Source organism: Rutilus rutilus (genome assembly GCF_951802725.1).
Source record: "Rutilus rutilus genome assembly, chromosome: 7".
Classification (NCBI taxonomy): domain Eukaryota; kingdom Metazoa; phylum Chordata; class Actinopteri; order Cypriniformes; family Leuciscidae; genus Rutilus; species Rutilus rutilus.
Genome location: NC_140221.1, coordinates 47,196,117 through 47,268,205, shown reverse-complemented (window position 1 = coordinate 47,268,205; position 72,089 = coordinate 47,196,117). Strand labels below are relative to the sequence as shown.

General features: G+C 39.6%; 3 protein-coding genes across 6 annotated transcripts in view; 2 read left to right on the top strand and 1 right to left on the bottom strand.

The window, feature by feature from the left end:
* LOC311294134 (cytosolic phospholipase A2 gamma-like) overlaps window positions 1–4,478 on the top strand; it is a 17,872-nt gene extending 13,394 nt beyond the window's left edge. For both annotated transcript variants that reach the window (XM_084414833.1, XM_084414834.1), the window contains exons 8-15: window positions 374–439; window positions 537–605; window positions 1,076–1,219; window positions 1,427–1,570; window positions 2,416–2,493; window positions 2,570–2,724; window positions 3,199–3,364; window positions 3,446–4,478. In XM_084414833.1, the coding sequence (XP_084270959.1) occupies window positions 374–439; window positions 537–605; window positions 1,076–1,219; window positions 1,427–1,570; window positions 2,416–2,493; window positions 2,570–2,724; window positions 3,199–3,364; window positions 3,446–3,603 (980 nt within the window). In that variant the 3' untranslated portion in view covers window positions 3,604–4,478. The remainder of the gene's footprint in view (window positions 1–373; window positions 440–536; window positions 606–1,075; window positions 1,220–1,426; window positions 1,571–2,415; window positions 2,494–2,569; window positions 2,725–3,198; window positions 3,365–3,445) is intronic.
* Window positions 4,479–20,484: 16,006 nt separating this feature from the next.
* On the top strand, window positions 20,485–43,331 carry LOC311294137 (cytosolic phospholipase A2 gamma-like). Its single transcript, XM_084414839.1, has 16 exons — window positions 20,485–20,546; window positions 20,684–20,814; window positions 20,995–21,020; window positions 21,186–21,297; window positions 26,959–27,101; window positions 27,237–27,438; window positions 27,831–27,933; window positions 28,018–28,158; window positions 33,103–33,168; window positions 33,265–33,330; window positions 34,100–34,231; window positions 34,433–34,546; window positions 39,872–39,949; window positions 40,026–40,180; window positions 42,042–42,207; window positions 42,289–43,331. Exons 3-16 carry the CDS (start codon window positions 20,995–20,997, stop codon window positions 42,450–42,452), a joined length of 1,668 nt encoding a protein of 555 aa, XP_084270965.1. The 5' UTR covers window positions 20,485–20,546; window positions 20,684–20,814; the 3' UTR covers window positions 42,453–43,331.
* Window positions 43,332–51,113: 7,782 nt separating this feature from the next.
* On the bottom strand, window positions 51,114–69,731 carry LOC311294135 (cytosolic phospholipase A2 gamma-like). 3 transcript variants are annotated; one of them, XM_084414835.1, is made up of 17 exons: window positions 69,621–69,707; window positions 67,152–67,168; window positions 67,035–67,057; window positions 66,687–66,712; window positions 66,401–66,512; window positions 66,147–66,289; window positions 65,866–66,067; window positions 65,358–65,460; window positions 60,189–60,329; window positions 59,720–59,785; window positions 59,548–59,607; window positions 59,212–59,319; window positions 58,861–59,004; window positions 58,458–58,535; window positions 58,224–58,381; window positions 53,508–53,673; window positions 51,114–52,102 (listed from the first exon to the last, which is right to left on the bottom strand). In XM_084414835.1, the coding sequence occupies exons 4-17, from the start codon at window positions 66,710–66,712 to the stop codon at window positions 51,930–51,932; spliced, it is 1,680 nt and encodes a 559-aa protein (XP_084270961.1). In that variant the 5' UTR covers window positions 67,035–67,057; window positions 67,152–67,168; window positions 69,621–69,707; the 3' UTR covers window positions 51,114–51,929. The 3 variants fall into 3 exon arrangements, with proteins under 3 accessions (XP_084270961.1, XP_084270963.1, XP_084270962.1); XM_084414837.1 differs by having other exon boundaries at window positions 59,212–59,316; XM_084414836.1 differs by lacking the exons at window positions 67,035–67,057; window positions 67,152–67,168 and having other exon boundaries at window positions 69,621–69,731.
* Between the last annotated feature and the right edge of the window lie 2,358 nt (window positions 69,732–72,089).

Below are 72,089 nucleotides of genomic sequence, written 5' to 3'. Positions count from 1 at the left end.
GGCTTTTGGTTTCATGACCCTTTAAGAAATAACTTGCTTTTACATTAAAGTAGGTGTAAATTTCATGAATTCTCAGCGCTTAAGACTATGAGACTTTGAGAAGCTTAATAAATACGGGCCCAGGTCTGTCAAAACTGAAATATAAAGCATTAAAATTAGAAATGCTGAAAAATCATTAAAATCATTTCACCAACACACTGAGGTGCTGTTTTTCAACATAACCCTTCTCATTACACAGTGATTTAAAGGAAAGATCATTTTTGCTTAACAATAAGAGCTTAAATCAGACTGTTTGTATTACAAATGTATTATAAAAATGATACATTTTGTTTATTGTGAAGTACACTTTTAAGCTTATATGTGTTTTCTGCAGCTCTGTGCGGCAGCGCTTTAGCTGATGGAGCCGAGATCCGTAAATTCCTCTGGGAAAAAATAGGAGGTGCAACTTCATTTGTTCTGAAGATTCAGTTCTGTCTAAAGCTGAGAGTCATTTGATTATCATGTGAACCTTAATTCTGTTTGATTTCCCCCCCCAGAGTTATTACATTTAATACCTAAATTTAAATCACAAACAGAAATGTTGATGTGTACGGGATCGAGTGAAGGTAAAGCATTTATTACAGCTTTTATTTATTGACAAGTGTATTTATCTTTTGTGGTATATGTGGAAGATCATTCAGTGCTGTGTTTCCGAAACTCTGGAAATTCTCTTCTTTTAACTCTTTGTTACATTTCTACTATACACTCAACTAAAAACCTCTTGTATGTATATATGTCCTATCTATGTGATGCATACTAATGCTTAATGCTGTGTTTTTGTTATCTTCTTGTACAGCGACCTTGACCTTGGGAAAGGCACTTTATAAATAAAACGTATTATTATTATTATTATTATTTTGTGTCTAATGATGCTTCCTGCTGAGGAATAAAAGTTAAACTCATACTGATGAAAAATAAAAGTGAGCTATAATGATGAGTGTCACCTTAAAACACCTGATATCTGAATGTCATAAATTTGGGGATGGAAAGCACTTGATATTCAAGACATTTTGCCCTGTGTTCATGTTTGTTCAAGGTGTGTTTTCTTCCGAAGAGTCAAACTCCCCGGACATAGACCGATGTTACCAGGTGCTCATTGATCTTGTGGACATGAATCTCTTGGTTTTGAATGGCGAAGATCCATCTGATCTTGAAGAATGCATCAAAACAGAGATGAACGGTAAGAATACACAGAAGTGTGCTAGAAAATGTATCTTTAATGCCCTTTCAGCAACATTTAAACAGTAAAATAATAAACTACAAACTAATTAATGAAACGGTAATATGCAAAAACATCAGTTATGGCCAACAAAAACTCCATTTAACACAAGATACACAAACCTGCATCAGATTAAAAGAACTCAATCATGTTCTCCTCTTTTCACAGAGATCACTGGAGTCAATCATCGGAGGACTTTTCAAACAAAGCGTTTGAAAATCGCAAAAATAGATAATGCAAAACAGTCTGTGGAACATTTCACTGAGGATGTGTGTAATAAATTGAGTAGTTGGTTCAGTTTCTGGCAGCTTGGTAGGTTGAACTGTCTTTACAATGTGTTGATTTGTATAATACTTCATTTTTGATTTTCTAGCCAAGATTAATGCATGAACCGAAATGTGCTTTACTTTAAGCTTCCATAAAGCTTCCAATAGCACCATCTTAGTGAAAAACAAATATATTAAAATGTATTTAAAATACATTGTTTTGTGCTAAGCATACTACAAATACATTTACATATTTATTTGCTTAATAAAAATACCCTGCAATTGTAGTTTTGGAATACCAAACTGGTATACTTAAAGTCTGCTAAACTGGAACAACTTATTTTGTACTCAGTGCACTTTAATTGTGAGGAAATAGTGCTGAGGTCCAGCTGAAGATACACTTAAGTATATTTTATTTTTATATTTGCGAAAGTGGAACAATTGCAAGTATACTTTAAGTACACTTTAAATATCATGCATTTAAAACTGATATTATACAGCAATCATACAATCTTTATTAATGATATTAAAACACATTTTAGGCATAATATTAAGAAATGTGCAGTGAGAAATAAAGAAATACTCCAAAAAGTTTATATCGTTTATTATAGTTTTATATCAGTAAGTATTAAGTGATATGTCAATAAATATGTTAATATTTTTAATAGTTTGGTATAGGATTTTTTTCCACTAGGGTAACGAAAAAGGTTTTAACAGACTGATGCCACAGAAGAACATTTAGACATCCAATGATGTACTTTAAATCTGAAGAATCTATCATGAAACATGTCTCCAAAGAACCGTATAGTCAACTAAAAAACAGATACAGAATATAAAACAGTATCAGAACCATTTACTGAATTTAAGAACCACTGTGTATTTGTTTTACAGATCTTTGTACTAGTATTGTTATATGTATGGCTCATTGGATCTGGGGCAGGAAATATGACTTTCTTCACAACATGAAAGGTGAGAACAGAAACTCATAGACAGATGCTAACTGGAAATTCATTGTGAATAATATAATAATGCTGTGATCTCTCAGATGAAGCAGTGCCCTCCGCTCTTCTGGAAAGTGAGACGAGAGACTATATAGACGCTGGACTGTTGCTGAACTCCCCCTATTTCTCAGTGCTGAGAGAAGAGAGACACATCAACCTCATCATTTCACTGGATTTCAGTGAGGGGGATCCTTTCATGGTATTATATGCATTTACTCATAGAAGTTCATTTAAAGGGTGAAAAAAAAATCACCTATCAATCATCATTTACTCCCTCGCGTGTCGTTCCAAATGTGACTGGTTTCTTCTGTAGAACACAATAGGAGATTTTTTTAAATAATCTTTCTGCTTTTTTCCTCATGACATTCAAAGTGACCACCAGAATTCACACTAACGTAAAATAAACACATTAACAGATAATTACAAATGCTGTATATAATTTAAATGGCTAAAAAAAACAAAAACAAGAAAGAAAACCATTTAAAAATAGAGCATGTGTTTTTATCTAACCATATTCATTTATAATACCTAGAGAGTGCTGTCCGTTAGCATTCTCATTTATCTCAAATGGGGTTTCTTATCCTGACGATTTTGGTGAATACTTTAAATTTAAACTTGAAATGTCTGTCTAACCCTTTTAATCAAACAATAATGTGCTGTTTTTCTACTGCAGACAGTGAGGGAAGCTGCTGAGATGTGCGGGAAACTAAACATCCCTTTCCCTGAGGTCAACATTCCTGATGAAGACTTAAAGAAACCGAAGGACTTCTATGTGTTCAAAGGCCAAAACACTCCAACCGTGATACACATCCCTCTCTTTAATGTGGCCAACTGTGGAGGCAAGTTATGATCTTACAATGTCCTGAATAAAACTGAAATATCAACTGTGTTCTGATTTAAGTGTGTTAATGTTTCTTCAGATGATATTAAGAAGTGGTGTAAAGAATATAAGACCTTTCAAGGTCCTTACAAGCCTGAAAAGATCACTAAACTGATGGAGGTCGCTGGAAAAAACATCACAAACAACAAAGACAATCTGCTGGAGCAGATTCGTCACGCCATGAAAAAGCACAAATAATGAATAATAAATATCAGTGGTGTACAGCGTTCTGAAACAAGACGGCAAAGTCCTCACTGTTTGTTTTAATGTAAATTCAAGTTACACTTAATGTGGACACATTTTTGACGCATGTGAAATGTGCATGAAAACATGTGGACGGAGCAATAGGCCAATCATTATGTTTTTTTCTGTTTAATGTTAAATAGTTTTTGCATGTTTCAGTCTGTTCATATAAACAGCTGATCATTAAAGGTGCTGTATGTAACTTTTTCACTCTACTAAAGCATAAAAATACCATAATATGTTTGCAGATATTTGGGAAACATGCTAAGTTCACATACTTGTTTCTTTGAAAAACACTTCTACAGCCAGTTATTTTACTTTGAAATGTGCGTTTCCAGGCTGGAATGTTTCTTTTTGTTTTGGTCTGTGATACTGCACGTTGCCAATTTTCATTGTCCATTGCGCTCGTTCCTGTTGCGCGTGCTCAAACTGGCAACCCGAGTGAGCGCCGTCCAGTCTGAGGAGCGGGAGGCGGGAGAAACCACGATCTCCGATATTTTGAATAATACTGCAGTACCTGTTTCGACCACTAGTAGTCATTCTTACATACTGCACCTTTAATAATCAAATCAACCATAACACAGACTGGCTTACAACTATGATTGCTGATTAAAATGTTGTATTACTTTGCTTCTGTTAAAATTAATTAATAAATCATTCTCTACAGATATGGTTTTGTCCTGGTCAGTTGATATCAAACAGCACAAATGCTCATTATTATGAAACTGATAGTTGTGGTCCTGGATGCTGATTGGACAATCCAGAGTTCCAGTTTACAATCTCATAACTCTTTATAATTTTAAGAGTGAGAGAAAGAGAGAGAGAGAGAGACAGAGAAAGACAGAGAAAGAGAGAAAGAAAGAAAGAGAGAGAGATTTATTTTTTATTTTTAAACACCTTTAATTACAATAAACAAACCATCAATAATCAACATTTAAATCAAACATCAATCAATAAAAAAAAAAAAAACTTTGTTTTAAATAAGAAAGAATAATTCATCATTACCAATTTCGCAATTATATATCCCCTTACAACACCAAATTATTTCAAACTTCATAAAGTCGTCCATTGCTTTATAATAATTAAAATCTATTAGGATTCTAGATATCACAGAATTACCAAACACAGCTTCTAAACTATTACATACACCTTGATCAACTTTCTCCTTTCTTGTAATATAAATCACCATCTTTGCCTGGCCTAAAATAAAATTAAACACCTGACATTGATTCTTGCAGCTCTGGGAATATTTGAAACCACAAATAAACATCTTCATTGAAAAACACTCATTAAAACATTTAAAAATGTTGTTTAAAACAATAAATAAATGTTTCAACCTTGAACACTGCATGAATACATGAAATACAGTTTCCCTTTGTAAACAGTAAGGACAATTCTGATCAACGTCAGGATTAATTACCGAAACAAATGCGTTCACAGCAATAGCCCCATATAACAATCTCCATTGCAAGTCCCCAATTCTCTTGGGCAATGGTGACTTATACAACACTCTCCATTCAGGCTTTTCATCCTCTTCTAATTGAAGTACATTACGCCATGGCGTGTCAATTCTTTTATCCAAAGCCTTCTTATTAAACACTTTGACACAAATCCTATAACACCTTTCCAGATGCACAATCAATGCCTACTACAATCAAATCTTTGACTTTTAAAAAAGTGCTCTCACAATCGCCCATCAAGGGAGTTAGATACAAATTGGGAAATGGATCATTACAATCCGGGTTAATAAACCCCCAAAAATAATCTGTTAACCCTTGTATGGTGTTCGGGTCTGTTGGACCCGTTTTCATCTTTTATCAAAAGAAAAATGATACGATTCATTATTTTTTCAACCTCAGACTCATTGGCCTTGGGTCATTTTCTGTGAAGAACATATATCAAAACACATTTTCAATGACCACACACTGTACACCCCCCCTACACATTTATATTACACACAGGATGCTAATAAAAGTGTGGAAATGTTTAGGTCCTGTTTACCTTTACTCTGTCCTCCTCCTGTCAGGGCTTGCTGTTATTGTGTGTGTGTGTGTGTGTGTGTGTGTGTGTGTGAGTGTGTGTTGCGTGTGTGTGTGAGAGAGAGATTGTAAGTGTGAGTGCAAAAGTGAGTTTTGTTTCTACCCCTGCCGTTCCTGCACAAGGCTGCGATTCTTAAATGTGATCTAACAAAGCTAAAGAGGAAATATTAACCATAAAGGCTGTTTATATTGCTTGTAATTGGGATGAAGTAAACATCTGTTGAGTATTTTAACATAAATTGTTTGATTATGTTGAATTAAAAACCCAAAAATGCAGCGGGTCCACCAGACCCACGAACACTGGCTGAATAACAAAAATATGAACACCACACAAGGGTTAACAATTTCAACTCATTTTCAGAAAGGGCTGACCTCCATTTCTACTCTCTGGCAACCAAAGGAGTAGACCTCACCCCCATCTGTCCAGTCACTGAATTCACATCTTTAAAATCCGCTCCTGCTATCCGTTGTGCATGTCCAATAGTTAAAGTTCCAGAGTTGATAAGATTCTCTTCAGTCACAGAGTAACCCAGGTCATTGGACAGATCCAAGCGTGAGCCAAAAATTAATGGCTCTTGCAGCAACCAGTACATATTGTGTTAGTTGTGGCGAAAATCACATTAAAATCTTCATGATGAAAATTTAAAGTTAAGTCTTCAACATTTCAATTCTTCAACATTATCTTTTAGAATCATATACAGTAGACATACCGTCTAAACGACACCACATGTTTTAGTAGAGAAGACTTTCCTGTTTCTTTATTGTTGACACCATTTTACCATATCTCCAATATCCATTAATATTAATACATAAAACAAACAAATAATGAGAATGAGTGATAAGTCCGGAAGGAATAACAGAGGGGAAGTATGGAATGTGGATGAATGACTAAGTGCTATCGGGATTGCGTGTGCACCCGCTTCTCCAATAGCAGCATCAACAGGTGAGAAAAGTGTATGTGTGTGTGACTGTGTGTGTGAATATGTGTGCCAGTGGCTCCACTTGCAGCGGTGAAGAAGGTCACAGAAAAGTAAATGCATCAGCAACTAATTTAGATGCATCCTGTGACACCACAGCCTTGCTCCCTAGAAGCTCAGTGTTATATGCGCTAGGAAAAAATCCTGAAGCCTCCATGCTCAACCGTTTCTGACTCTGGACTCTTGCATTAAAGAGTCCATGAGAGCAGAGCTACCCGGGGAGATTATAGATAAGCCTCAGCCAAGTCTTTAGCACTACATCTAGCAGCCGAACCAGCAACTCTACATATAACCAAACATGAACACAAGCCTAAGGGAGCAGCGTACCGAAGGGAACATACGAGACAAGAATCCCCCGGTTTCCAAGAATAACCAGACTAATGAGGTGGAGTGACAGCAGAGGTTTGCTAACCACAATACAACCATAACATTCCCGCTCTGACCTTCAAGTAACCTGGGGAGGGGGATCAACCCATTTACAAGGAGCATGATCCTACATTAGCTGAATACAGATTCCTCCATTATCTCGACACCTTGATGTGGAAAAATCGTTTCCCTCAAAAAAAGAAAAAACTTTATCTAAAATTTATCTGAACAACGAGGCAATGACTGTAGACAAGGACAAATGTATAGTACGAAGCACAAAGCAGTCGACTAATTTTTGGCTCAAATGGAACCTCATACACGACAGCTAAAACGTTCTATATAGTATGAATACTACATTCGCCATGTTGTCATTATCATGTGACCTACCAGTTGCGTCGCTTCACTGCCATTCACAAATCCTCTCCCGTGGCCTCATGTGATAGTAAAGTGTCCATCGCAGGCATACTTCAGAATCTTGCCAGAAGTAGTAGGTCATCCAGGTACTTTTGCCTACTCTTCTATGAGTTTAATGGGTGGAAGGATCTTTTTTTACAGGGGGTGAGGTAGAAGAGGATCCTGCCGCCAACAACCAGCCCCACTTACCATCCATCACCCCCCCCAGAGCCAGACCCAGCGTCCACGGCCACTGTGGAGATGTAGCCACAGCCCACTGCAGACCAGGAGACCTGCTGGTTTCCCTCAGTCCCTCGGATCATCCAATGTCTCTGCCATAGAGCCCTGCACGGGCCTCAAATCTAGGCCCGAGCCCGGCCCTGGCCCGAGACGCTCAGGCCCTAGCCCGACCCGTGTCCGACAGCTCATCAGAATTATCAGCCCGAGTCCGACCCGAGCCCGTTTTTTTTTTTTTTTTTTTTTTTTCATTACACAGCGGCAGCCATGTGTAGCCATTGGCATTCCAATTTGCAGCCATTAATATAGGTCAGTTTTGTTAGTTATGTTTCTTTTCATTTCTTTATTAAGTTAATTTAGACAAATGTTTGGAGCATTTTTTTTTTTTAGATGACGACCAAGCAGCCGAGCCGACAGCGAGTAAAACATGTGATCAGTTTAGCCTCTCAAATCAACGCTAATACTTTACTTGGCTACAATAAAATCCATAGATATAGCCTAAAACACTTCAAGCATATCACACAGACAGTAAGTTTAATAAACCACAGTGAGTAAAACATCATTTTTGAAATACCTCAGTATTGCTCAGGCTGCTCGCAACAGCGCTCGCAAACGAAATGAGCAACAGCCTACAATCTAAACAAATTCAATTAAATTAATTAAAAACCAACTTGCCGGTTATCTTACCTCAAAAATGCACCACAGAACATGGCCATTCTTTTTTCCAGTAGTTTCCAACAGTTAAACGAAAATAAAGTCCAATCAAACGAAAAATATCAGTATCCAACAGTTAAACGAAAATAAAGCCCAATCAAACGAAAAGTTGGAACAGTCTCTTAGAGCGCATCGTAAAAAAAGAATAGCATCCACAGGAGATTTTAACCCAGTCCTCCTCTCTTCTATCACTCTTCCCGCTGCGTTTTAAGTTGGCCATCTGCGATTTTTCTCTTAATATTCTCCATTATTTGCACATGAGGTGAATCGTGGGTCGCGCTGATGGGAAACCTTCTGTGTGCGTGCGTGCGTGCGTGCGTGCGTGAGACTTTCATGTCAGTTATATGTCAGTGTAAGATTATGAAAGTTATGAGGTTATGAAATGTCTTTCTATGTTTGTTTTTCTATCGTCGACGTCAACTTCTTTTTTTTTTATTAATGTCTAAAAATATAAAAAGAAGGATAACCGAAAAAAAGCCAGAGGCCCGGCCCGCATGTGACCTATGACGTAAAAATTGGCCCGAAGCCCGGCCCTAGGGGCGTAAATAAGTCGGGGCCCGTCGGGCTCGGGCTGAAATGCAGGGCTCTACTCTGCCATACAACCTGGATTCACCTTGGGACTTTGAGTCACCAACTCTGCCATGGCATGGAGATTCCCTGGCTCTGCCTCATCACTCTGAGCCCTCAGCTCCACCTCGGACCGTCGACCAATCGGCTTCGCACTGGCTCCTCGCCTCCTCGGCTCTGCCCGTTACTGTTGCCCTCTCAGCTCCACCCAGCTCCCTCATCCCACTGGTTCTACCTGGGTCAGTCGTCCCCACACCATCGCCATGGACTTCCGGGCTATTTGCTGCGCTCCAGCCCTCCACCACTATGGCTCCGTTGGGCTCCTCCATCCCTCAGATTTCACTGGGGTCCTTTCCACTTCCACTTCCACTCCTCCATGGGCTCTTCCACCGGCCACTCCTCCATGGGCGCTTCCACCGGTCACTCCTCCATGGGTGCTTCCACCGGTCACTCCTCCATGGGCTCTTCCACCGGCCACTCCTCCATGGGCTCTTCCACCAGTCACTCCTCCATGGGCTCTTCCACCGGCCACTCCTCCATGGGCTCTTCCACCGGCCACTCCTCCATGGGCTCTTCCACCGGCCACTCCTCCATGGGCTCTTCCACCGGCCACTCCTCCATGGGCACTTCCACCGGTCACTCCTCCATGGGCGCTTCCACCGGCCACTTCTCCATGCTCCATGGGCTCTTCAACTGGACACTCCTCCATGGGCGCTTCCACCGGCCACTTCTCCATGCTCCATGGGCTCTTCCACCGGCCACTCCTCCATGGGCTCTTCCACTGGTCACTCCTCCATGGGCGCTTCCACCGGCCACTCCTCCATGGGCTCTTCCACCGGCCACTTCTCCATGCTCCATGGGCTCTTCAACTGGACACTCCTCCATGGGCGCTTCCACCGGCCACTCCTCCATGGGCTCTTCCACTGGTCACTCCTCCATGGGCGCTTCCACCGGCCACTTCTCCATGCTCCATGGGCTCTTCAACTGGACACTCCTCCATGGGCTCTTCCACTGGTCACTCCTCCATGGGCACTTCCACCGGCCACTCCTCCATGGGCTCTTCCACCGGTCACTCCTCCATGGGCACTTCCACCGGCCACTCCTCCATGGACTCCATTCATTATTTAGTGTATCATTTTGCTGTATAGCCAGACGGATCAGATCCAGAAGTTTCACTCTGTTGTTTGTGATGTTTTTTCCAGCGACCTCTATCAGTTTAGTGATCATCTCAGCACTGTAAGGACCTTGAAAAGTGTGATATTTTTCCTTGCATTCCTCAAAATCATCTGAAGAAACATTAACACACTTAAATCAGAACATTGCATTGTTTTATTCAGGACATTGTAAGATCATAACTTGCCTCCACAGTTGACCACATTAAAGAGAGGGATGTGTATCACGGTTGGAACATTTTGTCCGTTGAACACATAGAAGTCCTTCGGTTTCTTTATGTCTTTTTTAGAAATGTTGACCTCAGGGAAAGGGATGTTTAGTTTTCTGCACGTCTCAGCAGCTTTCTTCACTGTCTGCAGTGGAAAAACAGCTCATTATTGTTTAATTAAAAAGGTTAGACTGTTTAAATTTAAGAAATGTTGTCTGAAATTGTCAGGATGAGAAACCCCCCTCTGAGATAAATGGGAATGCTAATAGATGGCACTCTTTAGGCATCATAATATGGTTACATGAACACCCATGCACCATATTTTTATATGGTTTTATTTTATCTGTTTAACTGTTTAAAATGTTGTCAGGTGTCTTGGTTGTTGTGTATCGTACGAACAGGAAAATACTAGAATAAGTCTTAAAGTGATAATTCACCCCAAAATTAACATTTTCCCCTGATTTACTCACCCTTAAGCCAGCCTAGGTGTATATGACATCCTTCTTTCAGACGAATACAATCGGCGTGAAATGTCCTGGCTCTTCCAAGCTTTATAATGAGGAGTGAATGGGCACTATTTTTCCATACAATACAAGTGCATCTTTCCATCATAAAAGTGTCTCAAACGGCTCTGAGGGGTTAATAAAGGCCTTCTGACGTGAAGCGCTGCTTTGGTGTAAGAAAAATATCAAAAGAGTAACCCTTGAACTTGACGCACAACGTAATGACGAACGCAGTTGCCCAGCCCAGTTTGTTTAAACCGCGAGAGGCGTCGAAGCTTACGCTACTACTACATCATACGTCATACATCGTCAAGTGTTACTCTTGTGGCGTAAGTCAAAGTACGGCCGTCTGCCGAAAGCTAGTTATTTTAGACGACAAAGTTTTAAATATGGATATTTTTCATACAAAAATACAACGTTTCACTTCAGAAGGCCTTTATTAACCCCTCAGAGCCGTTTGGGACACAAATGCAGAACAATTAGTCCATGCGTTCATGACATCAAGGCTAGATTATTGTAATGCTCTACTGGGTGGTTGCCCTGCACGCTTAACAAACAAACTACAGCTGGTCCAAAACGCAGCAGCTCGAGTTCTTACCAGAACCAGGAAGTGTGACCATATTAGCCCGGTTCTGTCAACACTGCATTGGCTCCCTATTAAACATTGTATAAATTTTAAAATATTGCTGATTACTTACAAAGCACTAAATGGTTTAGCTCCGCAGAATTTAAGCGAGCTCTTAAAGGAGAACTCCGGTCAATTTTAACATTGAGCTCATTTTTTTGTACATTTGGAGTGCTGTCAATACAGAGAACAACGACAAAAATCGGTGTTGCCTACACCGAGTTATTCTATTTTTAAAATTTGCACCCTATTGACTTCAATGGGGCAAGTAGTAAGCCTGCTTTTTAGCCTCTTAACATCCTTTAAGTGTCATTACAAGTGCACAGAAAATGTGAGTGATTCCTTCCGAGTGAACACGGGTGGATCTGACTGCAGTAGATGTTAGAGATATTAATAAAAATGAAGTTAATTCAGCCAGCGCTCATACCTTTGTTTACATCCTGTTTTCGGTGGAAGGCCATAGTAATCATTTGTCGAGTTCAAAAAAATCCTCTGTGTGTTCAACATCTGATTCGGATGAACTATCCATCAGATCTGATATTCTCAGAACACCACACAGCACCGTCATCGGCTGGGCTGACAGTCTGAGTCTCCACTGTTGCTTAGTTACCTATGATCACGCGCGTGAACTCGACAATCGATTACTATGGCCTTCCACCGAAAACAGGATGTAAACAAAGGTATGAGCGCTGGCTGAATTAACTTCATTTTTATTAATATCTCTAACATCTACTGCAGTCAGATCCACTCGTGTTCACTCGGAAGGAATCACTCACATTTTCTGTGCACTTGTAATGACACTTAAAGGATGTTAAGAGGCTAAAAAGCAGGCTTACTACTTGCCCCATTGAAGTCAATAGGGTGCAAATTTTAAAAATAGAATAACTCGGTGTAGGCAACACCGATTTTTGTCGTTGTTCTCTGTATTGACAGCACTCCAAATGTACAAAAAAATGAGCTCAATGTTAAAATTGACCGGAGTTCTCCTTTAATGCATTATAGTCCTTCACGTCTATTGCGATCTCAAAATTCCGGCCAGCTGATAATACCTAGAATATCAAAATCGACTGCTGGTGGTAGATCCTTTTCCTATTTAGCACCAAAACTTTGGAACAGTCTTCCTACCATTGTCCGGGAAGCAGACACACTCTGTCAGTTCAAAGCCAGATTAAAGACACATCTCTTTGACCTAGAATACACATAAAAAATTATAGACTTCTTTAATTCAATGATTAGGCTGCATAGATTAGATCAGGTTAATCAGGAACACTTCCCATAAATCCTGATGTACTCGTTACATCATAAGAAGAATGGCGTCTACGCTAATATTAGTCTCTTTGTTTATCCCGAGTTTTACCGCAGTCCGCCGGATCCAGATCTGATGAAGGACCTGCGCCTGGACGCGACGACAGCGCAGTCCTGAAGTGTCAGCTAGGCTCTTCCCTGTGAAGGCCTCCCTCCCCTCCCTTTACCTCTCTACAGATAAAGCATTGTCGGGATAATTCCGGTTTGCTTGGCTACGCAGAAGCGATAAAAATTCTGTATTATAAATTTTAAGGCCAGACAAGTAGTTTGTTGGGGGTTGATTTGTAGGGAAGGACTACACGCCTGCACACATATATTCAAATGCACATACTGAACTCATAATACACATGTGCACGCCGTCAGCGTTCTCACTGGTTCGCGTTTTTGAAGTTTGCACAAGAAAGAACTTAAGAGTTTTCTGTTAAAACGGTGTCGTGTTAGCGCCCCCTAAGTTAATAACTAATGATCGTTGCGACGGAAGTGAATCAGTCAAACTTTAGCTGGACAATATCTTTATCCTAGAGTGTTTTCCATAATTTCCAATTATCAATGTAAAGCCGCTTTGGAACAATCTACATTGTTAAAAGCACTATATCAATGAAGATGACTTGACTTGATTTAAAGAACTACGAAGAGGCTAGGAACTAATGAATAACAATGAAAACGAACAATCTCAGAGAAATTGGTAAAACGGAACTAAAATAAAAACATATTTGTAATTATCTGTTAATGTGTTTAAATCCTGTACATTTTAGGTTAGTGTGAATTCTGGTGGTCAATAAGAATGAAAAAAAGCAGCAAGATTATTTAAAAGTCTCCTGTTGTGTTCTCGGGTTTGGAACAGCATTAGAGAGGGAGTAAATGATGATTTCTAGGGGATTTATCTCTTTAAATTAACTTCTATGAGTGAATTCTCTGTGCGTATAATACCGTGAAAGGATCACCGTCACTGAAATCCAGTGAAATGATGAGGTCGATGTTTCTCTCTTCTCTCAGCACTGAGAAATAGGGGGAGTTCAGCAACAGTCCTCCATCTATATAGTCTCTTGTCTCACTTTCCACAAGAGCGAAGGGCACTGCTTTATCTGAGGGATCACAGCATTATTATATTATTCACAATGAATTTCCAGTTAGCATCTGTCTATGAGTTTCTGTTCTCACCTTTCATGTTGTAAAGAAAGTCATATTTACTGCCCCAGATCCACTGAGCCATACATATAACAATTCTCTTCCAAAGACCTGTAAAACAAATACACAGTGGTTCTTAAATTCAGTAAATATTCTGATATTGGGCAATTCCACGCAAAACTGTCACATCCATAACGCCAACACAATGCCATGGTATTTAGTTGGCGTTATGGATGTGACAGTTTTGCGCGGAATTGCCCTATTGTTTTATACAAACAACAGAACACGGAACTCAGGACAGGAACATGGAACAGGAAACAGACGACAATAACTGGAGGATTATGGAGGCCACTGTGCTCTTAGGAACATTAAAGTGCAGCAGAAATTTTTTTGTAACCTTGGCCAGATCTGTGCCTTGCCACAATTCTGTCTCTGAGCTCTTCAGGCAGTTCCTTTGACCTCATGATTCTCATTTGCTCTGACATGCACTGTGAGCTGTAAGGTCTTATATAGACAGGTGTGTGGCTTTCCTAATCAAGTCCAATCAGTATAATCAAACACAGCTGGACTCAAATGAAGGTGTAGAACCATCTCAAGGATGATCAGAAGAAATGGACAGCACCTGAGTTAAATATATGAGTGTCACAGCAAAGGGTCTGAATACTTAGGACATTTCAGTTTTTCTTTTTTAATAAATGTGCAAAAATGTCTACAATTCTGTGTTTTTCTGTCAATGTGGGGTGCTGTGTGTACAATAATGAGGAAAAAAAATGAACTTAAATGATTTGAGCAAATGGCTGCAATATAACAAAGAGTGAAAAATGTAAGGGGGTCTGAATACTTTCCGTACCCACTGTATATATGAAGGGCTTTTTGCTTAAGTATTAAGGTTTAATTTAATTTTATATGTTTCTGAATCATTGGGTTTGTGGTTTGAAAACAATCTGCTCCATATAGTTCAAACACATATTAGCTTTTACACTTCTATGCATATATGCACTTCTATGCCCTTCTCTGGAGCTCATGTTTATCACCTCCACCTCCCACGATGATATCTAGACCTTCAGAGCCCTATAAAAGAGCCTCTTCTGTCTGATCTGAGAGTCGACGGCTGCTGATCTGCTGATATTGGTGAAGCATCAGGATTTTACAAGACTATACAAGAACAGTGAGTATATGTTTTAAAGTTAGTTTTTAGTTTAAAGTTACCAACTTGCATTTAAAAAAAACTGTGGCATAATAATGGACATTTGAGGTATGACTAATTTTTATCAAAATAACTGTAAAGATTTTCAAAAGATGTTCGCTATTAGTTTTCAGTGGTGGAAAGAGTAATAAATAATTGTACTTAAGTAAAAGTATTGCTACTTAAGTAATAATTTACTTGAGTACAAGTAGAAGTACTGAAAAATAATATGACTCAAGTAAGAGTAAATAAGTAGTTTGCTTAAAAACTACTCAAACTACGTTACAAAGTGCTTAAGTATTATTTTTCTATTTTTACACAAAATGGGGAGATGATAGCGATATGGAGCGCTAAACACTCTCATGTCAATTCTGGAAGCCCAGTACACACTGATTCATACCTCGCGCAGAAAGTCCACAAGTGAGATTCATAGAATGATTCACTTATGATGTTTCAGGAAATGCCAATATGGATATAATAACATGCAAATAGAGACATTTGACTGAAGAAACATGAAGACAAACACATGATAGCGATATCTTAATTATTTTTGTAAGAATGATGTATGTCTTTAAAGGGATAGTTCACCAAAAAAGGAAAATTATCCCATATGACATTCTTCTTTCAGGTGAATACAATCAGAGTTATATTAAAAAATGTCCTGGCTCTTCCAAGCTTTATAATGGCATTAAATGGCTAGAGAAAATTTGAAGCACAAAAAAGTGCACCCATCCATGATAAAAGTGCTCCACTTTTACTCCAGGGGGTTAATAAAGGCCTTCTGAAGTGAAGCCATGTCTTTGTGTATGGAAAATACCCATATTTATAACTTTATAATCTAAAATAACTAGCTTCAGCCAGACGACCGACCATACGCATTGATTTATGGTGGAAGACTAACCCCTGACTCGACGCACAACCTATATATATTATAGAAGGGGAGCTTCAGTTTGTTGCACAGCCCTATTTGTTTAAACCATGAGAGGCGTCTAAGCTTACGATACTCCTACATTCTACATCATACATGTGTCACAGGTTACTCTTATAATCAATAATAATCAATTTGCTTAGTATGCGTACGATCGTCTGGCAGAAGCTAGTTATTTTAGATTATAAAGTTATAAATATGGGTATTTTTCAAAAACCCATGGTTTCACTTCCAAAGGCCTTTATTAACCCACTGGAGCAATGTGGAGTATTAATTTTTTTATTATGAATGGATGCACTTTTTTGGGTTTACATTTATTTTCGAGTCATTCAACTTGGAGGAGCCAGGACATTTAATTATGTGTGAGTAAATCATGGGCTAATTTTCATTTTTGGGTGAACTAACCCATTAATGCAATGCTAATCAACATAACCTGTATTATAGAATTTAATAAAATAATATATTCTCACACATGAAACCACGGAAGTAATTTCAAGTAATTTTGATTTCGAAGCAAAACATGATATTAAACTCATAAATTGTAGTTTTTGACGGAATGCTAAGCAAACATACTAGCTTTCCCTGTTGTCAAGAGAATTTTTTTTATTACTAATCTTTAAAAGTAAGTCCAGGTAAGATCATTTGAATGTTTTTATTTGAATAATTTCATATTTGAAAGCAAAGAAGGTTAGGTGAAAGGTCCGATAAAAAAGAGAGATGTAGTATTAATAAAAAAGTGGCAAAAAAAAAAAAAAAAAAATGAAGTGGGGTATGGTTAACGTTAAATTAAATGCTCTTTTTTTTCGTTCAACTGAAAATGTGCTGGGAGCCTACTATTGCTTTTACATGCATCTGGTTGACAGACAAATCATGCGATCTTATTTCACTGTTGTTGAGGGTTTTTCAGCTTTGGACAAAGTTTGCTTTGTACATTTAGTTTAACTGTATTGTTAAAGAGGGCGAGCTTTACCTTTCAGTTGAACTGTGTTAATGTTTTCAAGACACTTACATTGTTCTTGCTCCGTCCAAGCAATAACGGTGTCCATGTTATGAGCCGAGTTTTTTTATTTACTTCAACTGCTCAATGCTCTGGTAATATCAATGGGATGACCCATTTCAGAAGTTGCCACAATTACACACTGTCTGTCGCTGCAGTGGTTCGGTGAGAATCGAACACTCTCTGAATAAGTACGAGGAGGAGTTTGTCGCCAGAAGGAGAAAAGATGTTCTACAAAGCTTGAAGAAACTTGAGATAGCCTGCAGTGAGGTAATATACTCTGTTTATCTGCCTGGATATTTATAAATGGTGTTTTAGCTGATGAAGGCAAGGCAAGGCAAGTTTATTTATATAGGACATTTCATACACTATGGCAATTCAAAGTGCTTTACATAGAACAAAAAATAAATAATAATAATAATAATAATAATAAAATAAAAGGAATAATTAAAACAGTTTAGAAAAATAAAACAAAATACAGTACAGTACAAACAGTGGGATGAACAGCAGCACAGTGCTCATTCAGTAAATGCATAGCTAAACAGAAGTGTTTTGAGTCTGGATTTGAATGTTATTACTGTAGGAGCACATCTGATCTCTTCTGGAAGCTGTTACAGCATAATAGCTGAAAGCAGACTCGCCATGCTTAGAGTGAACCCTTGGTATTTCTAGCTGATACAGTATGATCCTAATGATCTGAGTGATCTGTTGGGTTTGATTTCACTGAGCATATCTGCAATGTATTGAGGTCCTAGGCCATTGAATGATTTATATACCAGTAATAATACTTTAAAATCAATCCTAAATCTAACTGGGGGCCAGTGTAAAGACCTGAGGACTAGTGTGATGTGTTCATATGTTCTGGTTCTGCTCAGAATCCTGGCGGCAGCGTTCTGTATGAGCTGCAACTGTCTTATGGTCTTTTTAGGAAGGCCAGTGAGGAGTCCATTACAATAATCCACCCTGCTGGTGATGAAAGCATGAACAAGTTTCTCTAAGTCTTGTCTGGAAACAAAGCATCTAATTCTTCTGAAAATTTTTTTTCAGATGATAGTATGCTGATTTAGTTATTGCTTTGACATGACCACTGAAACTAAGGTCTGACTCTAGTGTCACACCAAGATTCCTGACTTGATGTTTAGTTGTTTGACCCCTAGAGTGAAGGTATGCGTTCACCTTGAGAACTTCATCTTTGTTTCCAAACGCAATGACTTCAGTTTTGTCTTTGTTTAATTGAAGAAAGTTTTGACACATCCAACTGTTGACTTCATCAATGCATTGGCACAGGGAGTCAATGGGGCTGTAGTCGTTAGGCGATAGGGCTAAGTAGAGCTGTGTGTCGTCTGCATAGCTGTGGTAAGCAATTTGGTTCTTTCTCATTATTTGGCTCATTGGGAGCATATACAGGTTGAACAGGAGTGGCGCAAGAACTGAGCCTTGAGGGACTCCGCATGTCATGGATGTCCACTCAGACTTATGATCTCCTATACTCACATAATAACCTCTCCCATCTAAGTATGACCTGAACCATTTTAGGACTATCCCAGAAATCCCCACCCAGTTTTCCAGCCTGTCAAGAAGTATGTTATGATCGACAGTGTCAAATGCAGCACTGAGGTCGAGTAGTGCCAGAACGGATAATTTGCATTAATCAGTATTTAGGAGAATATCGTTTATTATCTTTATGAGCGCTGTCTCTGTGCTGTGGTGCGGTCGGAAACCAGATTGAAAATTGTCAAAGTATCCATTCGAGCATAAGAATTTTTTCAGCTGGTTGAAGACAACTTTTTCAATGATCTTGCTTATATATATATATATATATATATATATATATATATATATATATATCATCTACATATACATCTTTTAGAAATTGAACTTCATGCCTTAATTAAAAAAATTAGGAAAAATCCAACCTTTAAGGACACCAGTTTTCTTTGTAAATGAATAATGTATTGTAAATAAATAAATGTTCTTCCTTAAAGGGATACTCCACCGTTTTTTCGTATTAAACTATGTTATTCCCTTAACTAAGAAAGTAATAGCACTTTTGGAAGTACTTCGACTCGGCGCAGTAAAAAGTCAAGCCTGATCCTCTTCCTCTAGGGGAAAGAGGATCAGGCGTGACTTTTTACTGCGCCGAGTCAAATTACTTCCAAAAGTGCTATTACGCCATACATTATAGTTATTTTAACCCGCTTAGAAAAGCGCCTCGTTTTATTTTGTGTAACCATACTTGGTCGTATTACTACTCGTGTAACTGTTTTTAAATAGGGAAAACGTTGATGTGTTTGGTCACTTCTAAATTCATTGCTGTTAGATACCATTGAATATACTGGGGTAAGCTAAGTGCTTTCAAAGTGTCGCCGCGCGCTAGAGCGATTAAGTGCACGCACTGAGATGAGAGAGTTATGTATCAACTCGTCTTAGTTAAGGGAATAACATAGTTTAATATGAAAAAACGGTAGAGTATCCCTTTAAAATACAGGGTGCATAAGTTTGGACACCACTATGTTAAATTCCCATAGAGGCAGGCAGATTTTTATTTTTAAAGGCCAGTTATGTCATGGATCCAGGATACTATGCATCCTGATAAAGTTCCCTTGGCCTTTGGGATTAAAATAGCCCCACATCATCACATAGCCTTCACCATACCTAGAGATTGGCATGGTTTTATTTCAATTAGCCTAATAGCTGGTTTGATTTGCATTGATAGATGATCTGGAAAGTACTCCATGCCAATCTCTAGGTATGGTGTAGGCTATGTGATGATGTGGGGCTATTTTAATCCCAAAGGCCAAGGGAACTTTATCAGGATGCATAGTATCCTGGATCCATGAAGTAACTGGCCTTTAAAAATACAAATCTGCCTGCCTCTATGGGAATTTAACATAGGGGTGTCCAAACTTATGCACCCTGTATTTTAAGGAAGAACATTTATTTATTTATGATACGTTATTCATTCACAAAGAAAATTGGTGTCCTTAAAGGTTGGATTTTTCCCAATTTTTTTAATTAAGGCATTAAGTTCAATTTCCAAAAGATGATTTTTTATTCTTCTTTTTAGTCAACTTTAGCATGGGTGTCTAAACTTATGCATAGCACTGTATATATATATATATATATATATATATATATATATATATATATATATATATATATAAAGGGCTTTTTGCTTAGGTATTTAAGTTGTAATTTAATTGTATATGTTTCTGAATCATCAGGTTTGTGGTTTGAAAACGATCTGCTCCATATAGTTCAAACACATATTAGCTTTTACACTTCTATGCATTTATGCACTTCTACCAGAAAGACTCGGGAGATAAAATGATATAACAAGTGTAAATGTATTAATAGCTCAGCAAGCATAGTCTTTGGCGTAGGCCCCGTTCTTAGCAAGCAATGCGAGGGTAACGGAATCTGCAAATCCCGCCTGAAGATGAAGGCAGGGGCGCAGCCGACCCCCTGGAGGAAAAGGAAGGGACCATCTTGGAGGTGGTTGGGGAGGATGGAGGTAATTGGCACCGTCAGTATCTGCGAACTCAGACGGATGTAAGTACCATTCTTTTATACTGAGAGTGTTAACACATGATAGGTTAGAAGTGAGTTAATTAATGATGCGCTGATTGAGTCTTCCTGGCAGAACTTAACGCTAAGCTTACATTTCTATGCCCTTCTCTGGAGTTCAGGTTTTTTCACCTCCACCTCCCATGATGATATCTAGACCTTCAGAGTCCTATAAAAGAGCCTCTTCTGTCTGATCTGAGAGTCGACGGTGAATTGGTGAAGCCTCAGGATTTTACAAGACTATACAAGAACAGTGAGTATATGTTTTAAAGTTAGTTTTTAGTTTAAAGTTACCAACTTGCATTTAAAAAAACCGTGGCATAATAATGGACATAATTTTTACCAAAAGAACTGTCAAGATTTTCAAAAGATATTCGCTATTAGTTTTGGAATTATAGATTTAACTTTAATGTTTGATTTTTTTCTTTTATAGATGAGTGCATCAAAACCCCAGGAAAGGTAATTTTGCTCAGACCCCTATGATTAAATCTGTGCACTTCATTATATATAAGTACCGTATTGCATCACAATTAACGTCTACAAACTGGATAATTCTGACAATAACTTTTCTAAAATGTATGAAACGGCTGTGTAAATTCAGCACTGGTCTGTCTGTCGCTGCAGTGGTTCGGTGAGAATCGAACGCTCTCTGAATAAGAACGAGGAGGAGTTTGTCGCCAGAAGGAGAAAAGATGTTCTACAAAGCTTGAAGAAACTTGATATAGCCTGCAGTGAGGTAATATACTCTGTTTATCTGCCTGGATATTTATAAATGGTGTTTTAGCTGATGAAGGCAAGGCAAGGCTAGTTTATTTATATAGGACATTTCATACACTATGGCAATTCAAAGTGCTTTACATAGAAGAAATTTAAAAAATAATTATAAAATAAAAGGAATAATTAAAACAGTTTAGAAAAATAAAATAAATACAGTACAGTACAAACAGTGGGATGAACAGCAGCACAGTGCTCATTCAGTAAATGCATAGCTAAACAGAAGTGTTTTGAGTCTGGATTTGAATGTTATTACTGTAGGAGCACATCTGATCTCTTCTGGAAGCTGTTACAGCATAATAGCTAAAAGCGGACTCGCCATGCTTAGAGTGAACCCTTGGTATTTCTAGCTGATACAGTATGATCCTAATGATCTGAGTGATCTGTTGGGTTTGATTTCACTGAGCATATCTGCAATGTATTGAGGTCCTAGGCCATTGAATGATTTATATACCAGTAATAATATTTTAAAATCAATCCTAAATCTAACTGGGAGCCAGTGTAAAGACCTGAGGACTAGTGTGATGTGTTCATATGTTCTGGTTCTGTTCTGCTCAGAATCCTGGCGGCAGCGTTCTGTATGAGCTGCAACTGTCTTATGGTCTTTTTGGGAAGTCCAGTGAGGAGTCCATTACAATAATCCACCCTGCTGGTGATGAAAGCATGAACAAGTTTCTCTAAGTCTTGTCTGGAAACAAAGCATCTAATTCTTGGAAAATTTTTCAGATGATAGTATGCTGATTTAGTTATTGCTTTGACATGACTACTACTTATGCGTTCACCTTGAGAACTTCATCTTTGTTTCCAAATGCAATGACTTCAGTTTTGTCTTTGTTTAACTGAAGAAAGTTTTGACACATCCAACTGTTGACTTCATTAATGCATTGGCACAGGGAGTCAATGGGGCTGTAATCGTTAGGCGATAGGGCTAAGTAGAGCTGTGTGTCGTCTGCATAGCTGTGGTAAGCAATTTGGTTCTTTCTCATTATTTGGCTCATTGGGAGCATATACAGGTTGAACAGGAGTGGCGCAAGAATTGAGCCTTGAGGGACTCCGCATGTCATGGATGTCACACTCAGACTTATGGTCTCCTATACTCACATAATAATCTCTCCCATCTAAGTATGACCTGAACTATTTTAGGACTTTCCCAGAAAGCCCCACCCAGTTTTCCAGCCTGTCCAGAAGTATGTTATGATCGACAGTGTCAAATGCAGCACTGAGGTCGAGTAGCACCAGAACTGATAATTTGCCTGACACATCCACACACACACACACACACACACATACACACACACACACACACACACACACACACACACACACACACACACACACACACACGCAAAGCAATCCACAAATGCACGTGAGAGATCCACACAAAGCAATCCACAAATGCACGCGAGAGACTAGGCTTGTTTGAGATGAGCAAAATCTGCACAGAACCGATCACCAGTGATCAGCGTGAGATGCATGCCGGTTAGAAATGTGTCCGAGTGCGGTCCGCCTTGCTCTGATGTCATGCTGACGTACGTCAAAAATCTCTCGCGATCGCAAGTCGCACATGTCAGATTCTGCAGTCGAGCGCAGTTGCTCTCCACCGACTGCGCTGATCAAAAGCATGATGGGAAACGACTTGCTGACGACACAGCTTAATGCTCATTGATTTAAACAACTGTGATGTATTGTTTCTCTTTTAAAATGTTTGATTTTAAAACTCTAATATCATGTTTTATGTGTATATGTTATGTGTGAATATTCCCAAACTATCTGACAGTGCAATCTCTTTTGGTTATGCAATAAAAAATTTATACAAATTTTTTTTCTGTATTAAAGAAAAAATTATTGATAAAAATGTATTTGGAATGGAATTAAATAACAAGTACTTTGGGGGTCTTGTTCTTTTTTTTTATTTTCATATAAAAGCAACAGAACTTTCGAATTACATCCAGTTTATTAGCAACACTGTGCACGAGCATGAATCCCGTGAATCCCGCGATATCCATCTTTGATCTCGCAGGTGTCAGATCCACTACGAGAAGAGAGATCTGTCCGGCTTGCCTGGGCTTTTTTCACTCCTCCTCTCACTGCAGCCGCCTACTCTCGCAAACATTTCAGGCGAGGCAAGGCGCATCTCAAACAAGCCTCTGAGGAGGAGTGAAAAAAGCGCAGGCAAGCCGGACAGTTCTCTCTTCTCGTAGTGGATCTGACACCTGCAAGATCACCTCTCTCCAGGTGTTGGTGTGACAGCGAGTTCCAGCGAGTGCACATTCCCTGCTTATCTGTGCAGTGATTTGCCAGAGTGTGTGTGTGTTCATCTCCCTGGTCACTTCAACACTTGCGGAGAAATCTCCTTTCACAAAAGAGCATTGCACGCGGCATGTCTTTTTAAAGATGCCTCGCCCGTGCACTTCTGGTTGCGGTCTATACATTTCTGACTCTGATGGGCACAATCGCTGTCTTGTGTGTCTGGGTGTCGAGCACGCAAAAGCAGCGTTTGTGGATGAGTCATGTTCCCATTGCGGACAGCGCTCCTGGTTGCATTGGCCTCCATCAAGAGGGTAGGGGACCTGCAGGCATTTTCGGTTGACGAAGCGTGCCTGGAATTCGGACCGGCTAACTCTCACGTGATCCTGAGACCCTGGCCTGGATATGTGCCCAAGGTTCCCACCACACCCTTCCGAGACCAGGTGGTGAACCTGCAAGCGCTGCCCTTGGAGGAGGCAGACCCAGCCTTGGCACTGCTCTGTCCAGTACGCGCCCTCCGTGCTTACGTAGACAGAACGCAGTGTTTCAGGACCTCAGACCAGCTCTTTGTCTGTTATGGTGGGAAGCTGAAGGGAAAGGCTCTCTCCAAACAAAGGTTGTCTCACTGGATAGTGGACGCCATTGCTTTGGAATACCAGCAGCAAGGTCGACCATGCCCCCTTGGTGTGACGGCCCACTCCACTCGGAGTGTGGCATCCTCTTGGGTTCTAGCGCATGGCGCCTCGCTAACAGACATTTGCAGAGCTGCAGAGCTGCAGGCTGGGCGACACCCAACACATTCGCGAGATTCTACAATCTCCGAGTAGAGCCAGTTTCTTCTCATGTACTCACTTCAACTAGCCGGTACTAGATTCTGCTCAGGTGTCTTCGCTTGCTCGCCATTCCTCTCCACGGACGGGATAAGTGTGATATTCTCCTCAGGTGAGCCTGATAAGCCCTGAGTCTCCTCCAGCACTGACGACGTCAACGCCAGAGTTATGCCTCCGGCAGCTTTCACGCTTGGCTAGGTGCCTCCATGTGCATGGTTCCCCTCCGGGCGACCCCCACATGTGTATTCCACTGTAAGCCTCTCTGAGCATGTGTCTTTCCCTTGGCAAGCTACCTTGCCACCCCTGGGGTTGAAATATTCCACCTGCGGCTGGACACCCCAGTGACTCCATATGCAGACCCTCGGGGTCATATGTGTATTCCAAGTCCCCCCCTTCGGGTTGGGCATGATTGCATATTTCCTCTGAGATATGCTCCCCAGTGTACCTTGGTATTCCTGTGTTAAGTAGGAGTCCTTCGTCCGTGCCAGTCTCACAACAGGGAGCTCAGACTTACGCAGGGCACTGGAAGACAGTCGAGAGGTGGCGTGATTACACTGGGAACCCCATTCGTCGTCATCCGATGTAACTCGGAGTGACTACGAAAGGGAACGTCTCGGTTACGTATGTAACCCTCGTTCCCTGAGTAGGGAACGGAGACGTTACGTCTCCCTGCCACTTCCGCTGTACCGCTGGAACACCTGAGTTCAGTCTCGGCTCCTCAGCGAAGACATATCTGCATGTTGCCAGCACACTTCCTTATATACCCCCAGGGTGGGGCGGAGTTACTCTATGCAAATTCCGCAGACCCATGGCATTTCATTGCCATTGGCTCGTTTTATACACTCGAAGGTGATAGGCTTTCTAAGCGAAACCCCATTCGTCGTCATCCAACGTAACGTCTCCGTTCCCTACTCAGGGAACGAGGGTTACATACGTAACCGAGACGTTCTGTTGCTTTTATATGAAAATAAATAAAATAAAATGAACAAGACACCCAATTGACTTATTTAATTCCATTCCAAATACATGTTTATCAATATTTGTTTTCTTTAATAGAGACATAAAGGTTTTTATTTTTCATAAAAATTAAATTGCATAACCTAAAGAGATCACACTGTCAGATAGTTTGGGAATATTCACACATAACATATACACATAAAACATGATATTAGAGTTTTAAAATATTTTAAAAGAGAACAATACATCACAGTTGTTTAAACCAATGAGCATTAAGCTGAGTCGTCAGCAAGTCTTTTCCCATCATGCTTTTGATCAGCGCAGTCAGTGGAGAGCAACTGCGCTCGACTGCAGAATCCGAAAACCAAAACCCTTTTTTATTCTTCGACGTTAAATATAGCCTATTAAGAAAACCATTCAGATAACAGGAAAGCTTATTAAGAGTTAGATAATAAAAGTGGGGAAAAAGTATATTATTTCAACCAACTAAATAATGAGACTGGATGATATACTCAATTCAATATTTATTAGGCTGCAACCACAACACAAAAAACACTTTAAATGTAATGGTTCATTAATTGCCAAACATGTTTTTTCAATCTGTGTAAACAGTAATAGTTTTACCCAAAAAATTAAAGTTCTGTCACCATTTACTCACCCTTAAGTTGTTTAAAACCTGTATGAGTTTCCTTCTTCAGATGAACACAAATGAAGATATTTTGAAGAATGTCAGAAACCAGCCAGTTGTCATTGACTTGCATAGTATTATTTTTTTCTACTATGGAATTTAATGTGATCCGTTAACCGTTTGGTTTCTGACATTCTTCAAAATATCTTCAGTTGTGTTCATCTGAAGAAAGAAACTCATACAGGTTTGAAACAACTTAAGGGTGAGTAAATGGTGACACTGATGTCTGGTGGTGGTGTGTGTGTGTGTGTGTGTGGGTAGGAGACCAGTGTTTGCAATCCTTGTCAAAGCTGTATCTGGGATAGAAGATGCTACTGCGACAATATGTGAGTCTCAATCTGATGCCTCGCGTGCCTTTGGGTCTCGCTCCCTGTTTGTGCCATCGATTTGTAAGTCGATCGGCTTGTTTCTCTACCTGTCGAGGAGCACTAGTTTCATCGGACTCACCGGCTATATGCTGAGGGTGTCCATGACGAAGCTCTGTTGTGTGCTCCGTCTGGTTTGGTGGTCCCGTAAGTAACTTTGTTTCAAGAACCGCAATCCTTTGTAAAAGTCTGTGGCAGTTAGTGCAGCAAGTAGATTCTTGAACAAGAAAAGGCATTTTCTCTCTTATCTTTATGAATGTAGGCAGTTGTGTTTTCCTTTTCCGGAATGTAAGCTGGTCGGGTAAAAGAATTCTGCGTTTTTGTAGTAATCCAAACTTTGTTGTCTGAGCACTGTGCTGATTTGCTGAAGTTAAAATTATGTGATAAAAGGATATAAAATATAAAAATATAGAAGATAAAATATAAAAGCGATAGAGCAAAGAGCGGAGCAGTAAGCAAGAGCCTCCGAACAGTAGCTGAGCAGGAAGTGTTTCCTGCTGAACATCAATTGTTTGCTAAATCAATCTACGTTTCAGAACGAAGTGCCAAACATTGCATTACTGGGATCTGGAGGAGGAGAAAGAGCCATGGTGGGTTTGCTGGGATCCCTGGATCAACTCAAGAAAACAGGTCTTCTGGATTGTGTGCTTTATCTGAGCGGAGTCTCTGGATCCACCTGGTACACACACACACACACACACACACACACACACACACACACACACACACACACACACACACACACACACACACACACACACACACACACACTGGTTGTATGTCATAAATGAGAGCATATGTTGTTCCTTTGAAGGTGCATGGCCTCCTTATATCAGGAGCCAGACTGGTCCACCAAACTAGAGACTGTGAAAAACAAGATCGTCCAGAGACTCAGCGGTCCTGCAGTCAGCTGGGAAGAGGCTTATGACAAACTGAAGAAATATTACTATGAGAAAGACCAATTCAGCTTGACTGACTTCTGGGCAGCGATGTTCATTACAGGTTATGTGAAAGAGGTCTGTAACTATTCCAATTGCTAACACAATTTTGCAAACTAGGCTCTATATTGACTTCCATAGTAGGAAAAAATATATAGAAGTCAAGTCAAAAGTCTGAGACCATATTGAAAATCTGAGATTTATTAATGATTCCTAGTGTAACTATTGTAGGCCAATGAGAGCTGTGCGTGTGTAAACCTCACTCCCCTGATCTCAAGAGTAACAATAGAGACTGCGGTCTTTAGCTTTCCAGGCCGGAGACCCTGGATAGAATCAGAACGGGTAGCGAGAACCGGTTACACTAGCAGGTGTTTTTCACTTGAGCTTGATTGTGACTGAATAAATTGTCCCAGGTCTCTCCAACACCAACATGATAAATAAGAGCTGAAGATTTTTTTCTCTCTCTTCAGATAGACGAACACACACTCTCAGATTATTGGGACCAGAAGTGTAAAGACCCGTTTCCCGTCTACAAAGTGATTGACAAGCACGGCAAACAGAACAAAGATGCAGGTGTGTTTGTGTGTGTGTGTGAGTGAGAAAGACAGAGTTCATGTGTTTGTGTCAGCTGTTATATGGACGTGTTTCTGTCTGCAGACCCCTGGTTTGAGATCACTCCATTTGAAGCCGGTTATTCCCTCACTGGAGCGTTTGTGGAAACATCCAACTTTGGCAGCAAGTTTGAAAATGGCCGTAAGACCAAGAACCAGCCTCAGATTGACATGCTGTACCTGCAAGGTAACAAACTTTGTTACAGGAGAGTTTACTCAAGTAGCGTGGTGGTGGTAAATAGTTGACAAGTACTAAATCTTATAGTGGTAATTTAATATGACAAGCTGACCACGCCACCCCTTTTCAGAGAAAGGGGAAGTAACTACCCAATGGAAATAGGACACACAGATTTGTTACCTTGGAGGACAAAGAGACGTGGATATCAGTACAAAAAGAGTTTATTAAGTTCACATAAATAGATTAAACTCAGGTTACTACAAGGCAGAATGTCATTCCAACGAATAGTACAGCATTGTACGTCAACAACACACAAAATTAAGAAAATTAAGGCACTAAAGTGGCTGAGGCTTATCCGTAGCAGGGTAGGCTAGCTAGGTGTCTTAAACAAAAACCACACACACACACACACACACACACTGAGGTGTAAGCAGTTATAAGCAGCAAACAACACTCTGCGCTTTAAATACCACCACCACAAGGCAAGAAAAGCTGGCCTCCCAAATCCAATCCAAGGTCCGTCAGCCTAAAATAAACACAAAAAGACAATGAATACAATGAACAAATGATACTAAAACCAAATAATACTAACAGAATTCTCAGTTGTTGGTGATGCAAAACACTCACCACAAATGAGTACTGACTTGTAGACATTTAAAACAACAACAAAAAAACACACAAAAAAGAAAAATTCCAATAAACAAAACATACAGTGATAACGTAACGACTGAGTATATCTAAGGAAACAAATGCCAAAGTAAATAAAAACAAATTAGCACACACACAGCCGATAGTAATATGACTGAGGTGCAAGCCCACGTGCATGACTCATGGACAATGGTTTTAGCGTGGAAAACATACAGCAAAACACAACGAAACAGCAGCGCCATCTAAATGGCCTTTATGCAGAAAACGATCAGCCCAACGCCCACATTAAGACAGAGCATCCTCAAAAGATTCAAATACCCTGCTAAAATCATCAGACATCATTGGTTAGCTCAACTGAGCAAAATATTTAATTACAGGAATTACACCACTACAGGATGGAAGGCCAAAGTGTCACATCCATCAAAGCCTTGCCGCACCACTTCAGCTCTCGCTGGCCACCATACGCTGCCGCTGGCCAAGCTGCTTCGGCACTTCACACTATGGCTGTCCTCCAGGTGTTTCAGGCAAAACTCGGACATGAAGGAGGCTGACAGGGCAGCTTTCCTTGACTCCCCTATCTCCACCACCGGTCTGTTCGGCCCAACGGTCAAGGGTTTTGCGGAGCGCCATACAGAGGCTCAGAAAGCATCACAGGCTATGCGTCACTTCCTCCCAAAGCGTTCCAGCTCTGCTTCGAGCCACCACAAGAAGGCGCTGCCGCCTCAGCAGGTAAAAGCAGCGCCTCCGGTCTCTCAGCCCCGCCCAGTGGCTGAAGTCCGTCACTGCTCTCGCTCTGCAAAGCACCAGCAGTTCCCTGAGAGGCAGGGACCCCAAGCCTCACAAGCCTTCCTAGCCACAGGAAGGAAAAGAGAGAGTTTGAGTCCAGCCGAGGCCGGACCAATCTCCCAAAAGGACGACCTCATCGTGCGCTTTCTTAAAGGGCTACACCCTCCACTGCCCCCCTCTGTGCCTATCTGGGACCTCTCCATGGCCCTGGAAGCATTAAAGGGGGCCCCGTTTGAGCCGCTTCATTCGGTCTGCGGACCTGAAGCACCTCTCGCTCAAAACCTCTCTTTTACTGGCGCTCGCTTCAGTCAAGGGAGTGGACGATTTACACGTGCTATCAGTGAACGTTTCCTGCCTTGAGTTTGGGCCTAGCGACTCCAGAGCCGTCCTCAGACCAAGGCATGGTTATATTCCTAAAGTGCTCTCGACTCCGTTCAGAGCACAGGTTATTTCACTATCAGCTCTTTCCTCACCAGAGGATGAAAGAGACTCGAATTTACTCTCTCAGGCTCTCAGAGTTTTTCTGCAGAGTTCTGTCTCATTCAGACAGTCGGACCAGCTTTTCGTATGCTTTGGCGGCCGCACCAAGGGCCTCGCCGTCTCAAAGCAGAGATTATCGCGCTGGATAGTTGATGCTATCGCGCTGGCTTATTAGTCTAAGGGCCTTCATTGCCTCTTAGGCGTCAGAGTTCATTCCACAAGAGGCATGGCCTCGTCTTGGGCTTGGTCAAGTGGAATACCCATTTAAGATATCTGTGCGGCAGCCGGCTGGGCCTCGCCATCCACATTTATGAGGTTTTATAACCTGGAAGTTCCCCGCTTTGCAAGCAAGGGTTCTTTCAATACAAAATGTATAAGCACCAACCCCCTAAACCTTAGGCCCGATACATATCCGGGTTAAACTCGACTACGGTTCTCATATATATATATATACACATTATATATACATTATAAGAGTTTAGCCCTCATTAGGCCCATTCCTTGTTTTTCCCTATACGAAGCCTTTCACGGACTGGGTTTATAGCCTCAGGCATCTTGCCTCGGGCTACTGTATGGAGCGAAGTTAAGCACGCACAGCGTTCCCATAGCGTAAGCTAGCCTTACGCAATAGGAGAGACCTCTCAAAAGGAAACGTCTGGCTTACTAGCGTAACCTCGGTTTCCTGACATGAGGGAACGAGTATTGCGTAACCCTCCGTGCTCTGTGCTTTGATCAGGGGATCGCTTCAGTCAATTAAACCTGAGGTCCTTGGTGAAGAATGGGTGCTTTATAGCCTTAGGCCATGCCTATTCTGGTGGGCTCTGACGTGCCAGGGTGCGAACCGTACTCGCCGTTCATCTGTGTATGCTGTGCAGCTGCACTGCGTTTTAAAGATTTGGCTTTAATATTCTCGAGAAAAGGAGTTTTCCCATAGTGTAAGGAAGCCTCATGCAGTACTCGTTCCTTCATCACAAAGAACCAAGGTTACGTTACGTACCGAGACGATTTTATTATATAATCAGCAACCATGGATTCCAAAAGAAAACAAAACCGTTTGCTGAATTAGTTGAGCAGCGGACACATGTTAAAAAAGGCAAGTTCAGCCCAACATTAACCAGCGCTGACAAAGATGATGCCTGCTCTGTCCAAACGATACTGTTTGATTAACCGCTCGTCGTCAAACATTTCAAAAACATTCTTCCTCGCCTAAAAGATTTGCGCACGACTCTGTCTCCTCAGTACCTTCACAAGCCCCTGCTGGCAACTCCTAAGTGCTTCCCATACACAAAAGAAATATATTTGAAATATATTTTCAAAATATATTTTTGGAATATATGCAAATTTTTGAAATTGGCCCAATAAATATATTTTAGTTAAATATATGTAAATATATATTTTCATATATGTTTACATATATGTTCATATATGTTTTAACTTTTGCAAATTGTTTCATTCGGAATATATTTAGAAATTTAAAAAGTTAACATTTTCACAAACAAACAACACATTTTCAAGTTATTTTTTTAGATAGATCACTTCAGCCGTGGATGTGGGCATGGGAGAACAGTGCTCTACCACTTCCCCCTCCCACATTTTTCCTATTGGTTGGGGATCGAACCAGCAACCCTTCGGTTACAAGCCCAAAGCCCTAACCAGTAGGCCACGGCTGCCCCTTAACTGAAGTTGTCGGCCTAAAATGACAATTTTATGTAGGAAATAACACACAGAATGCAGAGTTTTTTCCCCTATTTTTACAGAATTGAATACAGTTATTTAATAGTGTGTCTATGCAGTGTTAGACACTGAGTTCTATCTATTGTTTAAAGGTCCTGTTCTTCGTGATCCCATTTTTCAAACTTTAGTTAGTATGTAATTTTGCTGTTAGAGCATAAATAATACCTGTAAAATTATAAAGCTCAAAGCTCAAAGGGAGATATTTTATTTAACAGAAGTCCCCTTTCAAAGCCTACAGCGAACGGCCGGTTTGGACTACATCCCTCTACTTCCTGCTTTAATGACGTCACTATAACAGTTTTTTGACTAACCTCCGCCCACAGGAATACACAAAATAAAGGGGCCGTGGTCTTATTGCGCTCACTGTTGTACTTCACTGTTGGAGTGTCACTGTTATACTTGCATCATAAATATTGTGCATATTTTCAATATTTAAATGACTTCAGGAAAGATGTCAATAAAACACAACAATAAATCTAATAATTGCACTTAGTGTTAGGTGCCACCTAATATGGCCTAATAGTCCTAGGAAAGCAACTATCTGTCATTTTACATTGAAATGTAAGTACAGTATTTATTATAGCTGTGTGTCATAATACTGTAGTGAAATATGGTAGCCTACTGTTGTGTATAGGGGAAAAGGTAGAGGAATTACTATGATCAAAATACATTTTTGACCCTTCTTTAGCAAGCTAAACATTTAATGACTATATATTTTGTCATATATTTTACATTACATGTTATAAATGTAAATATATTTCACACTTAACATCATAAATTTTTGTTATATTTAAGAATATATTTCAAAATGATAAATATAAGTGAACAACAATGCAAATATATTTCAATGTATTTGGAATATATGCCACATATATTTTTGACACTTTAAAATATATTTCAATATTTATTTTTTTCTGTATGGGTTGAGAGACCTCTCGAGCTGTCTTAAAGGTGCTCTAAGCGATGTCACACGTTTTTTTAAGCCAAAACATTTTTTGTCACATACAGCAAACATCTCCCTAAAGCCATCTCCGCTGGCTGCCTGTCCCCTGAACACACTGTAAAAAAAACGCGGTCTCTGCAGACACCCCAGGCTCCACAAATGGCTAAAAACAAAAACAAACTGGGCTAACCCGCACCACGAAACATAACAAACTGTTCCAGCCAATAACGACAAGAAGGATTTGGGGAGTTAGCTTAACAATAAGAGCTTAAATCAGACTGTTTGTATTATGCATTTTATTTAAAAAATTATACATTTTTGTTTATTGTGAACACTTTTAAGCTTAAATGTGTTTTCTGCAGCTCTGTGCGGCAGCGCTTTAGCAGATGGAGCCGAGATCCGTAAATTCCTCTGGGAAAAAATAAAAGGTGCAACTTCATTTGTTCTGAAGATTCAGTTCTGTCTAAAGCTGAGAGTCATTTGATTATCATGTGAACCTTAATTCTGTTTGATTCCCCCCCCAGAGTTCATACCTACATTTACATTAAAATCACAAACAGGATTAATGATGTGTTCGGAAATGATGGAAGGTAAAGCATTTATTACATCTTTTATTTATCGACAAGTTGATTTATCTTTTGTGGTATGGGTGGAAGATCATTCAGTGCTGTGGTTACGAAACTCTGGAATTCTCTTCCTCTCTCTCTTTATTAAACTTCTACTATACACAACTAAAAACCTATCTTTTCTTACAGTATTTCCAACCCTCCAACTGTATATAGTATATGTATATGTACTGTGTGATGCATACTAATGCTTAATGCTGTGTTTTTGTTATCTTCTTGTACAGCGACCTTGAGCTTGGGAAAGGCGCTTTTTAAATAAAACTTATTATTATTATCCTTATTGGTTACACTTTATTTTGATAGTCACCTTTAGACATTCTACTAACTATAAGTAACTTTCCAACTACATGTCAATTAACTGTCATTAGAGTATTAGTAGACTGTAGTGGACTGTCAGTAGACTATCAGGTAATGGTTAGGTGTTAGGGTTCGGGTTAGTAGAATAAGTTGACTTGTAGTTGCCATGTTACTTATAGTTAGTAGAATGTTTAAATTGGACTATCGAAATAAAGTGTTACCCTATTATTTTTTGTCTAATGATCTGTTCATGCTACCTGCTGTGGAATAAAAAGTTAAACTCTTTAATGATGAAAAATAAAAGTGAGCCATAATCATGATTGTCACCTTAAAACACCTGATATCTGAATGACAAAAATTTGGGGATGGAAAGCACTTGATATTCAAGACATTTTGCCCTGTGTTCATGTTTGTTCAAGGTGTGTTTTTTCTTCAGAAGAATCAGACTCCCCTCCCATAGACGAATGTTACCAGGATCTCATGGATCTCGTGGACATGAATCTCTCGGCTTTGAATGTCAACGAACCGACTGCTTACGATGAATGCATCAGAACAGGGCAGAGTGGCGGTAAGAATACACAAAAGTGTGCTGGAAAATGTATCTTTAATGGCCTTTTAGCAACATTTAAACAGTAAAACAACCTACAAACTAATTGATGAAACAGTATTATGCAAAAACATCAGTTTTGGCCAACAAAAACTGTAATTAACACAAGATACACAAACCTGCTTCAAATTAAAAGAACTCAATCATGTTCTCTTTTCACAGAGATCTCTGAAGGCGAACTTCCGGTCCTATTGAAGTTCAATATAATAGACATAAAACAACGCACTAAGGATGTGTTTGAAAAGTTGAATCGTTGCTTCAGTTTCGAGCATAAAGGTAGGTTGACCTGTCTTTACAATGTGTTGACTTGTATTGATATGTATTTTTGATTTTATAGCCAGATTAATGCATAAACCGAAATGTGCTTTACTCTAAGATTACATAAATCTTCCAATAGCACCATCTTAGTGAAAAACAAATATACTAAAATGTATTTGAAATATATTGTTTTGTGCTAAGTATACTAAAAATACATATATATATATATATTTATTTGCTTAATAAAAATACCCTGCAATTGTACTTTTGGAATGCCAAACTAGTATACTTAAAGTCTGCTAAACTCTGGAACAACTAATTTCGTACTTAATGCACTTTAACTGTGGGGAAATAGTGCTGAGGTCCGAGATATACTTAAGTATATTTGATTGTGCTAAAGTGGAACATTGACTTCTTACGTCATCCGCTCCGATTGGACCATCTTGAGTACCTGTCCTACCGAGTAGCCTACTGTCTATGGTACTGACAAGCATTAGCTAGCTTGCGACTATTTACACAGGGTTCTCAAGTCTCAAGGTGATGATACACAGGGCAACTTTTTCAGCAATGTTGCTGGGCAATCTTGCCGAGCGATTAATGCTTGGGCACTTTCCCATTGAAAATGGGCAATACATTTCTATCTGGATAATTTAGATCGGTCGTGGGGCCTGTGTCTCATCTGGTTGCCCGTTGACAGCAACATTGCCCAGCAACAAAAAATTGCCCTGTGTAACGTATCATCTTTACGCATTGGCCATGAGACACGAAATGATTTACTTTTAGCTTCTGACCAAGGCTGTATCTCAATACTAGTTTTACTTGATCTTAGTGCTGCGTTCGATACTATAGATCACACGATACTCTTAGATCGACTACAAAATTATACTGGTGTTCAAGGACAAGCATTAAGCTGGTTCAGATCATACTTATCTGACCGCTACCATTTTGTCTGTTTAAATGGAGAAAAATCGATCATAACTCCAGTAAACTATGGAGTGCCGCAGGGATCTGTGTTAGGCCCTCTGTTATTCTCAATATATATGATGCCACTTGGAAATATTATAAGGAAACATGGAATTAGTTTCCATTGTTATGCTGATGACACTCAAATATATATTTCATCACGGCCAGATGAAAACGCTAAATTATCCAAATTGACAGAGTGCGTTAAAGATATAAAAGATTGGATGACGCGCAATTTTCTTTTATTAAATCCAGACAAGACAGAGGTACTAATCATCGGTTCAAAAAACCGCCCACAAAACCTCTCACAATACAACTTTAATATAGTAGGATGTCCTGTTACTTTATCCTCTACAGTAAAAGACCTGGGTGTTATACTCGACTGCAACCTGTCTTTCGAAAATCATATTTCGTATGTTACAAAAACAGCCTTTTTCCACCTTAGAAACATTGCTAAGCTACGTAATATGCTATCAGTTTCTGATGCAGAAAAGTTAGTTCATGCGTTCATGACCTCGAGACTAGATTACTGTAATGCTTTATTAGCCGGTTGTCCTGCATCCTCAATAAACAAGCTACAGTTAGTCCAGAATGCCGCCGCTAGAGTTCTTACTAGATCAAGAAAATATGATCATATAACACCGATTTTATCATCACTGCATTGGTTACCTATAAAGTTCCGTATTAATTACAAGGTATTGCTGCTGACTTATAAAGCCCTAAACGGCTTAGCTCCAGTCTATTTAACGGATCTTCTATCGCCCTATAATCCATCGCGCTCTTTAAGATCACTAAATTCAAGGCTTTTGGTCATACCTAGGATATCCAGAACCACTAAAGGAGGGAGAGCATTTTCACATTTAGCTCCAAAACTCTGGAATAGCCTTCCTGATACTGTTCGTTGCTCAGACTCGCTCTCCCAGTTTAAAACTAGATTAAATTTGCATCTCTTCAGTCAGGCATTCATATAATATTTTCAATCTTACAATCCGGCCTCTACTTCATAAACGCCAGAGGAGAACTGGCCCCCGACTGAGCCTGGGTTCTCCCAAGGTTTTTTTTTTTCTCCATTAGGTCACCTGATGGAGTTTTTCGGTTCCTTGCCACTGTTGCCTTTGCCTTGCTCAGTTGGGGATATTTAATTTGATTTTATCAATCAATAAATTCCACTAGAAACAAACCTTGTTGTATTATTTTAATTTAATACTGTGAAGCTGCTTTGAGACAATCTGTATTGTGAAAAGCGCTATACAAATATACTTGACTTGACTTGACTTGACACGCAATTCAACCAGTTCACACGCTCACACGCCACACCGTGTATTTCTCACGCTGAAAAGGCAATGCCAACCAAGTTGTCCTGCAATCTTTATATATAACGTTGTATACGAGGCGCAGGCACACAAGGTGAAGTTTCCTGCCATCAGCACTTATCTCAGCCAGATTGCGTTCGTAACTAGGCAACATAGATGCGCGAACACACGGAAGTTGACGGAACATTCTCGGCCACCGTACGTTCGTTACTAGGTAACCAACAACATTGCGCGAACACACGTCGTGATGGAGAAGGTAAGTTGGAAGAAAGCTCGTCTAACATTTTTAGGCTAGAACATTTCATATATAACCCATCGTATACATTATTATTGATGCAGTCAAAAACTCTACAACTACTTTGCAACCAGGCCAGAAGCTTTGGCTCAGTTTGGCTAGCTTACCTTATCTGAAACTAAGGGAAATGTTAGTGGGTATGGGATTGGGAAGGAATGAAGATGCATTTTATTTTAAATTATATATTATACTGTATTAATAGTCTTTCTAGTTACATTAAGGCTAGATGTATTAAAGTAGAGTGCTCTGGGTAATATTTTATATCATGTCAAAACATACATTAATCATTGCCATTGCATTTGTATTTTTCAAAGATGTCAGGGAAAAAGCAAAAATATATTTTATCATTCTGGGCACCAAAGGGTAAGCCCCCTAAAAAGGTTGCCAGATTAGAGGAGGAGACAGTGGAAGAGGTGGTGGCAGAGACGGTGGAGAAGACATCAAGGTTTGTTTTTCCAAACTGTTTGGAGCAATTTGTTATATTTTTATAATTTTTGTATATTTGTAATTTTTAAATTTAACATTAAAGAGTATATTTGATGTGATGAATTGCTCTGTCATTTATCAGATTTACCAATTGTTATAGTTTCAATTTGTGCTGGTTAATTGTGAACACTGGGTAAAATTGGGGGGCGGGGCTCCATTAAGGCTCCTCCCATAACCGCATGTGATCTCACTCCAAGCTTTTGATAAAACTTGAGAACCCTGTTTACTGCTTTGTACGGATACAGTAAATGGCAAGAAAGACAACATTTCGCACCTCGACTGCCATTAAAAGAAACGCTACTTTCAAAAAATAATATTGTTAGGGTGTGATCCCTACGCGATACCTGATGCGTACTTCCAGCCTCTGTCCGCTGCTACGGAACTACCAATCCTGGCATTCAATGATATTATATGCTGATCTGACAATTTTAATTGTGTATTTAAATGGTCCAGGGGCAGAACTTTTGCCAACTTCTAATCCGCACTCATATAGTTTTTTTTTTCATCAAAATGGATTATGTTTATCAGTGGTTGTATATCAGGCAGGGACACGTTTGTGTGCAGTTTGTTTTGTAATTTCACCGGAACGAATAGAGAGTCTCTCCACATTTAAGCGCGCGTCCGAGTGAACCCATACAGAAAAAAAAAAAAGTAAATATATATTTTAAAGTGTCAAAAATATATGTGGCATATATTCCAAATACATTGAAATATATTTGCATTGTTGTTCACTTATATTTATCATTTTGAAATATATTCTGAAATATAACAAAAATATATGATGTTAAGTGTGAAATATATTTACATTTATAACATGTAATGTAAAATATATGACAAAATATATGGTCATAAAATGTTTAGCTTGCTAAAGAAGGGTCAAAAATGTATTTTGATCATAGTAATTCCTCTACCTTTTCCCCTATACACAACAGTAGGCTACCATATTTCACTACTGTATTATGACACACAGCTATAATAAATACTGTACTTACATTTAAATGACTGCGATGTAAAATGACAGATAGTTGAAAAATATATTGAAAATGTGTTGTTTGTTTGTGAAAATGTTAACTTTTTAAGTTTCAAAATATATTTCAAATGAAACAATTTGCAAAAGTTATAACATATATGAACATATATGTTGTTAGTAAATTGACATAAATATATTCACATATTTAACAAATATATTAAAAAATATATTTACATATATTTAACAAAAATATATTTATTGGGCCAATTTCGAATATTTGCATATATTCCAAAAATATATTACAAATATATTTCTTTTGTGTATGGGTATATTTTTGATCATCATTCGGACCTGGTCCGAAACAGCAGACTTGTAGGCTATTAATAGTGGATAGGCTACATACAAGCAGATGACAAATACGTGATAACCGTAATTAAACGAAACTATACCTGTTCCATCTCCATACAGCACTCTCACTCTGTAGGCATTGTTGTCCGACTCCGGGTCGGGGACTGAGAGTTTCTGATATTATCATCATTCCGTGAGATGAAATTTTCCTGAGACTGAGCGCGAGCTCATGTAGCTCCGCCCCCTGTGCCGGCAGCAGCGGCTTATTTACATTAAAGGGCACACACTAAAACAGCGCGTTTTTCTGAGCACCAAAAAGTGACAATTTAAACATGCTGTAAAAAATCATCTGTTGGGTATTTTGAGCTAAAACTTCACATGCACACTCTGGGGGCATCAGAGACTTATTTTACATCTTGTGAAAAGGGGCATAAATAGGTCCCCTTTAACAAACATACTAAATGAATGCTCTGCTAGTTAACTGGAGATGTTTTGTTTATTTGTATTGGTACATTCGTGCCGTGAGATATATCAAAAGTGGTGGGGACATGTCCCACCCGCAAATTACGGCGTCTTGTTTCGTCCTGAGGTAGCCTGTAAAAGGATATTTTGGGGTCTCCTTTTTGTTGTTGCACCCCACCGCACAACATATTGAATGCATGGCTAGCTAGTTCCTTTGCGACTGATGTAAATCAGGTCCTCAAGATGGCGGCAGACAAGTTTTAGAAGTGAGTGACATCAGTGAGGAGACATTGGTGACATCTGATATTCATCCATAGGGCAACAAAACCATTTTTTACAGACTGATGCCACAGAAGAACCTTTAGACATCCAATGATGTACTTTAAATCTGAAGAATCTATCATGAAACATGTCTACTAATATGTCAACTAAAAACATATACAGAATATAAAACAGTATCAGAACCATTTACTAAATTTGAGAACCACTGCAAATTTGTTTTACAGATCTTTGGAAGAGTATTTTTAATTGCATGGACCAGTGGCTCTGGGGCAGGGAATATGACTTTCTTCACAAGATGAAAGGTGAGAACAGAAACTCATAGACAGATGCTAACTGGAAATTCATTGTGAATAATATAATAATGCTGCGATCTCTCAGATGCAGCATTGCCCTCCGCTCTTCATGAAAGTGAGACGAGAGACTTTGAAGACGCTGGACTGTTGCTCAACTCCCCCTATTTCCCAGTGCTGAGAAAAGAGAGACACATCGACCTCATCATTTCACTGGATTTCAGTGACGGTGATCCTTTAACGGTATTATACGCACAGAGAATTCACTCTTAGAAGTTCATTTAAAGGTGGGGTATGTGATTCTCTTTTTTGTCCATTTTTTTCAAAATCACTTGAAATCCTATTCCTAACCCCACTTACAGCCACTGAGTTAGAAGCACTGAAATGAAAATTAAGCAATTTAATCATCTGTGGAATGGGCAGGACTCGAAAAACTCCAGCCAATCATTTCCAAGACCACCTAGAATTATTGGACAGTAAGTTCGTCAATCAAACAGTCGTACCATACCATACTTCTGTTCAGCAGAAGAAAGAAATTCATAAAGGATTGAAACAACATGAGGGTGAGTATATGATGACAGAACTTTCATTTTAAAGTGGAGTATCCCTTTAAAGAAAGAAATCCCCTAGAAATCATCATTTACTCCCTCTCATGTCGTTCCAAACCCGTGACTTGTTTCTTCAACAGCAGATTTTTGACATTCATAGTGACAGAGTTCAGACTAATCTAAAATAAACACATTAACAGATCATTTCAAATGCTGTATGTCAAAAAACAAGAAAGAAGCATTCTCATTTATCTCAGAGGGGGTTTCTCATCTTGACGATTTTGGTGGATACTTTTAACCCTTTTAATCAAACAATAATGCCCATACACAAAATAAATATATTTGAAATATTTTCACAATATATTTGGAATATTTTTTGGAATATATGCAAATATTCGAAATTGGCCAAATAAATATATTTTAGTTAAATATATGTAAATATATGTTTGATTTTTTGTCAATATATTTACTAACAATATATATGTTCATATATGTTTTAACTTTTGCAAATATATTTTGAAATTTAAAAAGTTAACATTTTCACAAACAAACAACACATTTTCAATTTATTTTTTACATTTTTATTTATTTCATTTTAAATCTGAGTTCAGCTATTTTTGAGTTTTTACAGAATTGAATACAGTTATTTAATAGTGTGTCTATGCAGTGTTAGACACTGAGTTCTATCAATTGTTTAAAGGTCCTGTTCTTCGTGATCCCATTTTTCAAACTTTAGTTAGTATGTAATGTTGCTGTTAGAGCATAAATAATACCTGTAAAATTATAAAGCTCAAAGTTCAATGCCAAGCGAGATATTTTATTTAACAGAAGTCCCCTTTCAAAGCCTACAGCGAACGGCCGGTTTGGACTACATCCCTCTACTTCCTGCTTTAATGACGTCACTAGAACAGTTTTTTGACTAACCTCCGCCCACAGGAATACACAAAATAAAGGGGCCGTGGTCTTATTGCGCTCACTGTTGTACTTCACTGTTGGAGAGTCACTGTTATACTTGCATCATAAATATTGTGCATATTTTCAATATTTAAATGACTTCAGGAAAGATGTCAATAAAACACAAAAATAAATCTAATAATTGCACTTAGTGTTAGGTGCCACCTAATATGGCCTAATAGTCCTAGGAAAGCAACTATCTGTCATTTTACATTGAAATGTAAGTACTGTATTTATTATAGCTGTGTGTCATAATACAGTAGTGAAATATGGTAGCCAACTGTTGTGTATAGGGGAAAAGGTAGAGGAATTACTATGATCAAAATACATTTTCGACCCTTCTTTAGCAAGCTAAACATTTTATGACCATATATTTTGTCATATATTTTACATTACATGTTATAAATGTAAATATATTTCACACTTAACATCATATATTTTTGTTATATTTAAGAATATATTTCAAAATGATAAATATAAGTGAACAACAATGCAAAAATATTTCAATGTATTTGGAATATATGCCACATATATTTTTGACACTTTAAAATATATATAAAAAAATAAAAATTCTCTATGGGTGTGCTGTTTTTCTACTGCAGACAGTGAAGACAACTGCTGAGACGTGCGGGGAACTAAACATCCCTTTCCCTGAGGTCAACATTCCCAATGGACACTCAGAGGAACCGATGGACTTCTATGTGTTGAAAGGCCAAAACGCTCCAACCGTGATCCACATCCCTCTCTTTAATGTGGTCAACTGTGGAGGCAAGTTATGATCTTACAATGTCCTGAATAAAACTGAGATATCAACTGTGTTCTGATTTAAGTGTGTTAATGTTTCATCAGGTAAACTTGAGGAGTGGAGGAAAAAATATAAGACCTTTCAAGGTCCTTACAGCGCTGAGATGATCACTGATCTTATGGAGGTCGCTGGAAAAAACATCACAAACAACAAAGACAATTTGCTGGAGCAGATTCGTGACGCCATAAAAAAAACAAAAGATGAATAATAAATGAAGTTTCATGTAACAAAGTTCGGGAGGAGCACGTTCAGGTAATCAACCAATCAGCACAAGAGGAAGCTGGTATAAATAAGCCTTTCCTCACCTTCTGTCTCACGACAAGTTTCTCAGCATCCCTCCACCACCCCATCACCTCACACTCGGCTGGGTCTACCCCAGTATAAGGGGGGAGTACTCTGGGTTCGGGCCAAATTCCGAGCTCGGAGCCCTCCCCTGAACAGCAAGCCAAATACGCATAAATACTACATCAGATTTCATGTACGTGTGAACTCGTTAAAATATCAGTGGTGTGCTTAGTGGTATAGTGTTTTTTTCTGTTTAATGTTAAATAGTTTTTGCATGTTTCAGTCTGTTCATATGAACAGCTGATCATTAAAGGTGCTGTATGTAACTTTTTCACTCTACTAAAGCATAAAAATACCATAATATGTTTGCAGATATTTGGGAAACATGCTAAGTTCACATACTTGTTTCTCTGAAAAACACTTCCACAGCCAGTTATTTTACTTTGAAATGTGCGTTTCCAGGCTGGAATGTTTCTTTTTGTTTTGGTCTGTGATACTGCACGTTGCCAATTTGCCAATTTTCATTGTCCATTGCGCTCGTTCCTGTTGCGCGTGCTCAAACTGGCAACCCGAGTGAGCGCCGTCCAGTCTGAGGAGCAGGAGGCGGGAGAAACCACGATCTCCGATATTTTGAATAATACTGCAGTACCTATTTCGACCACTAGTAGTCATTCTTACATACTGCACCTTTAATAATCAAATCAACTATAACACAGACTGATTTACAACTATGATTGCTGATTAAAATACTGTATTACTTTGCTTCTGTTAAAATTAATTAATAAATCATTCTCTACAGATATGGTTTTGTCCTGGTCATTTGATATCAAACAGCACAAATGCTCATTATTATGAAACTGATAGTTGTGGTCCTGGATGCTGATTGGGCAATCCAGAGTTCCAGTGTACAATCTCATAACTCTTTATAATTTTCTCTCTCCGAGAGAGAGAGAGAGAGAGAGAGAGAGGGAGAGAGAGAGAGAGATAATAAACCGGTCGCACCGCCCCACTGGCTCACCCCATTGGCTAAATCAATGATGTCATGTCCCAGTCAGATGTTCAAACAAAAAGACTGGAATATGGCTTGATGCTACCACTGGTGCATGAATTAGAAATAATAATAATAATAATAATAATTAAAAACTAGAAATAAAAATACAGTGGGGCAAAAAAACAACAACAACAACACTTTATTTAAGGGTCCGTAGTTAACAAGTAGCTATGCAGGAAGTAATAGGTAGTACTGCATTAACACCGAACTTAAAGGGGCGGTTGATTATGATTTCACTTGTCTAACTTTAGTTAGTGTGTAATGTTGCTGTTTGAGCATAAACAACATCTGCAAAGTTACAACGCTCAAAGTTCAAAGCAAAGGGAGATATTTGCTTTTAAAGAAAAGGACTACACTCCCAGGTTAGTGACATCACTAACCCTAGAATTTACATAAACCCCGCCCCCGGGAACACGCAGTCCATGTTGAGAAGAGGAAAAGTTGTTGTATAAGAGTACATTTGTGAGTCAGCTCAAACTTTAGCGTCCATCTTTTCACATGCAATAGAAAGTCACTCTGTGTGCATCTCACAACAGTTCCTATATGAGCGATTTATAGATTTATCATGACAGAATATCTTAATTGAAGATAGTTAACTCCACATCAGCAACATAAATTCATCAACTAACCATTCAGAGACGTCCTGTTGCATTCTACATGTGGTCACGTCTTCTTGAGTCTCTCCATCTTTGTCTGACTCCGTTTTAACATTAAAGGCAGAACAGTTTCTGTCATTTTAGTGTGTCTGCATGAGGTTATATCAGCTGCTAACACACGAGCTCTTGAAACCCCGCCCTCTGCAGCAGCTCATTTGCATTTAAAGGGCCAGGAACAAAACGGCGCGTTTTTGCAAACCCTCAAAAAGTGACAACTTTAACATGTTATATAAAACTATCTGTGGGGTATTTTGCGCTAAAACTTCACACACACACTCTCTGGGGACATCATAGATATATTTGACATATTGTGAAAAGGGCATTTTACCACCCCTTTAATACTATTAACTAATATGGAAGCAATATTAACTAAGAAGTAAGTAATATCTAATTTAGTACAAAGGTAGTTCCTTGGTAGGTATTTGATTATTACTAAAGAAATATATCCTCATTGAGAACTACTTGTGAACTAAGAAAGAATAACCAATTAATTACTAATTTAATTTAATTTAAATTCTTAACATGGTCAAAATATTTCAGAAGCTTGTGCCTCAAATGGGTTCTTTGTGGAAACCAGTTTATGAATATGATATTTCCCCAAATACATTAGTTACAGGTTGAGATTGTGACTACTACTCTTGCCAAAGGATGGATGTATGTTCTCTGTTTATTTCAAACTTAAACATAGAATAATACTAATAATGATAATTTGTTTAAAATTTTAAATAATTAGGAAGTGATGCTGACACTCATGATTGGATTAGTTCACTATTATGAGGTCTATTGAGTGTCAGTTCAATATGTCTCAGACTCCAAAGACCCACAGTAGCCGCCTGAGGAGGACTTCTCTTTAGGACAGTGGTTCCCAATTCCAGTCCTCGTGACCCACTGCTCTGCACATTTTGTAGGTCTCTCTTATCTGACACACTCAGTTCAGTTCATGGAGTCTCTCCTAATGAGCTGATGATCTGGTTCAGGTGTGTTAAATAAGGGAGACATACAAAATGTGCAGAGCAGTGGGTCACGAGGACTGGAATTGGGAACCACTGCTTTAGGATATGATGAATATAAACATTGATGTTCTCTTGTCAAAAACAATTTGCATCCTTAATGAAGAAATTGGCTGCATTTATGTTGCTATAAATCCCAAAACCACATCTTCCAGATTACAATGTTTGTTAGAATATTACTAGTGCCTCACAGAAATGTATGCCTGTACAGTATGCGTCAAATATAAAATTAAATAACTTGTGAAAAACATGCTAACTCCTCACTAATTACTCAAGCGTTACCTTGTCATACCGCAGGAAAAAAGAAAACATTGATTACAACATTTTACTAATAATTTATTAATATTTTGTTGGTTCTCTATTGTCTATGCATGTGTTCATAATTTCTTTGTATGACCGCCTGGACAAAAATTATATTGCACAATTTGGCATGTTTCACTGCGTTATTATCACAAATAAAACAATCAACTCCAAGCACTGTTGATTTTTAATAAAGACTCGGAGGACTCATTTTTTTTATATAACGCTCAGAACAAAAATGCGTCACTCTTTACTGTGTGTTCAACAACATATACCTCTCTTCCCCCATGAACAACGACCAGAATACAAAAAACACGCTTAGAGCTCCACCCAGTGGCCACACTATACAACCCAAAGGAGAAACTCACATATGAGACAGCCCCACAACCCAAACAGCCCCAACTGAAATAGACACAAGTCCAACACAACCATTCTGGAAAGAGTGTATTTTTCCAACACTCCTTCTCACTCGCAAACAGAATGATTAATTAACTGTTTTCACTCCAGCCATCTGTCTCAGCTTCTTGAACTTTTCTTCACTCAGTCCTTTAGCAAATATATCAGCTACCATATCTTCAGTGTTGCAGTATTTCAAGTCTATGACTCCACTTGCAATTTGCTCTCGAATGAAGTGGTACTTGATGTCAATGTGTTTGCCACGTCCATGAAATTGAGGGTTCTTTGCCATGCAGATAGCAGACTGATTATCTTCAAACATCAACGTCGGTCCAATTCGGTTTAACATTAGATCTGTCATCAGTTGTCACATCCAAACTGCTTCTTGAGCTGCGCTTGCCAACGCCATGTACTTAGCTTGAGCAGTGGAGAGAGCGACGCATGTCTGTTTCTTGTCTCTCCAACTCACAGCTGCTCTGCTGATTTGAAAAATGTATCCTGACACAGATTTGCGATAATCTTGGTCTCCAGCCCAATCTGCATCTGAAAATCCAATGCATTTCTTTGGCTTGCCTAGATTCAGAGTGCCATTCAGGTATCTCATGATTCGTTTGACAACCATCCAATGATGCTTTGTGGGTTTAGCACAGAATCTTGCAACATTGTTTACAGCATAAGCAATGTCTGGTCTTGTTCTTGTTGACAAATAAAGCAGACTACCAACAGCAGACTGAAATTGTGTCGGATCCAGTCCTTTCTTTGTCATCAGAGAGTTTGACGAGCTTCGAGTTCATGTCTACTGGTGTGCTTACTGGCTTTGAATTTTCCATTCCGAATTTTTCCAACACATTTTTTGCATGTCTGACCTATCCAGATTTCTCCAGTTTCTGTTTTTTGGACAATTTTCACTCCAAGAAAATGAGTTTTATTTATCTCAAAGTGTTTTGCAAGCATTGTCTTCACCTCCATCATCCGTTTATCATTGCGTCCAGCCAGGAGAATGTCATCAACATACACAGCGATAATGAACATCTCACCAGTTGCTGCAGTGTAAATGCAGGGATCAGCTGTAGTTTGGACAAACCCAATCTTTTTCAGCTTTTCATCTAGGACGATGTTCCAACATCTTGGTGATTGTTTCAGTCCATAGATGCTGCGATTTAGTTTGCACACTAAGATGTTCCTTTCCTTTGACAACAAAACCTTCAGGTTGTTGCATGTACACTTCCTCCTTTAGTTGTTCTCCATTCAGGAAAGCTGTCTTGACATCCATCTGATGTAGTTTTCGATCTTTTGGTAGTTCTACCAGGTTCCACACATCGTTTGGGTTCAGTCATCTTGTTATTAGTGAGTGTTACCCACTCTCCGTAATAGTCAGGTGGTTTTCTCACTCTTGTTGATCTTTGGATCTCTTGTTCTTCTGAGCAAGTAAGATTCTTGACAGTCAAATTCCACATACCGTTTCACAGTGTCTTCCTCATTTTCATCGGACTCCTTCTCAATTGCATGATCAGACTCATTGAATAGTATGTCTCGACTGTTGAACACCTTTGCGAGTTTTGTATCATAGAGCCGATATCCTTTCGCTTCTGTTCCATAGCCCAGAAGGATACATTTCTTTGCTTTGGGATCTAGTTTCTTCCGTTCATCTTTGGGTATGTGTGCATATACAGTACATCCAAATACACATAAATGAACAACCTTTGGTTTCTTACCTGTCCAGGCTTCAAAAGGAGTCATCCCTTTCACTGATTTCGTTGGGCTTCTGTTTCTCAGATACACAGCTGTTGACAGTGCTTCCGCCCAGAACTTCTGAGGTAGCTTTGCATCCGCTAACATTGAGCTCACTGTCTCCGTCAGTGTTTTGTTCACTCGTTCAGCTACTCCATTTTGCTCTTTCCATTCTAGGAACTTCTGAAAAACTTAATCTTTCCGCTTCAGAACATACACCCATACATAGTGAGTATTCTCATCAATGAATGTGAGAAAATATTCAGCCCCACTCAAAGACTTTACATTAATTTCCCCGCATACATCACTGTGCACTAAGCCAAGTGGTTCAACAGCTCTTTTGCGATCACTGATTTTGAACTTGCTGCGATGATGCTTTCCTTCAGCACATGAATCACAAAAGTCTATGTCTTTTGACACATCAAAGTCAAAGCCATCAACTAGACATTCATTACACAGCTTCTTCAGATTTTGTACACCTAGATGACCATAACGTCGGTGCCAAGTTTGTTCCTTAGTATCTTTATGCAAATTCACATTTTCTGTTACATGCAAGTGATCACTTTCTCTACAGTTCACATAATAGAGACTGCCATTTTTTGTTGCAGTAGCAATCAGTTTTTGATTAACATCCGTGATGCAGCATCTGTTCTCTGTGAACTTGACTTTTTTTCCAGACTGAGTTACCTTGGACACACTCAGTAATTTGTATGACAATTGTGGTACATACAAAACATCATTCAGCTTGCATTATTTTGTCTTACCATCAGACAATGTCATCTTCAGCCGCACAACTCCACGTCCACGTCCAGGCTTTTAAACTCAACAAACTGTTTCTTGTCATTGCACATGTGACAGGTTGCTCCTGAATCTACAATCCAGCTATCCATTCTTTCATCAGAACTTGATGATAGTGCATGACTCACCATCAGTCCAACACTCTCACTATCTGAATCACCGTCTTGTTTTTTCACTTGTGCCTTGTTTGCTTTGTGTTTATAGCCCACCTTCTTACTCTCTTTGTTGAAGTCTGTGCTTGCAACATATTTGTTGAACTCTCTGCAGTCACGCTTGATATGTCCATACCTTCTGCAGTAGTGACACTTTGGGCCTTTTCCTCTCACAAACTGTTTTCCAGTCAGAGCTTTAACATTGTTGCTGGTGTTTTGCTGTTTGTTGCTGTCAACATCGCGTTCTCTCAGTTTACATTCTTCATGCAGCATTTTAGGTACATCCATATTTTCTTCAAGTGCCGTGACTAACACGTTGAACGAGTCTGGTAAACTGGCTAGCAGGTGCACCACACGATCTTCCTCGTCGATATGATCTCCCACAACTGACAGTGCATCAAATGTTTCAGTCAATACCTTAATGTGGAGAAATTGTTTCCCTCAAAAAAAGAAAAACTTGAAAATGAATGAATAGGATGTCGATCCCTCAACATCGAGAAACCAACTTCAAAAAACGAAGTGAAACTAACATGTTCCTTCCCTCTAACCTCATACACAACAGCTAAAACATTCCATATAGTATGAATACTACATTCGCCATGTTGTCATTATCATGTGACCTACCAGTTGCGTCGCTTCACTGCCATTCACAAATCCTCTCCCGTGGCCTCATGGGATTGTAAAGGGTCCATCGCAGACAGACTTCAGAATCTCGCCAGAAGTAGTAGGTCTTCCAGGTACTCTTGCCAACTCTTTTATGAGTTCAGTAAATTCAGACATACTTTTTTTTGTAACACACTTTTTTTTTTACCTACCATATAATTTTTGTTTAAATGTTTTTGTTTCGTTTCATGAACTTCTTATGGTTTCTATCAGTTACCTGTTTCCCTTTGTTTCAGGTTCCCGCTCCTTGTTTATTGCTTTGGTTTCTGATTAATGAGTCACCACCTGTTTGTCAATCACCATGTGTATTTAAGTTCCTCCTTTTCATTAAGTTGTTGTCTGGAATTGTTTATGTATGCGTAAAACACTGTTACACTGATTACCTTAGTTTTTTTTATTAAATAACCTTTTTGTTTATTGAAACTTGTTTGAACTTTTTCATCATCTTCATCTGGACCAGATCGTGACAGAATACCAGACCCCAAAAGAACGGAGATTGCTTCCATAAGCGTAGCCCAGATGGGGAATTATTTTTATTTTTAAACGGCAGAGACACTGAGGAGTACATGGAGGAGTTTCTGAGCATCTGCAAATGTGGCACCTGCAGCGACTTCAGGCTCATGGAGGGGTTCTGGGCTGGACTCGACAACGAGAGCCAGATGGTGATACAGAGAGAACTCCTGCTGGATGCTAGCTGAGTATATCAACTTCAACTAATGGGTGGAAGGATCTTCTTTTACAGTGGGCGAGGTAGAAGAGGATCCTGCCACCAACAACCAGCCCCACTTACCATCCATCACCCCCCCAGAGCCAGACCCAGCGTCCACGGCCAAGACGGAGATGGAGACTCCGAGACTCCATCCCTCAGATTTCACTGGGGTCCTTTCCACTTCCACTTCTCCATGGGCGCTTCCACCGGCCACTCCTCCATGGGCTCTTCCACCGGCCACTCCTCCATGGGCTCTTCCATCGGCTACTCCTCCATGGGCGCTTCCACCGGCCACTCCTCCATGGGCGCTTCCACCGGCTACTCCTCCATGGGCTCTTCCACCGGCCACTCCTCCATGGGCTCTTCCACCGGCCACTCCCTCCTCCATGGGCTCTTCCACCTGCTACTCCTCCATGGATGCTTCTACCATCTACTCCACCCTTGTCCCTTTGTCTTACATCTCTGGCTGTTTCAAGGTCTTCACCAGCTCCTCATCCACCTCCACAGCCATCTCTGAGTTTGGGGGTGGGCTACCAATTTGTTCAACCAGTGGCAGATAGGGGGATTGTTTGAAACCTCCTAGACTTCAAATGAAAGTTCTCAGATCTGATAATTACTTTGAAAAGTATTTTCCTTTGGATCAGGTGCTTGTCTACAACATCAATCATTGTCTATTACAGCTGTCATTGTGAGAGTAGATTCTTGTGAAAGGGATTGATTCTGAAACACTCAGAGAGAAGGACGGTGGGCCTCATCAAATACTGTATGTCCAAAATGCTAGGAAAAAGGTAAACATTATAAAGGCTTATAAGGTTGTACACTTGAACTCTGAATTGTCCAATCAGCATCCAGGTCCACAACTATCAGTTTTAAAATAATGAGCATTTGTACTGTTTGATATTAAATGACCAGGACTAAACCTTATTTTTAGAGAACAGTTTATTAATTAATTGGAACAGAAACAAAGTACCGTATATACCCGACTATAAGACGACCCTGAATATAAGATGACCCCCCCATTTTCCAGACTTATTTTTGGGACAAAAAGAGATTTTTGTGGCAAAAATCTGGTTTTCAACAGAAAATAATTTTATTTGAAAATTGCTGTGGTAATTCATTCTCTCTCTCTTCCAGCACGCGCGCGCACCTCTCTCTCTCTCTCTCTCTCTCTCTCTCTCTCTCTCTCTCTCTCTCTCTCTCTCTCTCTCTCTCTCTTTGTCTATATCGCGAATATAAGACGACCCCCCATTTTTCAGCCTATTTTTAGGACAAAAACCTTGTCTTATATTCGGGTATATACGGTATTACTTTTTTATTATTATCAGCAATCGTATTTGTAAATCAGTCTGTGTTGTGGTTGATTTGATTTATTAATGATTAGCAATTTATTGCTTAATGAACAGACTGAAACATGTTTAACATTAATCAGAAAAGTAACATAATGATTGGTCTATAGACCTTTTTCAGAGCAGTGCCAAGACGAATAAAAGCAAAGCTCTGGGAGACCTACCATGTTTTCAATGGCATCTGCTGTAAAAAGCTGTATAAAGGTCCTATATCACTTATAATTTTCTGCAGCTCATGTTGTCTGGAGTTTTTTGACTAATGAAATTTCTTGGAAAGTTATTTTGTCGTTTTTCATTTGCAGAACAACCCAAAAACACATTAAATAACAGTACAACCCACTGAAGAGATGTATGTCTACCCCTCACAGTCTCAATTTCATTCCCTTTAAAAATCAAAGATGACGCTGTGAATATTGTCTGATTGGCCTATTGTTCTGTTCACACAATAAATCCTGTCTTTCATTCACATTCCATATGTGTCGACATTTAGTGTAACTGGAACAAGAATTTACATTCAAAACAAAACATTAAAACAAAAAGTGAGGACTTTTCCACCTCATTTCATAACACACCACGCTCTGATATTTATTATTCATTATTTTGTGTATTTTTTGGCCATATGGCCAGACGGATCTGATCCAGAAGTTTCACTTTGTTGTTTGTGATGTTTTTTCCAGCGACCTCTATCAGTTTAGTGATCATCTCAGCGCTGTAAGGACCTTGAAAAGTGTGATATTTTTCCTTGCATTCCTTAAAATCATCTGAAGAAACATTAACACACTTAACCCTCTGATGGTCCTCGGTCATTTCTGACCGAATAATTTTCTGTTTTGAAATTTAAAAAATCACAGCTTCATCGGAAGGTTATGAAACTTGGTGACTTTTCTGGCATTAGGTATGTGAATACAAAAAAAAATTGAGGTCATGATCCGAGCATGCTAAGTGGTCGTAAAAAAAATAGTCACACTCGTGGTCTTCGGTCAAAAATGACCGACCCATAGGAAATGAATGGGAAATTTACAAAAACACAAAAATTCTCTGAATTTTTGTCTGTACAATCTACAAATCGGACACGATTCTAAAAAAAAGTACACCGCAGTAAAGGGGTGACACTCTACAACATCAAGAGTGCAAAAAATTCACACCCACCCACACACACACACATACAAACACACGTTTATACACATACACACCAATAAATTCAGATTACAAAAATCTGTTTTGAATTTTTAAAAATCACAGCTTCATCAGAATGTTACGAAACTTGGTGACTTTTCTGGCATTAGGTATGTGAACACACAAAAAAATTGAGTTCATGATCCGAGCATGCTAAGTGGTCGTAAAAAAATTAGTTATGATTTTGGTCTTCGGTCAAAATTACCCCCATAGGAAATGAATGGGAAATTGACAAAAACACAAAAATTCTCTACAAATCAGCCACGATGCAGAAAAAAAATGCTCAGCAATGAAGGGGTGAAGCTCTAAAACATCAAGAGTGAAAAACATAACATAACTAATAATTATAATTAATATATGTATATATAATTAATATAATAATTATTAAAATTATTAAAATAATAATTAATAAAATGTTATAAACCTTGGCAAAAAGTATTATTTGAGAATTTCTAAAAAAATACATTCAATCCACATCTTAAAAGTAAGTAATTTGGTCCAAAAACAACTAGAATTCACAAACATCTCCATTTAGAGCTATACAGGCATCTAGTGGTAAACCCATGCAATATCATGTTTTATTTAATTTTATGATTAATAAATTGATGAATTTTTTTTAATTTTATTTTTTTTCTGAAAGCCTAGTCTCTATTTTACCCGAAAATACTGCATAGAATTTTTTTTTTTTTTTTTGCAAAAAAATAAAAAAATAATCATAATTTTCAATGTCAAAAAATTGACTATAAATATTGCATAAATATTAATAAGTTCAATCAAATTGTCTCAAAATTCTAAATTAAAAAGAATAAATATTATAGAACAAAAATAAATTGCATTGGTTTTTACTGGGATGGAGGAAGTTTCATTTTTAGGTGTCCGGTCATTTATGACCGGGAAGGCCCCCAGTGTGACTGCTAAACGAAGACCATCAGAGGGTTAAATCAGAACATTGCATTGTTTTATTCAGGACATTGTAAGATCATAACTTGCCTCCACAGTTGACCAGATTAAAGAGAGGGATGTGGATCACGGTTGGAACATTTTGGCCATTGAACACATAGAAATCCTTTGGGTTTTTTATGTCTTCATCAGGAATGCTGACCTCAGGGAAACGGATGTTTAGTTTCTTGCACATCTCAGCAGCTTTCTTCACTGTCTGCAGTGGAAAAACAGCTCATTATTGTTTGATTAAAAAGGTTAGACTGTTTAAATGTAAGAAATTGTTGTTTGAAATTGTCAGGATGAGAACCCCACTCTCAGATAAATGGGAATGCCAACGGATAGCACTCTTTAGGTATCATAATATGGATACATGAAAACCCATGCACTTATTTTTAAATGGTTTTCTTTTATCTGTTTAAATGATGTTGTCAGGTGTTTTGGTTGTTGTGAGTCGTACGAACAGGAAAATATTAGAATAAGTCTTAAAGGGAGAGTTCACCCCAAAATGAACATTTTCCCCTGATTTACTCACCCTCAAGCCATCCTAGGTGTATATGACATTCTTCTTTCAGACAAATACAATCGGTGTAAAATGTCCTGGCTCTTCCAAGCTTTATAATGGGAGTGAATGGGCACTATTTTTTTTAAGTCCATACAAGTGCATCTATCCATCATAAAAGTGTCCCAAATGGCTCTGAGGGGTTAATAAAGGCCTTCTGAAGCGAAGCGTTTTTGTATTATATTTAAAAATGTATCGTCTAAAATAACTAGCTTCTGGCAGACGGCCGTACTTTGACTTGCGCCACAAGAGTAACACTTGACGATGTATGACGTAGGAGTAGCATAAGCTTCAACGCCTCTCACGGTTCAAGCAAACAGGGCTGGGCAACCGCGTTCGTCATTACGTTGTGTATCAATTTCAAGGGTTACACCAACGCAGCGCTTCACTTCAGAAGGTCTTTATTAACCCCTCAGAGCCGTTTGAGACACTTTTATGATGGATAGATGCACTTTTGATGCACAAAAATTGTGCCCAATCACTCCCATTATAAAGCTTGGAAGAGCCAGGACATTTTACGCAGATTGCATTCGTCTGAAAGAAGAATGTCATATACACATAGGATGGCTTCAGGGTGAATCAGGGGAAAATGTTCATTTTGGGGTGAACTATCCCTTTAAATAATAATGCTCATGGCACGCAGGAGACCACAGGAAAATATAGACATCATCCATGTTAAAACTAAGACAACACAGAACAATGAACAGAGAAAACTGATGGTTTAAATACACAGACAGAGTAATCAAATACCAATGCTCTTTGATTCCAATCTTTCATTTGTAAGTCACGTGTCTAGTATCTGTAAAACTGCATTTTTCCATCTTAAAAATATATCTAAATTATGTCATATGCTCTCACTGACAAATGCAGAACAATTAGTCCATGCGTTCATGACCTCAAGGCTAGATTATTGTAATGCTCTACTACTGAGTGGTTGCCCTGCACGCTTAATAAACAAACTACAGCTGGTCCAAAACGCAGCAGCTCGAGTTCTTACCAGAACCAGGAAGTATGACAATATTAGCCCGGTTCTGTCAAAACTGCACTGGCTTCCTATTAAACATCATATAAATTTTAAAATATTGCTGATTACTTACAAATCACTAAATGGTTTAGCTCTGCAGTACTTGAGCGAGCTCTTAACGCATTATAGTCCTTCACGTCTATTGCGATCTCAAAATTCCGGCCAGTTGATAATACCTAGAATATCAAAATCGACTGCTGGCGGTAGATCCTTCTCCTATTTAGCACCAAAACTTTGGAACAGTCTTCCTAACAATGTCCGGGAAGCAGACACACTCTGTCAGTTCAAATCTAGACTAAAAACACATCTCTTTGACCTACAGTAGCATACACATAACACATTATAGACTTCTATAATTCAACGTTAGGCTGCATAGATTAGGTCAGCCGGAACTGGGAACACCTTCCATAAATCCTGATGTACTCGTTACATCATAAGAAGAATGGCATCTACGCTAATATTATTCTCTCTGTTTATCCCGGGGTTTACCGCAGTCCGCCGGATCCAGATCTGATGAAGGACCTGCGCCTGGACGCGATGACAGCGCAGTCCTGAAGTCTCAACTAGTCTCTCCCCTGTGAAGGCCTCCTTCCCCTCCCTTTACCTCTCTTCAGATAAAGCATTGTCAGGATAATTCCGGTTCGCTTGGTTACGCAGAAGCAATAAAAATTCTGTCTTATAAATTTTTAGGCCAGACAAGTAGTTTGTTGAGGGTTGGTTTGTAGGGGAAGGACTACACGTCTGCGCACATATATTCAAACGCACATCCCTATAGACTGAACTCGTAATACGCATGTGCCGTGTTTTTGAAGTTTGTGCAGAAAGAACTTAAAGGACAAGTTCGGTATTTTACATTTAAAGCCCTGTTTACAGATTGTTTCTGATAAAATATAACGGTTAAGATTAAAATTTGGACAAATGCTGCTGTCCCGAGAATTTTAGGTTTCTTTCGCTTTCCCTCCCACCTACAGACTGGTTGTATAGGTGCACTGGAAATAGGGCTTGCATAGACTAGTCGAGTAGTCGATAGATCGACTACTTCAACCACTAGTCGACGCTGTCGGAAATAATCGACTACTCGAGCGTCCATTAACCATAAATGAATTAAAAATGGCGAACGTCACCAACAGACACCACACGTCAGATGTGTGGAAGTATTTCATCAAGGATGACAAAAATATTGTAATTGGCCAACTCTGCAAGAGGCTGTTCACATATTGCGTCTAAAAATGTGTGGAAAGCGCGGCCGTGCGGCTGCCTCCAACAAGCGCGTGCGCTCCCATGGCGTCTGTCGTTGCTATGCAACGATGAACTGCGCTCTCCATGATGACGACGAAGAAGTATCAGCAAAGAATTAAATTGATTTCTAGTCCTTGCATTAGCTTTACTACTAGATATATTTCTGGAGGTGAGAAGGAAAAAACCGCCCTGTACAGCTACGATCAGCTGTTCGGCCGAGCTTTCGATGATGTTACGGAAAGGCCGAAGCTGATTGGTTTTTGTCACATGACCTGCGGTGCGCTTGAGGCATTCTGAGAAGTTGAGATGTTTTCATCTTGCCGCGGCATCGGCACGCCTGGAAAAACTAGCGCACCACGTTGTTTCCATTCGAACTTGAGTGCGAAAAAGACGCGATATGTGAACGGCCCCTAGAAGCAGACGTCTGAAATGAAAGGCAAGAACGGCTATTTATTTGGCTTTAGACTGTTACATGAAAATTTAAAAATGAAATGTCATAATTATAATGTTTTGAGAGTTTACTTATGTAATTGTTGCATTAGGCTATGAATTAATAAATGTTTATTGATAACATCTAGCTATTTCATGTCTTTTCATTTAGGGTAGCATGAACCACGAGTAGTCGAGTAACTCGAGTATTGTTTTGATAAGAAATCGACTAGCAGAAATCAGTAGTCGTGCAACCCCTAACTGGAACAGTCCTTCCTAAAACGCATTAAACTTTCGTTTACAAAGACGTGAAACTCACCGAGTGGTCAGGGGTGTTCAATGATATGCTCACACAAAAATCGCTGCAAAAGATGCTTTCCAACAGGTTTTATCGTAGTTTTTGTCCAACTCCATTGACTTGTATTAGATGTGCTGTGAGGTACGGTATTACTCCGCCGCCGTAAACTGAAATGGGGTTGTTTTCTTCTTCTTCTTCGTGTTTTTTTTTTCACGGCGGGTCGCAAACAATGAAATGCCAGTGGTTTGCTTGCAAAGGTGCGTTATCGCCACCAACTGGGCTGGAGTGTCTATTATTCAAGCTCTCAACGGAAGAATGTACGGGTGTGAGACGTTTGGAAAAATAGGTCCACAGTTTTACAACGAATGGTAAAACACCTGTTGGAAAGCATCTTTTGCAGCGATTTTTGTGTGAGCATATCATTGAACACCCCTGACCACTCGGTGAGTTTCACGTCTTTGTAAACGAAAGTTTAATGCGTTTTAGGAAGGACTGTTCCAGTGCACCTATACAACCAGTCTGTAGGTGGGAGGGAAAGCGAAATAAACCTAAAATTCTCGGGACAGCAGCATTTGTCCAAATTGTAATCTTAACCGTTCTATTTCATCAGAAACGATCTGTAAACAGGGCTTTAAGTGTAAAATACCGAACTTGTCCTTTAAGAGTTTTCTGTTAAAACGGTGTCGTGAAAGCGCCCCCCTAAGTTAATAACTCATGATCGTTGAGACGGAAAGTGAATCAATCAAACTTTAGCTGGACAATATCTGTATCCTAGAGCTGCTATAAAGCCAAAACAATCTCTGTTAGGCTACTTTAATTTCCTATTATCAATGTAAAGCCGCTTTGGAACAATCTACATTGTTAAAAGCGCTATATAAATGAAGATGACTTGACTCAAAGAAACTACGGACAGGCTAGGAACTAATGAATAACAATGAAAACTAACAATCTCAGAGAAATTGGTAAAACGGAACTAAAACAAAACATATTTGTAATTATCTGTTAATGTGTTTAAAATCCTGTACATTTTAGGTTAGTGTGAATTCTGGTGGTCAATAAGAATGAAAAAAAGCAGCGAGAGTATTTTAAAAAAATCTCCTGTTGTGTTCTACAGAAGAAACAAGTCACGGGTTTGGAACGACATGAGAGGGAGTAAATTATGATTTCTAGGCGATTTATCTCTTTAAATGAGTGAATTCTCTGTGCGTATAATACCGTGAAAGGATCATTATTGTCACTGAAATCCAGTGAAATGATGAGGTCGATGTCTCTCTCTTCTCTCAGCACTGAGAAATAGGGCGAGTTGAGCAACAGTCCTCCGTCTATATAGTCTCTCGTCTCACTTTCCAGAAGAGCGGAGGGCACTGCTTTATCTGAGGGATCACAGCATTATTATATTATTCACAATGAATTTCCAGTTAGCATCTGTCTATGAGTTTCTGTTCTCACCTTTCATGTTGTAAAGAAAGTCATATTTCCTGCCCCAGATCCACTGAGCCATGCATTTAAAAATACTCGGCCAAAGACCTGTAAAACAAATACACAGTGGTTCTTAAATTCAGTAAATATTCTGATATTGGTTTATATTCTGTATACAGTATGTTTTTAGTTGACTATATTTTTTTGGAGAAAAGATTTTGATGTTTCATTATAGTCTCTTCAAAAGTACATCATTGGATGTCTAAAGGTTCTTCTGTGGCATCAGTCTGTTAAAACCGGGTTTGTTGGTGCTAATTGAAGCTTTATGGAAGCTTAGAGTAAAGCACATTTGGTTTATGCATTAATCTGGCTAGAAAATCACTAAGTAAGTACATTATACAAATCAACACATTGTAAAGACAGTTTAACCTACCAAAAGACCAGAAACTGAAGGAATGACTCAAATCATTACACACATCCTCAGTGTATTGTTTCATATACTGTTTTGCAGCTTCTTTATCAGTGAGATTTAGTTTTTTCTTTTGAATAACCTGTTGATGTTTGCCTCCAGTGAGCTCTGGGAAAAGAGGAGAATATGATTGAGTTCTTGTTGTCTGATGCAGGTAAAACATTTATCTATCTTGTGTTAGAGTTTTGTTGGCCAAAATGGATGTTTTTGCATGTTAATGTATCCATATTAGTGGTTTCGTCAATTAGCTTGTTTAAGTGTTGCTGAAAACCATTAAAGATACATTTTCTAGCACAATTTAGGAAAATCTTATACCATTCAGCTTTGTTCTGATGGTTTCATTGAGATCAGACGGATCGATGCCATTCAAAACAGAGAGATTCATGTCCACGAGATCCATGAGCAGCTGGAGACATTTGTCTTCTGAAGAGAACATATATTGAACAAACATGTGCTAAATGTCTTTCCATCCCCAAATTTATGACATCAGGTGTTTTCAGGTGATAATCATCATTTTAGCATTATATAATTTTATTTTTCATCTTTAAAGAGTTTAACTTTTTATTCATCAGCAGATTTTCATGAACAGATCATTAGACACAAAAGATTGATCAACTTGTCAATAAATAAAAGCTGTAAGAAATGCTTTACCTTTACTCATTTCCTCAGACATCCCTGTTTCTCTTACAAGCAGGACATTATGAAAGAAATCTGGGGGATGTGGGGGGGGGGGGGGGGATTCAATGGAATTAAGGTTCACATGATAATGAAATGACTGTCAACTTTACACAGAACTAAATCCTGAGAAGAAATGAAGTTGCACCTTTTATTCGTTCCAAGAGGAATTTCTTATCCTCGTCTCCATCGGCTAAAACGCTGCCGCACAGAGCTGCAGAAAACAAATTTAAGTTTATAACTGTCTACAATAAACCAACATGTATCATTGTATCATCAAACAGTCTGATGCATTTAAGCTCTTATTGTTAAGGATCTCTCCTTTAAATCACTGTGTAATGAAAAGTTTTATGTTAAAATTGCTTTTTAAATGATTTTCAACATTTCTAACTGTAATGTCTGAAATATAAACATTACAGTTAGAAATGTTGAAAATCATTTAAAAAGCAATTTCACCAACACAATGAGGTGCTGCTTTTTAACATAAAACTTCTCATTACACAGTGATTTAAAGGAGAGATTTTGGCAGACCTGATCTCCAGATCAATATACACCCCAGAGACTATTGATCAATTTTAGACTATTCTCTAATTCAGGTCAATGTAGAATTTTGTTACCTTGCAGGTACAGCATGTCAATCTCAGGTTGGTCCTTGGTCTTACGGCCATTTTCAAACTGACTGCCAAAGTTGGACGTTTCCACAAACGCTCTAGTGAGGGAATAACCGGCTTCATACGGAGTGAACTCAAACCAGGGGTCTGCAGACAGAAAAAATAGTTTACTGTTGTAACCCCGGTGTGGCAAGGGGGGCGTGGTTCAGCGAGGTCTGCGACGAGAGAGAGAGTGGGGAGAGGAGCGGCGGTAAGTGGGTCAAGTGCAAAATGACTTACACCTGTGTCTCGTTGCAGTAATTGGCGTGGGGAGACTGCATATAAGGAAGGCTCTCACAATCATGGAGGAGAGAGAGGGCTGAGGACTCGTGGGAACCGGACAGAGCTGTGAGCTGATCGTGGACAGAGATTACAGAGCTGTTTGATCCTGGAAAGTGTGTTGAGTTTTTGAAAGCGCATGTGGCGCGATTGTTATGTTGGAATTGAGTTAAATAAAATACCCACGAGTCTCAGCCAGCCGACCTCGGTCTCCTTCCTTCTCACCCATACACGAAGGGATTTATATTACACTGGTGCCGAAACCCGGGAGGAAGGAGAACGCCGCCGCCGAAATGCAATCTCCGCCAGTGACATCGGGAACGCCATTTGCAGACCGCCCCTGATCAAGCCGGGTTGTACCAGATACCTGTGAGTATTAAGGGGGGTACCTATCAGGCATTGGTGGATTCTGGTTGTAACCAGACCTCTATCCATCAAAGCCTGATACAATCCGGGGCATTGGATACGGGCCGCATGGTTAAGGTGAGGTGTGTGCACGGGGATATAGTGGAATACCCGTTAAGAGCCATCACTATTAAATTTAGGGGACAAAATCATTGTGTGGAGGTGGCAGTTAGTCCGCGCCTCAGGCATCCGTTAATTTTGGGGACAAATTGGCCAGCTTTTGAACAATTATTGGGGTCTTTGACAGCGGATGTCTCTGGGAAAAAGAGAGGGCGGGGAAGGGGAGCAAGCACTCAGGTGGGAGAGGCTGTGCCTGGACCTAGCGGGTCTGTTTCAGAGGATTCGAGCGGGATGGTGAGGGTAAATCTCTCCAACCGTGATGACTTTCCCCTGCAACAGTCGCAAGATGAGACGCTCAAACATGCGTTTGAACAGGTCCGTTCCATCGATGGGCAGCCCCTCCAACCTGATCGCGTGCTCTCCTATCCTTATTTTGCCATAATTAAGGACAGGTTGTATCGAGTGACCCAAGACACTCAGACAAAGGAAGATACAACCCAATTGTTAGTACCACGGAGCCGTCGGGAAATGCTTTTCCAGACGGCGCATTGTAATCCGATGGCTGGGCATTTGGGGATGACTTCCACATTAAATCGTCCAATGACCCGATTCTTTTGGACGGGCATTCACGAGAACGTACGCAGATGGTGCGCGTCGTGTCGTGAATGTCAGTTGGTGAACCCACCGGCCGCCCCAAAAGCGCCTTTGCGCCCTTTACCTCTTATGCAGGTCCCCTTCGAGAGAATTGGTATGGACCTCATCGGGCCATTAGAACGATCCGCACGGGGACATCGCTTTGCGTTGGTCATAGTTGATTACGCAACGCGATATCCCGAAGCAGTGGCGCTCCGCACCATTTCCGCTAAAAGTGTGGCGGACGCACTGTTTCGTTTAATCTCCCGCGTGGGAATCCCGAAAGAGATTCTCACGGATCAGGGCACCGCGTTTATGTCTCGCACGTTAAGCGAATTGTACGAATTATTGGGCATTAAATCTGTACGAACCAGTGTCTATCACCCACAAACGGACGGGCTGGTCGAACGGTTTAATCGCACGTTGAAGACAATGATTCGTAAATTCGTACAAGAGGACGCGAAAAATTGGGACAAATGGCTAGAACCCCTCTTATTTGCTGTGCGCGAGGTCCCGCAAGCCTCCTCGGGGTTTTCCCCATTTGAGCTTCTTTACGGACGTCAGCCTCGTGGGGTTTTAGACATCCTGAAAGAAACTTGGGAGGACGGACGCTCGGATAGCAAAAATGAAATTCAGTATGTCGTGGACCTGAGAGCAAAACTCCATACACTGGGGCGGCTCTCTATGGAGAATTTGCTCCAGGCTCAAGACAGACAAAGCCGGCTGTATAACAGGGGAACTAAGCTTCGAGAATTTACACAGGGAGATAAAGTGCTCATGTTACTACCAACTTCCAGCTCTAAATTATTAGCGAAGTGGCAAGGACCCTTTGAGGTCACACAGCGAATAGGGGATCTCAATTATGAGGTAATACGAACGGACAGAGGCGATTCACGACAAATCTATCACCTCAATCTCCTTAAAAAATGGAGTGAGGAGGAGTCAGTGTTGCTTGCGACGGCAGTGAGTGGAGAGGAAGATCTCGGGCCAGAGGCGATCATCAAAGGGAAATCTCTCGCTCTGGCCCCGGGAGGGGATCACCTCTCGCCCTCGCAGCTCACTGACATTACGAAGTTACAATCTGAGTTTGCAGATGTGTTTTCGCCCCTGCCCGGTCGTACTAATCTGATTCAGCACCACATTGAGACAGAGCCGGGGGTGGTAATTCGCGGCCGGCCATACAGGTTGCCTGAACACAAAAAAAAAGTGGTTCAGACCGAATTAGAGGCAATGCTGGAGTTGGGAGTAATCGAGGAGTCTTACAGTGACTGGGCGAGCCCGATAGTCTTAGTTCCTAAAACGGACGGCTCCATGCGGTTTTGTGTAGACTATCGCAGGGTGAACGCAGTGTCGAAATTCGACGCATATCCAATGCCGCGGATTGACGAGTTGCTTGATCGGTTAGGCTCGGCTCGTTTTTACTCGACATTGGACTTAACGAAAGGATATTGGCAGATCCCCTTATCTCCCATGTCCAAAGAAAAGACGGCTTTCACCACGCCGTTTGGATTACACCAATTTGTGACACTTCCTTTTGGGCTGTTCGGGGCACCGGCCACGTTTCAGCGCCTTATGGATAAGGTTCTGCGGCCCCACACTGCATATGCCGCTGCTTACTTGGATGATATTATCATCTACAGTAATGATTGGCAGCGGCATATGGAACATGTGAGGGCCGTTCTTGGGGCGCTGAGACGGGCGGGGCTAACGGCCAACCCGAAGAAGTGTGCAGTTGGGCGGTTGGAAGTAAAGTATCTGGGTTTCCACTTAGGTCATGGGCAGGTGCGTCCTCAAATTGATAAGACTGCAGCAATTGCAACCTGTCCGAGGCCTAAGACCAAAAAGGAGGTGAGGCAGTTCCTGGGGCTGGCGGGATATTATAGAAGGTTTATTCCTGGTTATTCGGACCTCACCAGCCCGCTGACTGACCTCACTATAAAGGAAGTGCCAGATACGGTCCAGTGGACGGAGCAGTGCCAACAGGTTTTTACCAAGGTTAAGGCTGCTCTGTGTGGCGGGCCGCTCTTACACTCTCCTAACTTTTCTCTCCCTTTTTTGTTGCAGACTGACGCGTCGGACCGGGGGCTGGGTGCTGTTCTGTCCCAGGAGGTGGAGGGGGAGGATCGCCCGGTGCTGTACATTAGTCGTAAGCTCTCGAAGAGAGAGACTAAGTACAGCACCATCGAGAAAGAATGTTTTCCCGAAAAAAGCACAAACACTGCAGAGATGGCGAGTTCAGCAGCTAAAATTTGCTGAGGTGAAGTGACGGCTAGTAACAGCAGACAAACGGCTAGCATTGACATCAGCGGCAATCCACCTGTCACTCAAGTGGCCACACCCTTAATTATGCAGAACTTTAAATATTAATCAACTAAACGGATGAGTTATAAAAAAATTCACCCCCCTCACAGTTGTCATGAAGGGCGAACTTAGCTGTATAGACCAAAGCCACATAGAGAACCAGGCTGTAAACATGTTTTTTTCTGCTGTAAAGTTGGTAATTTTAACATGGTGGAGATGCAGATTTGACTCACTTCTGCAGCCAGCTTCAAGTGGCCAGTCAATGAATTGCAGTTTAACTCACTTCCGTGTTGGTTTCAAGAGAGAGACGGGGAGGTTGCCGCTTGGGATGGACACAGAGAAACAATCCATTTTGCTAGGGAAAACAGGCTTGGGAGGGGCGAGCAGCCCACCTTAAGAAGCGTTGAGGTGTCTGGTGATGCCGTCAAGCCGTCATGTCTTTCACCTCGAGACCCGCAAAGCCGTGTTTAAGGTCGAGCGGGTCTCCTCAGCTTTGCTTCATGTGCTTGGCACAAGCGGGAAGGACAGGGACAAGCTGGTTTCCCAGGCCGGGAGGCGGTCCCAGGAGTTTCCCATCATAGATGTCCCTTTACTGGTTGGTGGCACTTTGCAATGCACTTTGCATTCAATATTGAGGCGAGCGGCCGATCGCTCACAACATTCACGCAACAGTCCCGCTCACGACAGAAGGCGGGATAGGCTCCTCATCCTCCAAGCCTTCGAGAAGGCCTGCGTCGTCCTCATCCCCTCGTCATCGTTTGTAAAATGAGGGTTCACCCGCTAAGAAGTCCTCAAGGAAAGCGGACTTCGAGCGGTCAGTCCAACTCAAAGCTGGCGCTCCACTGGAGTCCCCAGGGTGCGCGATCTCGTCACCATATCCCCTGTCAGAGTCCGACTGTTTGAAAACCACACTCTTAGTAGCGTCCATCTTATGCCTGCGGTACAGTAGCTTCTTGGAAAGCCAGGCAGTGGCTGCAATTTTCTGGGAAGAGGGAACAAGCGAGAAAAAAGGCGGACAGCCTAATGTGAAGTGCAGCGTGGGCAGCTTGCAGGATGACACAGCTGAAATGGAGAGCGAGACAATCACGTCCGGCGGAGGCTGATGTGAATGATATGTCCTCCTGAAGACAAATGTGCACGTCTGAACAAATCCACGAGCTGTGAGAAGGATGTCCAGAGGTCGCGAGAAGCGAATGTCAACTGGAGAACAGCATGCAGGCCTTATATGCTCTCAGGTAAGGAGCTGGGGCCTTACTTGGTGCAATTGGATGCTTCTGCAGAGGTCATGTACGGATGCCCTTCCCAAAGGTGGATCTCGAACATGAGATGAAATAGATCACATCCATATAACAGCTGAAACAAACACATTAACTGTCTTTCTCACACACACACACACACACACACACACACACACACACACACACACACACACACACACACACACACACACAGACAGACCTCCATCATTGCTCTGTTTGCATTGCTTGTCGATCACTGTGTAGATTGGAAACGGGTCTTTACTGTGATGGTCCCGCTGATCTGAGAGTGTGTGTTCATCAATCTGAAGAGAAAAATTTCTTCAATGACAAACAAGCTCAAGTGGAAACCTCCTGCTAGAAACTGTTTTTCTTTGTGGAAGCTTTACATTTAATTAGCTAATATATTATTTAAAATCAATATTTTGTGTCCAATTGTTTAGTTTAATTATATTAATTATTTAATTAAATATATACATAAACTGCTGTGTTCTACACAGCTTTGACCAGCTGATATCACTGCATGCTATTATGGTTTGCCCTGCTAATAATTACGAAAAAAGATTATCGTTATTATGTATTACAAAATCATATTTTTAATTTAGTGTGTCATACATATCAGTAGCCTACTAAAAATATAGCACTTTTTTATACTGAATGTGAGCAGCTCATTAAGATCATACAGGATTGTTTTATCAATAGTTACAGACCTCTTTCACATAACCTGTAACGAACATCGCTGCCCAGAAGTCAGTCAAGCTGAATAGGTCTTTCTCCTTGTAATATTTCTTCAGTTTGTCATAAGCATCTCCCCAGCTGACTGCAGGACCGCTGAGTCTCTGGACGATCTTGTCTTTCGCAGTCTCTAGTTTGGTGGACCAGTCTGGCTCCTGATATAAGGAGGCCATGCACCTTCAGAGGAACAACATATGCTCTTATTTATGACTTTCAACCTGTGTGTGTGTGTGTGTGTGTGTGTGTGTGTGTGTACCAGGTGGATCCAGAGACTCCGCTCAGATAAAGCACACAGTCCAGAAGACCTGCTTTCTGGAGTTGATCCAGGGATCCCAGCAAACCCACCATGGCTCTTTGTCCTCCTCCAGATCCCAGTAATGCAATGTTTGGCACCTCATTCTAAAACACACAATTTGACTTTGCAAACATTTGATCTTTATCAGTTATGACATTTGTAAGAAAAATGAAAAGCCAGGCAGATATAAAGTAGCCTATACAATAAGGTTTTACCTCACTGCAGTGTATCTGAAGCTTCTTCAGGCTTTGTAGAACATCTTTTCTCCTTCTGGCTACAAACTCCTCCTCGTTCTTATTCAGAGATTGTTCGAGTCTCACAGAACCACTGCAGCGACAGACAGACCAGTGCTGAATTTAACACCACATACTGCTATTTCATATATTTTGATTTTAGAATTTAAATACATTGAAGTCTTAATAAATAAAGAATAAGTCTTATTTGCAGAATTATCCAGTTTGTAATTGACGTTAATTGTGTAAGTAATCTGAGCAGAATTACCTTTCCTGGGGTTTGGATCCACTCATCTATAAAACAATTGAGTCAATATTAAAGTTAAAATCTATAATTCCAAAACTAATAAATCTTTTGAAAATCTTGTATAATTCTGTTGATCAAAATTAGTTTTACCTCAAATGTCAATTATTAAGCGTGTGTTTTTGTTTCTGAATGTAAGTCGCTAACAGTGGAAGTTATAGTGTTTAATAGGTTGCATCAGGCCACTGGTTTTGGCAAAGCTTTAAGAATCAAAGCATTAAAATCTAGATTCATTCATACTTCTGTTGTCACTTATAATAACATTAAGCCCATTCATTTCCCTGTTGTAAAAGCTTTAAAACATATACTCACTGTTCTTGTACAGTCTTGTAAAACTGTAATAGATAAAAATCAGAAACAGATCAAATAAAATGACACATGCAAAAAGGTTTTTTTGGGGATGTTTTTGTTGTGTCATGAAGGCATTACCTCTGAATCTAAATAATCTAGAGAGAGAGAGAGAGAGCATGAAAAGTGTTTATTTTAGAGAAGTCCACAGGTTCAAACATGCCCATATAGTTGAAGAAACACTTGTAAACTCATTCACATATAGACACACATAGTAATGCATATAAAATACATATAATATTAATTTCATAATGATTTTACCTGCTTGTACATTCAAATTGATATTTTACAAGTAGGCTATATTGATTTTGATTTGATTTTGTTTGGTTCTGCTGTATACCACTCCTTTCTTCAGTTTCGGATAAAGCTGGTTTTAGGTAATTTTCAGCTCCCATTAGAAACTATTCCAGTTTGTTGAGTATTCATGACAATGCGCAAACGAGTGGAACTGAAAGTATTAGTGCAGGAAAACTTGTAGTTCCCTTTCTGTCAGTCACGTTCGGCGTGGTATTGAACTGACACTAAGGGCCCTATTTTAACGATCTAAGCGCATGGTCTACAGCGCACGGCACAAGTTCACTTAGGTCGTGTCCGAATCCACTTCTGCTAGTTTAACGACGGGAAAAATGGTCGGTGCTCCCGGCGCATGGTCTAAAAGGGTTGTCCCTATTCTCTTAATGAGTAATGGGTGTGTTTTGGGATTTACATGCGTTAAACCAATCAGAGTATCATCTCCCATTCCTTTTAAATTGCCAGTTGCGCTCGTGCCATGGCGGATTCGCTATTTACATGACGGGATTTGATAGGGGAAAGACCGAACGCATCTCCAGAGCACAAACGGATCTGCTTGTGCGCGAGGTAAAAGTGTGCAAGCAGAACATCTACGGGACATATATATATGTTTCTCCTTTGTTGTGTAATAGGTATGTTTTCATGTTTGATTCTTGACAATTAAAACTGTTCTATTAAGACAGATTTGCGCTGTGTCGCATTCTGGTGTTTGTTTAAAGCAACAGCAGAGAAGTTTATCCGATGCTGAAGAGGTGATGCATGTGTATGTGTGTAAATGACAACTGTTTGCCAGAGGATATATGTTTCTCCTTGTTTTGTTACAGTAAACAACACATAAAATGAGCCCTGAGTTCTCTCCAGGCTGGTCTACGCTCCCGTCGCATGTCACAACTCGCCCGCCATCTCCTCCTCTGGAGTCAGAAGCATCTACGGTCGCTTTGCGTTCTTCACATCCCGTGCGAGGTTAATCGTGCAGCCGACAAGCTCTCATGACAGCCACGCTCCCGGAGGAATGGAAACCATAAAACCAGGCACCTCAGCTCCACCCATGTCCCGCCTCTTTGCCCATTTTTGTTTATCTGGGAGTGACGCGGTGCCAAGATGGCGACGGCCGGCTCCGCCCACTTTGGGCTTCAAAAATGCTCTTCAAAAATGCTCTTCAAAAATGCTCTTCAGAAACACTACGGGTGACGTCACGGACACTACGTTCATTGTTTTATACGGTCTATGGGTGTGGTTTGCAATGCAAATCTCTCACTCCAATGTCCATTGGCTTGTTTTGTTTACACTCGTAGGTGATTGGGCTGGGCGAGATCCCAATTCGTCAGTTAATTTCTGACGTAACGTTGAACGCGAGTGAATGATGGGGAACTTTTAGCTCTCTTAAATAGTTTAAACAGGCCGTGTTTATTTTACATGCCTATTTCAATGTTCAATTATCCAAAGATTCCCAGTCTATGTGAAATTTTTAATTCAGTGAAAGTATTTCTATTTTCAAATCATGCAAACCAGCAATGAAATCAATTTCCTCAAACAAAACTCATTGACTATATATTAACTAAGCTTTTTGATTTTTGTAAATCATTATAATGCAGTCTGAGTTAAAGGTTTGTACGAGTTTATGAATGTTATTCATGTGCTACTTAAAACACAAAGGCTATTCATGTTAAACACAATAAAGAGTTAATGAAGCCCAGAACATGTGTGCTTGGTTAAGGTTGAAGTTCAATTATTAACCGGTGATTATTAATGTTCTTGTAGCTGTTTCCACCATCACACAAAAATTTAGGTCACTGAATACATACTAATTATTGGCATTAGATTATTAAATAATACCTTGAATCAAAATTCATGGCATAGGTAATCAAGCATTTAATTGGAAACATAAATAGTAAAATGTAAATATTGATACTTTTTTTTATTATAGGCTAAATAATACATTTATTTAACATTTATATTTAAATTGTTTTCATTTTTAAGATATATATTGTCAAACAAGGTTGAAGGGAAGGAGAACAAGATGATGATGATCAATCTGTGTATTAAGTCCCCACCGGGATAGCTCACACACACACACACACACACACACACACACACACACACACACACACACACACACACACACACACACACACACACTAGGAGATTCAAATTATTTATGATGTCATTTTAATATCTTCCTCGGATTCGTAAGCCAAGTCTTCTGCATATTTATACAAGTAATTTAGTGTAATTATTGGTTAAATTTGAGATACTTACCTTCCAGTAACAAAATTCGTCCTTAGAACACGAATCCAGTGGAAAACTTTGAATTTAGGGTAGTTTGATGTAACGTGAACATTTATTGTTTTCTCACAGCAAGCAGTTCCCTGTTTTGAATTGTGTAAGATGTTAAATTCCCCAACACAATGTGATTATGCACATCCTCAAAAACTCCCCTTTAAAGAGAAATCAGTGTCCATGAGAGCAAATCTCAGCTCGCTTTAGCAGAGAGAAACTCCCAAACTAAATGAATGAAATAAATGAATGATTGCAGCACAGCATCAGTCATTCAAAAGAATAAAGCAAAATCCCTATAGTATGCTATACTTTATATGTGTATTTGTGAATTAGTATACCGGTGTATCTTTCACTTTGGGCACATTTGGCCCTGTGGACTTGAAGAAAATAAAGCCTCTTTTTAAAAAAAATTCTTTCACTTTCACAAATTTTATTTTAGAATTAACTTTCTTTAAAAAATTCTGTCATCTTTGTAATTTTTCTGAAAGTCGCATCTTAAATCAAGAATTGTTTTTGACAGCATTCTCCACAAACTCCTAGAAAATAAACAATCCAAGGTTCTTGTTTAGTACAGTGGCTAGATGAACAAATACACAGACATCACCTAAATCAAATATTCCATTACAGTTTAGAAGTATGAATTTCTTCACTGAGAAAAGCAAAAAAAGCAATAAAATTAGAAAGTTTTTAAATCAGTCACAACTGAACAGCAGCAATGTTTAGAAACAACCAACAAATTCAACCAGCAGTAAACAACAAGCCCCCTTTAATTGGGGATCAGTGAGGATTTATACTCTTTTCCTTGAGGAGAAGAGCAATCCCCAAACGAGCCGTCATCAGTGGAGGAGATCACCTTCACCTGCACAGAAAAAGGCTTGGGAGAAACGACCACTACTGCCACCTAGTGGTCTGAAACACAACATACACAAATTATATCAAATAAAATTACACCGTATGACGTAACATACATAAAGTATATTTTTGAGAAGTATATAAAATGTAGACTGAAAGTATGCTTTCTTCTTTTTAGTTGAAAAGAAGTATAGTAATAGAACACTTGATTAAATGTATTTTTCATAAGGGTTAACATGCATTTATCTAAAGTATCTTCAATTGCATTCAAGGCATACATTTGATCAGTTCAGACATAATTAAATTCATTTAAATTATTAAATAACTTAAATAATAATTAAAAACTTTTGTGACAAAAGTTGAAATATTTTAGTTTAAATCAAAATAACTCTGGAAAAGTGGCTGTAAATGATAATAAAAAGAATGTTAAAGAATAGATTATAAATCACAGCACGTTTAAATTAACTGTGCAACAATTTACCGCGCCTTGTACTGAGGCGAAAAATACCTACTATGAACAATCATTCAAAACAATAGCCCCCCCCCCCGGGAAGAGTATATGTTTAAAGCTTTATGTAAATAATCTTTATTCAGCAAAAGCAAGAAGTCATAACATTTATCTATTAATCTAGCATTTTATAAAACCAATTTAAACATGGTCAATAACAATGACCTGAAAACAGAAGAAATTGATTTACAATGCTTGGCAGAACGGGACAATTTCACATGATTTGGCCACTTTTCCTTTTACTCTAAAAAATAATCTAAATATTTTAACGTTAAGTATTTTGACCCGTACACGCTCATTCAATGGATGGACGGACGATCTGACAGGATTAACGTTAACGCTACCTACGGTTGAGTGGCCTGACTTCTACAGAATGCCTATAACTGTACTAAATGGTCATGTACAAGACTTGTGTGGTAGCCTACGATCCGCAGTTCTGCCTATCCAGCGCCACGGCCAGACAGAAGACGACAACAATGTAAAGAGTGACATTACGGTGCAATTTTAATGATGTGAATATTTCCTAGAAATAAAAATTCCAGAGACAGCATATTCATTTTTTGTATTTGATTACCATTTCTTACCAGGTTCTTCAAAAAGTCTAGTCACAATCAATCAAAACAATGTATACAATCATAGATGATTCACAAATTATCACAATCATTTTGAAAACATTATACGATAAAATTTCAAATTGGAGCCTGTACTCCGTCGATTCTTGTACCCAACAACACAACAAGATGACATTTAATAACAATAATAATAATTTAAGCTCCTTGTTATGTAGCCGAATCTGTGCTGGTTTGTATTTGCCGCCTCCAGTTTTCCCTTTGTTTTGCCACCAGCTAACGCCGTGACGTAACTGTACGTCGGCTATATATTCTGCTTTTGGGACTTTGGAGCTTTATGGAAGCACAGGAAATTTTTGAAATCCGATGGAATTCCAGTTCTGAACCATTCTCAAATATCTATTTATTTTTATTTATTTATTTAGAAAAGGGACAGTGTACATTAATAGTGTGATGTTATTTTGCCTAAATGTTCAGCATTAATGTTTATTATGAAGAAGACATTTCTTAAAATGATGC

Coding starts and splice junctions, on each gene's coding strand:
- LOC311294137 (XM_084414839.1), top strand. CDS start 20,995: ATGAGTGCATCAAAACCCCAGGAAAG. Junction 21,021..21,185: donor GCATCAAAACCCCAGGAAAG/GTAATTTTGCTC, acceptor CTGTCGCTGCAG/TGGTTCGGTGAGAATCGAAC. Junction 42,208..42,288: donor TAATGTGGTCAACTGTGGAG/GCAAGTTATGAT, acceptor ATGTTTCATCAG/GTAAACTTGAGGAGTGGAGG.
- LOC311294135 (XM_084414836.1), bottom strand. CDS start 66,712: ATGAGTGGATCCAAACCCCAGGAAAG. Junction 59,786..60,188: donor TGACATGCTGTACCTGCAAG/GTAACAAAATTC, acceptor TGTTTTCTGCAG/CTCTGTGCGGCAGCGTTTTA. Junction 58,382..58,457: donor CTTTCTTTACAACATGAAAG/GTGAGAACAGAA, acceptor GTGATCCCTCAG/ATAAAGCAGTGCCCTCCGCT.